We start from the raw sequence: 60,948 nt of genomic DNA, 5'->3' as shown, positions 1-60,948 counted from the left end.
ATATCAAGGTAAAAAGGGTGAAATTTATGAACAGAATTACTATTTTATTTAGCTATATTTTTAGGTCAGGTGGGCCTCTCTCTCTCTCTCTTTCTCAGTGACACACCCAAGCATCTGTCCACACTCATCTGGAATCCAAGCCCAAAGGGCGTCTATCTTTCTATCTTAAAGGTCACGTGTTTTCCCTCTCTTCATCAAACTTTTGTTAAAGTAATTTAGGTGTGTGCATTTGGGCTTATTTTGGGGTTTATATTGTTAAAAGACAAAATGAAATCATCATCACATTTTCTCTAGCCTAACGCTAAGACTTGCACAGGATCAAAGGTCACAGTGTGGACAGGGTGATATTGTGGTGTTCAGTTGCTGGCTCAGGACAAGGGAAATATTCTCATCAGTTGAAATTAATTTAGCTTGAAGCATATGTGTGGTTTAATGTTGACTTGTTTTAAATGATCAATGATAACCAAAATAAGTTTTCTACTTGGTTTCCCAGCTTTTTACCCTTGCTTCAAGAGTTTTACATTAGAGCTAATTGGTTATACTGAATCATCATTAGTGATGAAAAATAAAAATGATTAAAAATGATTTGTTATTTTTACAAGATTTGCATGATGGTAGTATTGAACTGTATGGAGGTGGACATGGCATGGTTTAATTTTGGGTAATAACTCTCGACAGATGTATTAATCAGGGTTGAATGTGAATGAAATCTCATTAATAGTCATACACATCTTATTTGATTTTAGCCAAGACATATGTGGATCTTTTAACCAAAGGAATCATTTAAGATTATTTTAAAAATACCCACTATAATACTATAGTGTTTGTCAGTGTATGTAAGAAAATTACTTTGGGAAGGCACCAACACTCAAACAAGCACACACAAATTCCTTACGCTGGTATTAGAAATAGAAGCGAACTCCAATGCAAGACTAAGGGAGGGTCCATTATTGCATTTTCCCTACCCAGTACATTTTGAACATCTCCTGATGCTTAAAAATGTCCCTAAAACTTGTGTTTAACTTGGTGAACATGTGCAATCATGCTCTCCTGCCATGCCTCAGTTTGATCTCAACACAACATTATTGATGAACTCTATGTATCTCTACTCAAAATTGTAGTATCTTCTTGCCCTGGGAAAATAGTGAACTAAATACACTACCAGGTGTATGAAGACTCTTCCGTGTTGACAGCCTGAGGTTTAAGCAGTCAAAACATGTTTAAGGCATTCTGCATTCTCATTATCACCCATCACTTTCACTCAGGTAAACTGACCCACCATATATTTTCCAGATTGACTCCTAAGCCATTAGGAACCATTAAATGGCTATACTCTATATCAATGAACAAAATGAGTTCATAGAACCATACAGTGCCTAAATTTCCTGACAAGACAATATTTAACTAGAGAAACAAACAAAAAGGTTATGTTTGTACATGTGACAGAACAGTGAACAAACTCATGCTGATACACACAACCCACACATGTCGTACATGCATACGCATAAGTGCTTGCATATTTTTTGATGTGGTTACAGGGCAGATGGTGAAATGTCAAAGAGTTGATAAATCACTGAGCGTTCCTAAGTCAAAAGGATGATGCCGCAGCACTGCTTCCCATATGAGATAAAATAACTCAATTTGTTTGCTTTCATTTTGGCATTCGTTCAATAAGCAAAGCATTTGTCAATTTAAAATCCTATAAATCATTGACTCAAACTTTCAATCACATATTTTGTCACGTTAAAACGATTAAAAATATATATTATGCAACTAAAATATGATATAAACCAATGGCTGAAATGATACCATTATTGCCTGAACATGACAAGCAACATGGTAACCACGTAAAATAACCAAAACTGCTTGGCGAATAGGTTGTCATTTTTATTGGGCAGGTGGTATTAAATTGTTTACTTGCTGTTTTTTTACACTTGCACAGAGTGCTTTCAACGCATTTGCCTTTCTCTCACTGTTTTAGCTTACTGCCCATATAGGTCATTGACCCGGCATTCCAGCCCTTTCTATACCCAGCACTTCCAGCGCTGGAATTATAAAAAACTGTTGTCAGATCCTTGTGGAAGTGAAGAGATGACATTTGCCGCTTACTTGAATTGCCTTATCAATCACCAACAAGGCGGATAGACAAAGACACAAGGCAGACACCACATTCAGGTAGTTTTGTGTTAAAACGTACATACACACACCCTTATTTTTATGGCAGTGTGATTACTTGTTAACCCTAGATTTCCAACGTACCGCCGTCCGTGGTACAAAAAACATTCAAAATAGGATGTTAAAAATGCTAAGATCTCAAGGGAGATAAATGTACTGTGTAATTTACTAAACCATTACCTTTTACTGAAGTAGTTGAACTATTTACGGACACATTTATGTAAACTGAATAGAGCTTTCAAGATGTTATCATTTTTTTTCTTGTTAACAGGAAATCAAACCTGTGCTGTTGCTACTTGCTAGTGTTGAACGTTTAGCTACAGGAAAGCATATATGTATGCACTTGAATGTAGCCCCAATGTAGCCCATTTATGACGAAAGTATTTTTATGGGACACACTATATACACATAGGGTAGCATGAAGTTTATTTATATACATGGCTGGGGGATATTAGTCACACTATAGGTTACAGAGAGATCCAAGCGCACAGATGCACAACATGTGTGGGAGAGAGAGGGTTTTTGAGGTACCAGGTACCAGTGTTTTGTTTCTTTAACACTTAACTGTACTTTAAGGACCTTAGGGTACAATAATCTACCCAAAAATGTACAAAATTGTATATTTTGTACGGGGTAAAGGTTCAAATAAAAATTATTGATGCAGTATAGTGTGGAAGAACGTGATTGGTCTGCATAAAGCCCAGACCTGAACCTAGCTGAACATATATGACTTGCAGACTAAAATCATCATCCAATCCCATCACTGACTTGTCCACAGGGGTACAGTCATTTCAGAAAAGGAGAGCCCCAAACTGATGCAACAAAGATGGAACATTCTTTATTGTGGTATTGGTGTAGAATTAATATTTATTTTTATTGGAATTACTGGAGTATAATGTTTATTAGAAAGGCCTTTCGCGGTCCTTTTGTCTATAGTGTATATTCATAACAAACTCAAATACAGACCTTACAAAAAAGAAGAGACATAGAAAAACTGAATGAAAAAGAGGGTTGCCAACACATTTAGGAAATTTGCATTTAGAGTATTTCACAATATTTATTGTGTTCATGTGAAAGATTAAGATTAACTAGGTTCAGTACAATAATGTCTAGCTAGCTGTCAGTAAAATGGTTCCACTTGACCATTAAATCAACCCCCCAGCAATCATGTTGCATGCACGTATAAATCTAAAGCTTACAACTACTACAGACATTAATAAATAGGCATTCACAATCCCATTTATCACATTCAAACATATCTATTCTAACAGTTAACTGTCATAACATGCATGTCACAATCTGCTTGTGTTTGTGCATTTCACAGATTGCAGAATAGTTTGGCTTGAGGAACGCTCCTTGAATCCAAATGTCTTAGTGTTCGTTAGTGTGGAGTAAAAACTAAATGGATAAATCAGTGCGACTTTATAAAAAAATATGCATATACTGTAGGCCTATATTACATAAATAACGTTTTCAGTTCAAGTGCTTAATTACAGTGGCTAATCAGTTAACAAATTATGCAAAAAAATACTGTTGTAACATAAGCACAGGTTTGCTAACGCCATCTCAAAAAAGTATTTATTGTATTACAGTATAGCATGCTGCATCACAAATGTTATATATATATATATTATGGTAAAGCTATCATAAATGATATGATCAATTATCTAATTATATTTAATTATTCCCTGCATTGCATATACTGTATACCAAACAACGGAATACAGTGTATGAAGTGGTTGAATTGTAAAAAAACAATACAAGGGGCTGGGGTGCTCAAATAGTTTATTATTTGCAGACTTTTTTGTTATAAAATGTATATTATAATAATTATAAATGGAATGGTAAGGGGGGAAGGTTGGTTTTGCAGAAGAGATGTATATGTTATGTGTCATCAACAAGGGGGAAGCCATCCCCTTGCGTCATTTTACATTTACATTTATTCAGTTAGCACACACTTTTATCCAAAGATTTACAGAGAGTTCATGGAGCAATACAACGATATGTCATACAGAAGCAATAATACAATAGGTACTAATACCAAGTTACTAATTTCTACAAAAGCCAGGACATTACCTTGCCGCTGTTGGCATCCACCCTCAAATCGAGTCCTGAATGTATGGATCTAACGGCATTTGGAACCAGTTGCTTCTCTCCCAGATGGAAATTGATTTAATGTATCCAAGTTAACTTTAAATCAACATTAAATTATTTATCTATGCAATATTGTCATGGTTTCAACTCTCCTTGTCAGGTATTTCTTGGTTTAGAGGTGGAATCATACAGAATCCTTTGTTTCATGTGGGGAGAGATGTTTTTGACCTTGTGGCCTTCCATACTCTCCCCAAGTCGCGTCATCGTTCCTACCCTCCTGTTTCCTAGTTTGTGTTAATTAGCTTTCCTTGATTGTTTATCCCCTGCACCTGTTCCCTCTTGGTTCCTCTCCCTTTAAAACATCCTCGTGTTCATTGGCCTGTGCTGGTTCATTGTGTATGCTGCTTGCCTTACCTCGTTGTAAGCTGTAACTTGTCTTCATGCTGTTTGTGATACCTTGTCTTCATGCTGTTTGTGATACCTTGTCTTCATGCTGTTTGTGATACCTTGTCTTCATGCTGTTTGTGATACCTTGTCTTCATGCTGTTTGTGATACCTTGTCTTCATGCTGTTTGTGATGCCTTGTCTTCATGCTGTTTGTGATACCTTGTCTTCATGCTGTTTGTGATACCTTGTCTTCATGCTGTTTGTGATACCTTGTCTTCATGCTGTTTGTGATACCTTGTCTTCATGCTGTTTGTGATACCTTGTCTTCATGCTGTTTGTGATACCTTGTCTTCATGCTGTTTGTGATACCATGTCTTCATGCTGTTTGTGATACCTTGTCTTCATGCTGTTTTGTTTGTGATACCTGATCATTGTCTAGTAAGTGTCAGTTCAGTGTCTTATCAAGTGTTTGTTTTTTGTATCCAGTCTAAGTTATTCAGTGTCCTTAGAATTCTTGTTTATCCTGTCTTGTTTTCCCCTCGTCGGTTTTTGTTTTGCCATTTTGTAGTGTTCTTTGTTTAAATAAATTTGTTAACCTCTCACAACCTAAATTATGGACTGTAAAAAAACGGCTAATTTATATATTACTACAAATCTCATTCCCTTATGTTTCTGGTGTCTTCAATCAGTAACATTATCATTATTAACATTAAACATTCTGATTGTTTTTTGAGCATACAAAACTTAGCACCATTATGTATCATACCACAGGTCCATAAACACTAGTTCCCATGAAAATTATCCAGCATACAGTAGCACCACTTAAATGAGTTCCATATCAGTATTATACAAAATTACCACACTGAATGAAACCCATATAGCAGAGTTGTGAATTTGGTTTTAAAACAGCCAAATGCTACTTTAAAGAAAAAATGATGTGCACATGAGTAAAAAGTGTCTGGAGAGTGCTTCATCAACCCACAACTGAAGAACTCTTGGGGATGTTAATAACAACATCTACCCTGCAGCATCTAAATAAGAATCCCCATCTGTAGAGCACAGTACATTAGTTTCACAATGTTTTGCATAATTCAACACTCATCACTCACAAAATTCTATGCATCATTTGATCCTTGCATCGTAGTTAACCAAAATTGTCTTATTGGCAATGCTTTTATAAGTGCATTTTAGTTTTGCTTAACATTGACATAATCTCAAAATCCATTCCGCAGTTTAATGTTCTTCAAAAGGTCCTCAGGAAGACTTTGGTCCTTCTTTCTCTTTAAAAGTTCCCGTGCCCCGCTTATGGTTTCGTAAAATGTATTGCTGCATACGCAAGACTGGATAAGATGTAATAACAGGGTGTGTGTCAAGTTTGTATCGACTGGGGGTGTTTTCTTGTTCCGGTCGAAAGCTTATTATATCCAGTGAGGTGTTTGGACAGAAGAGGGAAGGAAGATTGCTGCCGTGATCGGGCTGCACATGTGTGTATGATAGTTTTTGAGGGTGAAGTTCTGGAGGGTTGGGAAAAACACAGCAAGAGGAGGGTAAGACCAGTCTGTGGGGGCGTTTTCTCAGTTTAGGGCGATAGGTCAAGGAATGCTGCAATATGGCATTGCGGGAAGAGTGGATAGGCCAAGCCTTCTTCGGAACTTCTGATTTATTCTCTTTGCCAGAAGAGAATTGGCTGGCTGTCAAAGAAGACCTGTAGAGACTGGTGGATTTTGACAGTGGTTCAGGTTGAGACTGGATGAGAGGTTTGTAAACAGCAGCACGGGGACGTCTGATTGGAGTTCCCTCTACTAGAAGATTCACTCCCACATATTGAGGAACCTCTACGGCGGCCTGCAGAAATTAGATATTAAGTACATAGCAGATGTATTATTAACAGGTTACAGTATTGACAATATGAGCATAAGTAATTTTTATTAAAGCAGAAATACTCTCTTTGTTACAGTAAACAACTGCTTGCCAAATGTTTATATAACTGCAATATATACTATACAATGTGTGTACAGTACTTGTTTGTATATAAGTTGGAAGCCACCAGTGTGAGTGTTGCGGTCACAGCGCCGGTCCAGCACAACGCGCAACGTGTCTTCCAGTACGGCGGGACAGAGTCGAGCTGTGACCTTTGTGGAGGGAGCCATAGTAGGGCTGGCATTGATCTCCAACAACCAAGGTCGTAGATCATGTCCTAGCATGAAGTCTGCACCGTAGAGCTCAAAACTGGCCTTTCGAGGTTCCACACTGTCCTGTGCAGTCAACAGTGTTTGGATCACGGCCTTCTGCATGCCTGGTACCACCACCCCTTCCCACAGATAACCACGACCTGAAGCAGCCAACCAGGAGTGGAACTGAGAACAGGACCACATGCACTCTTCAGGCAGAGAAGGGTCACGATCTGGGCTTGGCTGAAAATGCTTCTGGATGGAGTTGTTACAGAGATGGACAGAGCTGAGGGTACAGAAAAATAGAAAAGATCTTAGCATTCCAAGGCAACTGACGCCGAAGAAATTCTTCTAAATGTTTGTTGTTGATTTCTTACCTGTCTAATGTATGAGTGGAGTAGGGTTGGGTAGAAAAACGGAGGTAGCATTCGCGGTAGAACCACACTGTGAGAGGGTTCCAGTCTGTGACCAGGAACCACTGCCTTATATCAAACTTAGTGCCATGCACAAGCAGAGGCCATTCCAAGTACTTCTGCACCACCCACTTACTGTCCTTAATAAGGGCAAGGTCTCCATCTACTAAACTCAATATCTCATCCAGTTTCTTCATGCACATTATACCTACAAGTACCATATGCAAAGAAAATATTTCTGAGTTAGTGAAACAGTTTTGTAGATGATCGATTGGGATTATTAATGAATAGCTTTATCCAGATATTACAGACTTGAGACATAAACAACAGTGCACTTTAGAATATACCTCGGCCCCGTGACTTGGCCCCAGGTTTAATGATCCAGATGTTGCAAAGTCCATCAGTCTCCAACTGAGGGCAAACTCGACGCATGTGTACCAGCATACATTTACAATGCTCCACGTATGCTTCACTCACCTCTATCTTCACTCCTTCACTAAAAGAAAGACATGTAATGCAATTATGAAATTTAGTTCTACTTCTGTTGGTCTCTCGACATTGTGTCGAACCAACAATATGGGGTTTGAACTTGAGAACCTATCATCTCTGATTGTAATTTTAAAAGGCCAATGAATTTGGCTAGTAAGGACAATCCGTCTCGGCTACGCAATCCAGTTTGCAGGCGCCTGCCAAAGTTTCGGGGCATTCTGTTCACCTTTGTGCAAGGTGAGAATCCTCCCGTGCTTCGGCCGTGGTCTCCACTCTTCTGCGAAGGGAGCTATCTAGCCTGTCCCTCTGCCCGAGGTGTCTTCGGTGAAGCAGCCCCTACTTCATCGTCCCTAAGAGAGATGGGTGGCTGTGCCCAACCCTGGACCAGCGCACACAGAACAAGACTCTTCACAGGCTCCCGTTCAGAATGTTGTTGCGGAAAAGTACCCTGACATCTGTCTTACATCAGGATTGGTTTGTGGCTATCGGCCCGAAGAAGGCGTACTTCATGTCTCCATTATCCCGTGGCACAGATCGTTTCCTCCATTTGCCTTTGAGGGTCGAGCATACCAGTACAAGGTCCAACCCTTCGTTTTGGCCCTGTCTCCCCGTGCCTTTACCAAGGTCGCAAAGGCAGCCCTCGCTCCCCTCAGGGAGCAGGGCATGTGTATTCTCAACTAGCTCAACGACTGCCTCATCTTGGCTCACTCGCAAGATCTGTTGTGTACGCACAGGGACCTTGTGCTCCGGCATCTCGGCCTACAGGTCAACTGGGACAAGAGCAAGCTCTCCCCTGCGCAGAGCACCTATTATCTCAGTAAGGAGCTAGACTGTTACCATGACAGTGCCCCTTACCAGCAAGCACACCCAGTCAATGCTGCGCTGTCTGACCCTCATCAGGCAGCAGTCGGTGGTCCCACTGAAAGTTTTTCAGATGCTCCTGGAGCATATGGCATTCTCGAAGAATACGATATGAGAGGGCTTCAGCACTGGCTTCAGAGTCGAGTTCCCTGGAGAGCGTGGCACACCAGTACGAAACGTATTCCCATCACGTCTCGCTGCCGTCGCACCCTAGCCCCTTGGACAGAAGTGTCCTTTCTTCGGGCTGGAGTCCCAATCGGGCAGGTCTCGAGGCGCGTTGTGGTGATGACAGATGCCTCCCTACTCAGCTGGGTTGCTGTGTGCAATGGGCATGCAGTTGGATGGGCCTCCACCTGCAGTGGCATATCAATTGCCTGGAGTTTCTGGATGGTTTGCTTGCTCTGAAGAGGCATTTCTCTCATTCAGGGCAAGCATTAGCAGCTGGTGTAATCCCTGCGGGCCACTCATATCCCAGGCAACCTCAACCGGACTACCGATGCGCTCTCTTGGCAGGTGACGCAGGCGCAGGTGGTCCTGTTTGCCTCCCCGGACTACTCCCATTGCCTGCTTTGGTACTCCCTGACCAAAGCCCCCTTCGGCATGGATGCCTTTGCGCATAGCTGGCCGTGGGACTGGCAGAAGCAGTCCCCCCAGTGAGCCTTCTTGCACAGGACCTGTCAGGGAAGAGTAGCACCAAGTTCTGTTAGTTGCGCCCTGTTGGCCCAACCAGACTCTGTTCTCAGGGCAATCGCTTCTGACAACAACTCCCCCCTGGCCGATTCCTCTGATGAAGGATCTTCTTTCTCAGGGGAAGGGCACGGTCTGGCACCTGAGACAAGACCTCTGGAACCTCCACGTCTGGCTCCCGGACTGGACGAGTAGATCCTGAGTGACCAGCCTTCTGCAGTCGTTAGCATGATCCCTCAGGCAAGAGCCCCAGCCTCTAGGCGACTGTACACAAGTGGAGCTTCTTCTCGTCTTGGTGTTCTTCTCATAGGAAGACCCACAGAATTGTGTGACCTGTGTCGTGCTATCGATCCTTCAGGAAAGGTTAGAGAGCAATCTCTCTCCCTCCACTCTCAGGGTCTATGTCGCTGCCATCGCTGAACATCACACACTTGTGGCAGATAAGTCTGTCGGATAGCCCAAAAGATGCATGAATGATCATGCCATGCCATTCTCCAAGTTCATAGGTCTTTTAAAAGTACAATCAGCGATGAAAGGTTCTCAAGTTCAAAAACCATTCTGTCAGTTCGATACAACGTCTCGTTCCCTCCATCAGGAAACTAAGGTTTCATACCTAACCAAGGTATGAAAGGTTTCATACCTTCTCCTATTCTATGGAGGGTGTTCTTATTCTGGTGTTTGGGATCTAATTTATCTTTTCCACTCAATCTTTATTAGGGCACTAGGACTGAGAGCCAATTTGCTGGAGGGTTCAGATTAACAAAGGAATTCAGTTCTGAGTTAAACCTCCTGATTTCTTAACCATTTAGCATTCCTAGATGGGATCCCTCCCTATTGGCTAATATGTTTGTAGATTCAGGGGTCAGTCAGCTGTCACTGTCTGTGTGATGGGGGTTAACTGTAGTCTACTGATTGATTTATTTGAATGCCTTAGGTTTGGTTTGGCCCAGGGCTTATAATGATTTTCTAGACAATTTATAGCAACACTTTGGGCAGACTCTTTCCTATTCCATGACAATACCCCGGTGTATAAGGCAAGTATCAAAAAGAAGTGATTGATTCAGTCAGTCAGTGAGGAAGAACCTGACTGGTCTGCATAAAACCCAGACCTGAACAGAGCTCAACACCTTTGGTTTGACTTACAGGGTTTAAGCCAAACACTCATCACCCAAACCCATCAATGACTTGTATGAGGGGTACATAGTTGTTCCATTTTTATTCACGTGCCCATTTATGAGGAATATCTATGGACCAATTAAGATATGACAATTCACATATCTGACTATGGAAAACTTTGCAATGAAAACATAGACCCAAAAAAATGCTTAAGTCCCAGTGAAATAAAATATTACAATGCCTATTTTTTAATGAAATATTGCAGCATAAGTTTTGATAACTTTAACAATCAAGATATTTAGTATAAACATAAAAATACTCACTGAATAATCAAATAGTAATTTTGAAGAAACACCTTCCACTGTTCCTCTGAGAGGTAAGGTACAGTTTGCAAAGTGACGTCTATGTCGCAGTGTTCTAAACTGTTCAAATATTCCTGACATACATGCAGTGCATTGTCGATCAACGAAACTCCCACCCTCTGATTAGTGTGCTTCTTACGTGGCTTGCTTACACCTACAAAGGAGGAAAACCAGTTATAATATGTGTGACTTTTGGTAGTGTGTATATGTAAAAATCTGTCATACCAGGAAAAGTAGCATTGTGCATCTCTCCTGTTCTCAACCACTCCAAATCGCCTCCATATCTCTCCACAACATAAAGCAGCAGACTTGTACATGCAGTTCGTCTAAAGTCCTCTGTAAATCAAAATTAAAGCATAAACATTTCTCATTCTTCCAGGATCAATCTAATGGTAGGGTTACCTATAACCTGAAGAGGTACAGCGGTCATAAATAAAAATGGTCCCTTAAAGCAAACACTTAACCTTAGATTGCTCCAATGCTATTGGTGTAGTATAAATCACTTTAGAAAAAAGAAGCATCTGTTAAATCACAAGAAACCAGATGACCAAGCAAGAAGATTAATAAAGGCAGGGACAGATCTTCTAGACTAAAAGTACTGACCAATAAAAGCTTGTTTCTCATCCTCCGCTCCCAGTCTATAGCAGCGTGGGAAAAAAGTATCAGGGTCAGCTGTGTCAAACCACTGCAGATTTCTTAAACTCATACACAAGCCAACCTGATGAAAAGAAACATTACACAATTAACAAACAGCAGAACTATATTTTACTTTGGTAAAGTGTTATTTGTTGAGTTATGATGAACCTTGGTGGTAAAAGATCCCGCCTTTGCATAATGATTGGTCATCTGATCTTTACGTAAAGACCGACAATCGATTGAATCCCTCTTTGTTGTCCAGTACAAATATGCGGGCTCATTGCGAACCAGCCGTGACTGTAGATTTAAAATAAGAAATTGATGTTAATAAACTGTGCTTAAAAAAAGATTCCAATAAGGCAGTTGCTATAGCAACCATCATCAAAATATAATTTCACACCTTACCATTAGGTCATACATGTCATCTCCATCATCATTCTTCTCTCCTTCATCTCCTTAGTAAGCACATAAACAGATAAGGTTGTTTGACAGCAGTCAGTGACTGAAATAGTGATCTACAGCACAGAAGTGTTGGAAAACGTGTCGGTGTCAGGTTGTCATCATATCAAGTTTAACATTACAGAGGGTCATTAACTAAACAGTTACATTGCTTGCTCCCACTATAAAACGTTCGGCACACTATACTTCACAGGTACAGTAACAGGCAAGTCTTATCTGTCTAGTCACATTAAGTGGTGATGTAAATGGTCTCAGTCCTGTCCTTCCAGATACTCTCACCATCACCATCACTGCTGTCAGCCTCATATGCCTCAGTCTCCAGTTCCCCATGCCGACGAAGCTGTGGAAAAGCGGGCCGGGGTAGTCGACGTTCTACCCATCCTCTCGCACGTAAGGCAGTGCGGATAACAGGGTATGGGCCTTGAATTGAGAACACTTTCTTTTCCTGCAGGAGTATCAGCAATCAATAGAATGTTCATTGTTATCATGTCAACGGCAGAATAATGACTCAAGTTTCCATGGAGTTCTTTTAAACAGTGCTGTTATCTTCATTACTATTCATTTGTTTTAGAAAACTGACCTTTATTGCCTTGTCCACTAAAGTCTTCGCTGTCCTCAGTCTATCACCATTAATCAGAGGCAGATTTATATAACTACAGCGAACTCTTCCCTCCAAGGAGGACACTGAAAAACACATATCACGTTAGTTATTGTTTCTATTGGTAAACAACAGAGGACATTAGCAACATTTAAATAGGTAGACATAGGGGTACCCGATATGTGTTGCTGCATGCTCCAATATTTTTAGACTCACATCATTTCTCACCTAAAGGTCAAAAGAATGAATAAAATTACCTTTCCTGCCATTTTCATACACTCTGTCACCCTTCAACCCCCCCCCCCCCCCCCACACACACATACACTAACAATGGGATAGGTAAAAGCTGTTTCCGGATAAAATGAAACGCGCACACAATGCATAGTAAAACACTATAATTTGCCATCGCCTGGAGACAGCTCACAAACAGTCTCTGTACATTCCTTCCTAACTGAGAACAGTCATAGTCTACAGGGGCTAAAACAATTACCAAGACTATATTAAACTCTTATTTTAATGGTTTACATATTCAAATGACATTATAAGAGTTATAGCCTAATTAAACAATAACATGTATAAACTACACAGATCCGCTTGTGACACAAATGAACAGAAGAAATTCTGTGATAAAAATCACCTGGATTACCACGGTCGTCTCTTGTTATGGCACCTGCACAACAAACCTTCTGTTGAAAATGATGAGGACGCCGTTACACAGCCCGCAGAGCTCCTGATGAACGCTCAATCAGCACCTGCGCACTTCACACACACTTGCTCCAGCTTGGTGTTTACATCACCCCTAACAACAGTCTCCTAGAAACGGATGACGCCTGTCGGTAAACCAGACAGACCTCGCAACGCTACAGCTGGAGACGGAAGACGTTTTTTTGAATTGCTAAACATAAGTAGTTTTTGTATTCCCGGACGTAGGCAATTTAATTAGCAACTTTTATTACGATCTCAGCTGCATTAGGAAAAAAACCTGTATGGTTAATAATTAGTACGGACATGAGTGCTAAATATAGTGCAATGGGGGTTGAGCTCATTATTCTGACAGTGATTTCCCATGCAGCACAATAATAGGCCTAACCGAGTGTTAACCGAGGATACTTTATACCCATTAAAATATAATCACAAGCAGTGGCTTTAAGTTGTTTGTTAAAGTAGAATAAAAATGTAATCTCTGCATGATGCATTAGCTTTGCTAAAACGCAGAGCACACCACTTGTAATTCAGTATGTTAAAGCATATTCCGTTAACATGTGCAGATCTTTTGATTGAAATCCAATCAAATATTTGTCAAATACATATAAAAAGACATTAAAAGGTCACACTGTACAAGACTATGTACATTGTCTTTACACAATTTTGCCGTATCCCACTAGATGGCAATGTATGCCCTTCAAAAGGTTGAAGAGAAAATGAATAAGACCAGTGTGAAAGATGTATTCAGAATTGGTAATGAACTTTTCGGAAGTCAATCACTTTAAATAAAAATAAAAACTTCTTGAATGTATGCTTTGCATTTTTATACATTGCTCTATAATCAACAATCAGCACATTTGCTCTAAAAAAGATCATCAATCAAAACTATGGTTTACTAGTCCATTACTCCATGTGTCTGAAATCTATGCAGACTTCACAGAATTTATAGCATATTCACGTTACATTAACTGTAGAATCTCTTTAAAATATTTCTGGAGTTTTCCTATAGACGCCGAACCGCATCAATCGAGTTACAGCTTCAGCAACAGTCCCATTTCGAGCTCCCTGATTGGCTGGTCGACATATGATGCTGCGCCTTCTGCAAGTCCTGGAGAGCGCGCGTACCTAACAACAGCGTTAAAGTACAGACAGGTTGATTTTGTGTATTATGTCCTAGCGTTAGTTCGACACGGCAATACGTGTACTTAATGTCTCCCGCGTTACCTTTAGGCATCAAGTAATTTAAAGTTATACACTAGGAACTAATAATCTAATCAGCGTCACTGTCGGTTCTCTGGAGGCTGCCTTGCTCCATCGCCGCACCTCTGCTTTAAGACTGAATCTCAGAGGCTAAGTTTACCATGCCTGCCGAAAACAGCGACCAGGAGAGCATGCTGAGCTATCAGGTAGCTAAAATGATGCGTATTTATCTGCTTCCTGAGCCTTTATTTTCCCTTCTAGTCACTCAAAAGACATTTGATCTGGGCAACAATCCGTGCTGTTGTATAACTTATATTGCGTGACAGATTTATACATTTATATGAAATTGCCTTTAAAATAATTAACTGAAATTGTATAGAAAAACGCATAAACGGGTGTCCCATTAAATGCAAGCGAACAGGATCAATAGTACTGATTGTTCCCTCTCGCCCCTTTGGCCACAAAATATCTTTTGACGCTGCACTTTCGGTCTGCATTCACGTCCTATTCTGTTTTTGCATGACAGGTAGATATTACTGATATATCTATTACCTGGATTTGTGCTCTGCACGTTGATGTTCATTATTACAGTGTGTTGTGTGCAGCAGTGTTAAAGGCACGTGCAGCAGCAGTATAGTGCCCGGATCACATTGCCGGAGACTGCAGTTCACATCATTCGTATATGATCCGCATCCTTGTTTGTGTTGTTTGTGTTGTTGCCGGTATAGTGGCATTTTTAGGGAATGCAGAAGGGCGTCCTTGCAAATGGGATCGAACAGTAGCTTTGTAATTGACTGTTTGATAGAACGAGACAAAAATAGCACGTTATATATCACTTACTAGCCATTACACTAATGCCGCAGGAGGATGCACACAATGCATGTATTAATTGGGAAACTTAAGCTTGAACCAGTTGACGCTGTCTGATAATATTTCAAAATATGGCTTCTTTGGGAGCGTGCATGTTGTCTACAGTATGTACCCCGTTACCCTGAAATGACCTTGACGCCATCCTCTCTCTCTCACTGTCCGTGTAGCAGACATACTGCTGCGCAGCTATTCTGTTCAGCGTTAAACTAAACGCTGGTGCATAAATGAGATGGTTAAAGGCTTATCAGTTGTCATGAAGTGACATTGTCATGTCTCTTTTGATACTGTTAAACTCATAAGAAGTTTAATAAATTGATTTTTGTCCAAATGTACTTCTAAATACAGGAGACATGCGCAGCATGAGATCAGTGAACAGAGCATGTGTATATTTGTCAGAGAAACCGATCTATATTTATTCCATTTATTGAGATGCAAAGGCGTTAATTCAGACACACAGTGCTAGCGATTATGAGTGAATCATTACATTACTGTCCTGACAAATCGTTGCTTCCTTGGAGTTCAATTATTCAATTCCACAGTGAAGAGATTTCCCAGAGAACTGCTTTTCTAGGTCTTTTAGATTCATTTTCCATGTGAACATCCTCACCCAACACAAGTCTCAAGGAGCAAGAATTACATAAAGTACTCTGCCCACAGCCAAAATAGTCTGACAATATAGTGTAGTCTCTGATAACAGAGGTTTGGTATAATATGGTGACAAATTGTAATTAATATATTATTATTATATATTATAGTACTAATCACAGAATATCAAGCAAATTTTTATTTAAAATGTTTGATTCACAAAAATATTGCTATACTGCTATTATCTGTAAAGGGTAGCTGTAAATTAATTAAAACGCACGAAAGAAAGGCAACTTCTGTAAAATTTTATCCCATTCTTACTTACATTTTACCATAATATAATTATCGCAATTTCATCAATCTTTGTGAACTGGGTATATCTTACCACAATGAAATATTTCGCTAGAACAATGTCAAACATTTGTAATGCACAATTCATAAACGATCAATGGATGTGAAATGCAGGGATGACAACAACACTGCCTGGTTAGAACCCACTGAATTATGGGTAATGCAAATGCATTTTCATAACCAACATACTGACCTATAACCTGCCTTGCTGTTGTTTTCTCAATTACACACCTCACACAGGCTATGGTGCCTTGAAAAAGCCTAGAAACAAGATTTGTTTTCCATAGGAGGGGGTTGGCCTTGAATAAAGAGTGAGTCATTTCATTGTCAAAACAGGTACTGCAATTCTCTTTCTCGCAGTGGTACTTTAAGTCTGAACACTGTTAATAAAGAAGGAGAGCTACAGTAAGCAGCAATGGCCTTTTGAATATCTTTTCCATTTGTGGTTTATTGAAAAATTAACAGCAACCATTACCATAACAAAAACTATTTCAGCCCTCACTTTCAAACCAAAACAAAAGCATTCGCATCAGAGCTGAAAGGGTTTTATTACAGGCTGCTCTGGCCTGTGTGTGTTTCTCGTGTCACTGTATCTGTTCCTGCAGATTGTGTGATCTGGAAGTGGCAGAGGGAGTGATCTGTGTCAAGTTTACTAATATAACTGTCAAAGTAATGTGCTTGAGTGAGAAAGACAGAATGTAAGAAAATGGCTCTTTTGACCATTAAGAGCAGTAAAAGTCACATACAAACACATTCTATCCGCTCTATAGAAACTATTTAATTAGCTATTATTATTGCGTTAAAGTGCACAGCAAACAGGTAATGTGTGTCTGATGTGTATATACCTCTTTGAACAGGGACTGCAGAAGTGTTGCCTGGTGATGAGGAGAGGTGATAAGAGGCTAATGTTTTGTCAGTGAAAAATGTCTCTATGTGAGTGACACACACACAAACAGAGTAGCTAGGTGACACAAGTACGGTCTAGTCTCAGCTCAAGTGTCAAAGAGAGCAGATAATGAAAAAATCACAAATCTTTTTATCTCTGCATTTTCTCCTGTTCCTGTTACATGTTTGTCATTGATCTGTATGACTAGAACAAAAGACCAGTTTGAATGATACTAATTATAACACAAATACATACTGAGATAGACAGACAATCATACACATTTAGTCAGACACAGGGTACATATATAAATGGCATTGTGAGCTACTCTAGTCGCACAGTGGTGTCTGGATGTCAAGCCATGTCATCACATTGTCTGTCCTGCATTAAATACTGTGTCTTTGTTGGATGACTGACAGTGTCATACTGTTGATCCAGTTAGTGTAAGTCCCTGGGACAATGATAACTTATTCACAATGTGTAAGAGAGTGTAATCATCTAGACATTAATAAGTTTGGGTTGTTTTCAACCCATTTTTGTGTCAAACCCAACTGTTGGGTTTAAATTAACATATACTGGGTTGTTTCAGACCAAAATTCTTGGGGTTTTCAAACAATAATTTAAGATTATCTAACCCGTTGTGTAGCTTTGAAACAACCATGGGTTTGAAAACAACAAGCCTCTTTTAAGTGTAATACCCGAATTTGTGAAATTCTTACTATTACAGAGGCAAACAAACTAGTCTTTACTTGAAGCAATTATCTGTAGGTCTATTGTACAATAATTGCAGTTCTGGTGTTCTTTGATAAGATGTTCAGAGAATAATTATATATTAGTTGCAAAGTTGGTGACATGGTGACTGCGTTTTGGAAAAGTACTGGGAACAAACTATGTAATGCAATACTGTGTGACCTCAATCCTGTCCCACATCATGACTGACAATCAATACTTAACCAATCGAACATACACATCACCCTCAAGCAAAAGCTGAAACATTTGTATTTTTCAGGATTCAAACTGTGATTAGATTATTTTTCATTTATGACTGAAAGTAATCTATTATTATTGTACTATGTCAACTCTGTGAGAATATCTGTACCTCCAGGTTTGTTTTATTTATGATGTGTAGCAGGGTTTATGAATTATGGGTTTGTTATCCTGCTCAAGAGAGAGGTGTAAAAACACACTTATGAATCATCTCTGTGATGGATAGATAGCAACATCCCAGTGGGATAAACGCTTTAAGACTTTTATATATATTTACATTCATGGATTTGGCACACGCTTTTATCCACAGCAACTTACATTGCTTTATCCTGTACATTTTACTTAGGTGTTTGCAATCCCCTGGGATCGAACCCACAACATTGCATTGTTGACGCAATGCCCTTACCACTGAGCTACAGGAAATTGTATATAAAAAAAAACATTTTTTTAAGTGTTCATTCCAATTAATATCAATCAAACTGCAGTTGATTTGAGTTGAGGCTAAGAAGATCATTTAATAAATAGTAACATTTGCCTGCTAGAAGTGCAATCATACGATCCCTCCCTCTCGCGAATCACCATCCAAAACCACGCCTCCAAAACATGACCTTATAACTTTCACAGAAGATATAAAAATATCGATGTTTCGCTTTACTTATTGATTGCCATCAGTATGTTTAGAGACTTCCAACCTGCATGACAAAAACATTTCTATACAGGATTGACTACATAGCCTTTAAGCCGCTCATAATTTTATTGGCCTAATAAAATGTTATTTATATAGCGCATTTCACAATGTGCAATGTTCCAAAGCAGCTTTACAGGAGAAAATAAGAAAAACAGAAAAACACAGAAAAGGTGAAACATTGTGCATGGTTTTTAAAGAAAAGCAAGATCCTTCTAGCTGCACTTTGTGACTTTGATTAAAAGTTACTGAGTAAATGTTTATGAAATAAAGAGAGGGCTTAATTTCATTTGTTGAAACTGTTCAGGTCTAATTTTGTCTTATTTTGTAATGAATATCAGACAACAAAGGAATTTTACAAGCAGGGAAAATAGTAATGGCATGATGAAACTGTGTGCAGCTATAAATTCAAATTGCTGTCATGTGATGTAAGTTTAGCATTAAATACTAACTATTATATCAAATTTAGCATTCATTTGACAAGTTTGTCTTTGCTCTTGGTTGGGGATGGAATTGCCTGAGCTGAAGCTGGGATGTTCGGATTGTCACTTTGGTCTTGGTTGGGTATTGCCTAAACTGGAGCTGGGATGGTCAGATGGTTACTTTGGTCTTGGGTGGTGATGGAATTGCCTGAGCTGGAGCTGGGATTGTCAGTCAGTCCGCAGGCTCTCGCAGGAGGATGACACTAGATGTTCATCTGGAGCTGGCTTAATCTCTTGTTGTGGATGGGCATATGACATTCATCTGGGCCTGGCATAATCTCTCCCTACCTCGGGATAGTGTAGTATTATATTATGTAAATTTGAGACCTTTGAATATGTTTTCATCTAATTAATTTAATGAGAGGAATTGTGTAACATTTTTAATATGGTGATGTTTTAATGTACCTAACCTCTCCTAATTAGATTATTCATCATACAAATCTTTTTCCTCATCTTTTGATAAAAGTTTACATAAATGTGACCATAGCCTTGAGCCTTTCATGTCAAAGTGAGAGATGGTGGAACAAACCTTATGTTTAACTAATTTTGACTGTTTTGTTGAAGGATGTTTTAATAAAATTACAACAGGACTTCATGAGAAGAACAGCATAAACTCTTAAATATAAAGGGACTTAAAAGGTTCTTCACAGCGATGCCATAGATATCAATCTTGTGTTCCACAAAGAACCATCCAGTCAAATGTTCTTTGAAAGAAGAACCCCTTTTCCCCACAAATAACCTTTTGTGAAACAAAATGGTTCTGCAGATTTTAAAGGACTTTTTTGGAAACAAAAAAAATATTTGTTTAAGGGTGTACATGAAATCATGATGTGAGCCCTTTGAACTTGATAAAATATCATCTGCTGCTAAGGACACTATATCAGTCTTTTCATGCCCAGCCATCTGTAATAACTGATAGACCTCATTCTTTTTCACACAAATCATCTGACAACTCTAGCAGGATGTGACCCTCATTTGAAATGCATTCGAATTAAAATTTGATTACGGTAGGTCCATTTTGTCCTACATTATAGGAATCAAATGCACCTACAATGATTATGAAATAATCTACAGTGTAAAGGAAATTACTTAATGAACGATTATAATGTTGTGCAATGGTTTACTACAAGATGGGATTTAGGGGATGGAAAGTTTGCTTTAAGAGATACATAATTGCAGTCAATGGAAAGTCCCCACAATGAAAGAAAAACAGACTTGTGCGTTATACATAGTTTACCCAAAAGTTGTCTGATTTCAAATAAAACTTCCCTCTTGGGACATTAGGGATGCCCATAATTGGGAAAGTTTTTCTTTCCTTTTCTAAAAGCAGGATAAAAATAAAAAGTTATTGTAGGGGTGAGACTAGTGTCATCACACATGTCTGTATATCTGTCTCTATATATTTGTCTATCTGCATAGCTAAATACTCATTTGTCTTTCAGAGGCCTGATGAGGAGGTAGTGGTGGACCATGGTGGCACAAGCTCAGTCCTTAATATCCATTATGAGAAAGAAGAGCTAGAGGGTTGGCAAAATAAACACAAATACATATATTTAAAAAGACGTACATTCATGTGATACAGTAGGTAGCTGAATTTAGCCTTAATAACATTTAAACTTCTCCTCTTTTTCAGGTCATAGGACTCTGTTTGTGGGTGTGCGAATGCCTATGGGCAGAGAGTCTCACCGTCACCATCGTCCACACAGCTCCAGACACCGCAGGAGATCAGAGAGGATAAGGTCTGGAAGTGTAGCTCAGGAAGAGGAGAACACAGAAAGTTCTATAGCTTCACACGGTGAGAACAATATTCTGAGGCCAGGAAAGCGAACACTGTCGGTTCTTTAACAGAAAAGAATTTTTCATTCACTGTATATCAGAATCATTGAGGTAAAAAGATAAGAAATTGAAAGTAAAATGAATGACAGTGGTTGGTAACTAATAGTAGTTTACTGACATAGTAACTGAGATTAAGAATTGTAAGAATTATATAATGGCCAAACAACATCTGAGCATACAACAGTGAGCAAATTAAACTGAAAGAAAACATGACCCATAAGTATGGGTCCCTATTGTGAGTTTCCATCTATTTTGGCCTCTTGGCTGCTTTTTCTTAATTGTTCAGAGTCTAGTCATGCAATAAATGTAGATAGAAAACCTATGATAGAAACAAAAGATATCTAAAAGGCCAGTAATACTTTTTATTAATTTAATAAAATTGTGTGGACCATTTGGACCCACATTCTCTCAGTATTGCTCCCTTTACCCCACTAAAATCTAAAATGATAAAGTGTAATGATAACAAAAACTCTAAATCTCCCACGTTAGACTTCAGTTTATTACAGTATGCGTCCTTGGTGCTCCATCATAGTGAAAATGAGGTTTACAAATACTTCTTGTCTATTTTTCCATCTTTCCATTTCTCTTGCTCAGACACCCCATCCCAGAGGGTTCAGTTTATTCTAGGCACTGAGGAGGATGAGGAGCACGTGGCACATGAGCTCTTCACAGAACTCGATGAAATCTGTGTTAAAGACGGCAAGGATACGGAGTGGAAGGAAACTGCTAGGTTTGCATATATATCTGAGAGTCACTGTAAAATTAAACTTGCACCATGGATATTTAATAAAAAATGTCGATATAATGTAACTCAATTAAATGAACATGAAACCATTTTGAGAAAATCTCTCTTGTTTTTTCCATTTGTCAGGTGGTTAAAGTTTGAGGAGGATGTTGAAGATGGAGGAGAGAGATGGAGTAAGCCTTATGTAGCTACACTCTCTCTTCATAGTCTGTTTGAGTTACGGAGCTGTATCATTAACGGAACCGTCCTGTTAGACATGAGGGCCAACTGCATTGAGGAAATTGCAGGTCAGTCTGGGGTCAGAGGGTATGGCTGTACTGTTTAAAAAGCATATTTTTGAAACCATAATAAACTTTTGTAAAGAAACATCTGTCTGTTATTAGTTTGGAAACATTACAGGATTATATCATAATTTATTATGCCACAGAGGGAGTTGTTATTTAAAGTTGCAGTTTGTCATTTATTTGGCACTAACAGAAGCCAAAGTTATCATTGTTTCCCAAGCACTTTTCTCATCTGCTTTCTGCTTGTGCCCCAACAAACTCAGACCACAGTTCAATTTGGTTATAAAGAGTTGTCTTTTCATATTAAACCGAGACACATTATTTCATTTCTGCGCAACTAGCATCACCATACAGCATTGCTTAAACTGACTGCTTCAAAAAGGTTTCCTTAAGATCCATTCGCAGTTAGTTGGACAAACATATTCCTGCCCTCCGTGCCTTCCGTCGGGGCGGTGTAACAAATGCAAAGAAAATGCAAAGTATGAAAATGCAAAGAAAATGCAACGAGCAGCACAGGATGAACAGGATCGACAAGTTTACATGTACTGGACTTAAATTCATTCAGTATACGCTAGTGTTTTCAGTAATAAACTACAGTGTATTAGTTTGCCTAGCTGAAACCTTACAGATATAGTCACACACTTCTACTCATGTTGCTGACACACATTCATAACATATACTCATGGATCCGTTAGGGAGTATGCTGTCAGCTGCACATTCCACATTAAAGAAAGAGAGACAAGGTAAAAAAGATGTGAACACAACATTTAGATTAAAAGCACTTAAAGCTATTATGTGAAATTCTTTTATGTCAAAGATGGAGGATGTAAGAGAAGCAGTAGAAGTATTTGGGAAACAAATGTATGCGATTCTACCTTATGTGCATCTCCCCCAATAGCTACAGTTGTTATAGCCATCCAATAAAGTTTTTATACCTACAGAATAGGTGCACACACATCCCAAGAAATTGCTTAAATATTCTTGTACTGTCAGAGCCAATAGCCTTGTGGGCAGTCCCCCTACATACTGTATGTGCCGCAGTAGCACTTCAGGCTACCCGAGTCTCCCTTCTCTCTACCACTTTGCTTCCTGTACTCTCTTTCATACTGTACTGTATTAAAGACAAAAAGACCCAAATAAAATAAATAAATAAAAATTTTAAATATGTATATATGCTGTTTGTATAATGTACTGATAACTTCTGTCATCAGCTAGAATGCTTGCATGAGATTAATGCCAGAGTGACGGACAAGGTGACCAAAAGGAGATTGATTATTCTGTAGGGGAAATCAAGGAATGAAGGGATGAGTGATGCTGATTAACAGCGCTGCCTCAACTCCAATTGTAATTGTGAGAGATTTAATAGTATATGAGGGTCTGAGGAAGTGGAATTGAAATGTTTGGCAATCCAAACACATTCTGCCTTTCCTTTTACATGTACTTTGAAACATGAAGTTGGTGAGCTAAAGTTGACAGGTTTAAAATGCATTTAGGTCTGCATGTCTTATTAAAGCTGTCCAGTTTCCTGACTAATTCATTTCATAGGATGCAGGAAACAACCGTGCTGAAGCTTTTACAATATTGTGCTGTGATCAATTTAAAGATGACATTTAATACATATTTTCAGTACATATATTCTATATTTTATGTAGTAAGTATACTTTTGTTACTGTAATTAGTATTGTAAAGTTAACAAATTTGAAGATTTTAAAAAAACTAATGAAGATTCAACGCTTCACATGTTATGTCGGTTTTGCACATTTTTGTTAAGCCATGCCAGCTCACAAAAAACAAAAGAGGGTCATACCAAATACTCTTCAAATTATGAAATGTATATTGCAAATATTTCACTTCTGTAATTAAACATAATGGATTAATTACAAAAATTACAAAATAAAATAATTTTCTCAAACTTTTGGGTCTCTCCGGATATGTAAAACATGGAGTAAACATGCATGCTATATTATCAAATACAACTTAAGTTAGGTAAGAATTCAGGCAGAATTTTAGGAAATATAAGTCATCTTCTTTTCATTTTCCTGAAATGATTAACTTCCCAGAATGCACTCTGCCTAGAATTAGCACAATAGCTTTGCATGCTTATGTGAATCCAATTTGTTGTTTGTAGACCTGATCCTTGACCATCAGGAGGCAGCTCATGAACTAGATGACAGTGTGAGAATGAAGGTTCGAGAAGCACTTCTCAAGAGACATCACCACCAGAGTGACAAGAAGAGGAATAACCTGCTGCCCATGGTCAAATCCCTCACTGACTCAGGCAGAAGACAGAGTGAACCTCATTCTATGGACAAGAGCGGTGAGACATATAATAGACATTATAGACACAAAATAACTGAATCATTTACATTTATATCCTTTATTAAAGTGAAATTGTTTTTGCTGATGTAATCTGTGGACAGCATGACACTGATGCTGTGGACCGTTGTATTTATCTTATTGAATTCACCTAGGTCCTGCCACGTCTCCTCAGCCTCCGCCTACAAACGCTGATGTAAAGAATGGAGCTGCACAGGATACTGGGCAGATGGATCTCAGTAAGGTACTACAACCACAACAAGAAGACAACATTAAAGTTGTTGTGCCTAAAATAGAAAAAACTGTGAGGGAACTAGTTCTTCTTAATGCCAAGAAATAACAGTTGGCAGTTGATGCCAAATATATCCAAATGGCCTGATATTGAATAAGTAATAAGGCTGGTTGACATCACCAATGTTGTCAAATTTTCTTTCTTTCTTGTTTAACACCATTCCAGCATCAATGGCTTTATTATATAGAGTTAATCCATGCTCAAATTGGGGGAATTTACCGTCTCCAATTCACCTAGTTTTGGATGCGTTTGGGATTTATAGGAAACCCACAAAGACAAACTACACAGGTCTCCCGGTCTTTTTGCTGTAAGGAAAAGTGTGACCCACTGAACCAGTGCTACCGTACTATAAAAGGGCCCTTATAATATATTTATAGCATAACATTGTGCTCTTCAAGAGGAATTTTGCTTTAATAGACTTTATTATTATATACATTACACCTAACGTTATATATCTGGTGCAGGGTGCACCCTCAGACATGCACTCTTAAAGGGACTTTAAAAACTTCAGCAGAGAATTGTCAGAAATGCAAACAAAATCAGTAAGTAAAAGCTTAGACTTTTCTATATCCTCTGGGCTATTGGAGAAAAAATATGGAAACATTTTGTCCTGGGAATTTAATGGGAAAACAAGAAAAAACAGAAATAAGAGAGGGAACATAGAGACTCCACAGCATCAGCCTTTAAACCAAACAGATTCAAACTGTTTGTTCATGTTTGAGTCGCCACTTTTCACTGGATGCACTAGATACAACTTATTGATTTACCAAGAACATCTGGGACAAAAACATGCAGACATACACACATTTAAACAAACACTGTCACCTGGTGAGCCTTAGAGGAACTGCAGATTGTTTTGTGAAATATTATTCTAGTGATCAAGGGACAGGAAATGAACAGTAATGAGCCAGATGTCAGCCATTTAGAGTGACAGTAGGGATGGAAGAGTGCAGCCACAATCAGATTACCTTCCTGCAGTGTTAGACCAGCAGGTGTTTGTGACTAAAACCCCCAGAAGTAGATATTATTATATATTTAAGAGATAAGGTGTGAGAAGCAGTTCTGTGCTTCACTGCATCACACCTATCGATGTCCTGTAGCTGTGATTATAATATTATATCACATAATAGTCTTACATGCAGTCTATTGCCTTGTTGCTTTTATAAAACAATTACTTATATTAAAGTCACCATAGTATCGAAATGGAAGCTCTCTGGCTTTTAGAATAATTTACCCACAAATTCTATCATTATTAATTATCCGTGTTGTTCAAAGCCTGTAAATGATTCTTCTGTGGAACACAAAATAAACATTTTGAGAGATATATCAGTGGTTTCGTGAATAAGAGACCTTTTTCATTTAGCAATGTTCTTCAGAATATCTTCTTTTGTGTTCTGCAGAAGAAAGAAAGTCAGACAGGTTTGACATGACATGAGGGTAAGTCAATTATAGACAAATTTTTATTTTTAGGTGAACAAGGATGTCTATAAACTAGTGTGCTCCAAAACATTAACAAAACGCACACTTGGAAGATATAAGCATTCAAAACTTCAAGTGTCTTCAATTTTGAATATACAGTATATATACATTTTACAATAATGAACAATCTGAACTTAAGTGTCTTATCAAATTTCAGGATAATTAGAGGAAACTAAACACTATCTGTAATTTTAAAAGTCTGATGGCTGGGGAGCAAGTTAGTATGCACCACCTAAACTTAAGTGGAAATTACATCAACTCATTGAATAAAGCTGTGTGTTTTAAGTCACTGCAGTGGGTCTTTAGGATAGGTTAAAAATATAATTAAACTAACATAATTGTATTATTTAACGTATTTAAAATCAACATTTAAATAAAAGTTAAAAATTAAAAGCTTTGTGCGAGGAGTAAATGAGTCTTGGTCATGTAATGTTCTAATATTTAAAAAATGTTATTATATCATCTCTCTTTTTAGGTGGACACACATTTCATGAAAAAGATACCAACAGGGGCAGAGGCTTCCAATGTGCTTGTTGGAGAACTGGACTTTTTAGAGAGATCCATAGTTGCCTTTGTTCGCTTGTCTCCTGCTGTTCTCCTCACAGGACTTACTGAAGTTCCTATACCGACTAGGTAGATGCTGAGTGTTTGTCTTGAGTCCAGGAATCAATATTAAACTTAAAAATCATTAAAATTATGAAATCTCGGCAGATTCTTGTTCATCTTGCTGGGTCCGGATGGAAAAGCCCAGCAGTACCATGAGATTGGTCGCTCAATGGCCACCATAATGACTGATGAGGTTATTGCAGAACACAATATTCTTACAATAGTTCTGATATTATTATACATATTATATTTTAAAACATAATAAAATGTTTTGGCATTCTTCAATATAATTATGCTGGTCCATCTTTAGATTTTCCATGATGTCGCATACAAGGCAAAGGACAGGAGTGATTTATTGGCCGGTATAGATGAGTTTCTGGATCAAGTGACAGTTTTACCTCCAGGAGAATGGGACCCTTCTATACGCATTGAACCGCCTAAGAGTGTTCCTTCACAGGTATGTAAAAAACAATGACATAAAAAAAAATGGTACATTTTGCAATTCACTGCACTGACATTTTGTGACATATTTTACAGTAAATGTTGCTCAAATGTTTAAAAAATATTGTATATAATATACTTTTCAGTAACATTAGACTTCTATTTGTTAACTATAACCGAATGATTATTATACATTGATTCTTGTATTAGATACTGTATATACAGCATAGTATGCCAAATGGTCTGTTTTTCGGAACAGGAGAAAAGAAAAATGCCAGGAGTTCCAAACGGAACAAGTGTTCAAGTCGATGATGAACCTCATGGGGAACATCATGGACCAGAACTAAAGAGAACTGGGAGGTGTGTACGTAATGCGTGGCTTAAATGTGTGATCAATTCTTAAGGATAGGAGACATTTTTTTCTGTGTAAATGGATAAAATATATTGATGACTCATTCTGCATTATGCAGATTTTTTTCTAATCAAATGCTCCTCCAAATCAGAATGGCTCTCCCTCTAATACCCCAGTAACTAGCGTGTAGGTTTATGTTAATTCATGGTTTATGCCTTTTATAATGCCTATTTAAAAAATGGGATATGGGCCCTTAGTTGTGTATGCCGACCCTTTTCATTTGGAAATACATCAACAAAGGAAAAATGTGCTTGTCAAGTGAAATAAGGGGGACTTTAGGAACTGGCAGATAAATTGAACAGATATCTATTCCTTTAAATTTCTGTTTTCCTCTCTCATCTCTCTCTATCTTCTCACTTTCATAGGTTGTTTGGAGGACTAATTCTTGATGTGAAGAGAAAGGTTCCGTTTTATCTAAGTGATTTTAGAGATGGTCTAAATTTGCAGTGTGTGGCATCATTCCTGTTCCTCTACTGTGCCTGCATGTCACCCGTTATTACTTTTGGAGGACTTCTGGGAGAGGCTACAGAAGGACGTATTGTAAGCACACTTTTGCATTTGTGTGAGCCAAAGTGTTGTAAAAAGCCAATGTACATAATTTAAAGATCATGTATCACAGGTAGTTTCTGCTGAGATAATCTCATATTATCTCATGATAATCTTGATATATGAAATGCTAGCATAAGAAAGTAAAATAGCAGTATTATAATGAAATAAGATATATTTGTGTCTGTTTGTTTGTTTGTTTCTTTCAGAGTGCGATTGAGTCTCTGCTAGGAGCCTCCATGACTGGAGTAGCATACTCTCTGTTTGCTGGACAACCTCTAACTATATTGGGCAGTACTGGACCTGTTCTTGTGTTCGAAAAGATCCTCTTCAAATTTTGCAAGTCAGTAAACCAGATCAAGTGTGAACATTCATCTAGTTCTTTACTAATACTCATTTCACATGTTTACCTGCCCATTCAGTCTTAATAGATAAAGGTTAACAAACTGTCTTGAACCCGAGGCTCAGCTCGAGTTTCGAGCCAAACCCTGCTCCGTAATAGAATGTTCAGGCTCCTCCTGAGACTGCTTTAGAACTTCATTCATGGTTCATGGTTCATTATAATGGAAAATAAATGACACATAATATTATTTCTTTCTTTTAGTTTTAAACACCTGATGACCTGACATATGTGTTTTAGCTTCCTAAACCTAAGCAATATAAAGTCACTTCTGCTTTTAGAGGATGTAGAATATATTTGCATTATTTATATAGCTATTTAATATTCATATCAGATAGATCTTTTTCACATCTGCATTGTTTTTGCTGCTTAAATAAATACATAGAAGGAGATTTACATCCAGATGCTAATCAGACTGAACATCGCTTATATGACCTATAGCCCCCAATGTTTTGTCTTTTTGTCCTTGCAGAGACTATGATCTCTCTTACCTGTCCCTACGCACTTGCATTGGTCTCTGGACGGCGTTCCTTTGTCTGATTCTCGTTGCGACAGATGCAAGCTCTTTGGTCTGTTACATCACACGTTTCACAGAGGAGGCTTTCGCTGCACTCATTTGTCTCATCTTTATTTACGAATCTCTGGAAAAACTTTTCCATCTTGGAGAACTGTACCCCATTAACAGACACGGAGATCTGGACAAACTCACACTGGCCTTGTGAGTATACATTTATATACCCCTGCAATTATGCAGCCTCATTGTACCAGTAGCTCGACTTGTAGAGAATCATTCTTGTAAGAAAGGCTTTCTAACAGCACACTGTGTTGTGTGCTATCAGCTGTAGGTGTGCAGAACCTGATACTCCCAGTAATAAAACATTGGAACAGTGGAGTCAGAGGAACATAACATCTGCTTTGGTTCCATGGAGCAACCTCACTGTATCGGTACCTCAACCTCATATCCTCATATCTCAGCACTATGACTGCAATGAGTGTACAAATGTTTTGTTGCGTTGTGTTTTATACTGACACGTAGTTCCATAGATGGGACATTACACAAGATTGTTAACAGCACCATTGTAGAAAAACCACTACATTTGAACTTCTTTATAACTGTAAAGAATTGCTTTGTAACCTAAGGCTCTGAAAAGAACAATTTTGAACACTTTTTATAGATTTTAATACCATTGTGACATCACAGAATAGTTATCATTGGAACTGTCTAAATCAACAGCAAATCCCTGTGAGGTGAACGTGATCTAATATTGCAAATAAAATAAAACCCACAAACTGAACAATCTGAGATCCTGTTATTCACTTCCTATTCCATAACTGCAGTGTGGTCTTATTTCACAGTGTAGTCTCACAAACACACATGCGCCTCAGCGCCTTGGCTGCCAGTATATGAGCCAAACTTTTTCAATGTGTGTGTGTAGGAGTGCTTAGATCTTCACGGTCATTTTATTGGAACAGCGTGTGGACACCATGGTCCCTACACCCCTGATGTTCTCTTCTGGTCGGCCATCTTGTTTTTTGGTACCTTCTTCCTATCCAGCTTTCTTAAACAGTTCAAGACTAGCAAATACTTTCCAACACGGGTGAGGTTAAATACTCATTTACAAACGCGTAGAGTATGCATATGTGCATATAGAGCTTGTTAATTGACGTCATGCCACATTAGCTACATGTTGCGCCATCTTGGGAGGATGGCTGCTAGTGCGTTCAATGCAGTGTTTTGTTTTTCTTGTTTCATTAGGAAATATATCTATGGTAGGTCGGTCTTGCTGTGTTAAAAAACTGCAATAGCATTACGCAGATTTGTTCAGGAAAAGCCCATGGTAATTTCACTTTCGATTTCTCCATATATCAAAAAAACATGTAATAGTACATAACAAACAATAAAAGCAGTGGAGTATTTTCCTCCTAAGATGGTGGCACCACAGCAACATATAGGGCATGACGTCCACTTCACATTCTCTATACTCTGTGTAATTACAGGTGCAGGAGCTTCACATGAAATAAATGCATGTGTTTGTTGTTGTGATGAAGGTACGGTCGATGATCAGCGATTTTGCCGTGTTCCTCACTATTGTACTTATGGTCCTGATTGATTACATCATTGGAGTTCCATCGCAAAAATTACGAGTGCCAAGTAAATTTAAGGTAATCAATAAAACATTTGAACACAAACACGTTTTTTGTTTTTAGGGGTTCATCACAACACACCCAGTTTAATTCAATGTTTAATAAAGCTACAATAGAGTTTGCCATAAATATTCAATTTAACTACACATTCACATTCTCCTTTTAATGAAAATTTGTATTAAGTTCTGGTATATTTGATAAATGCTGTTATCTTATGAGGTTTCTTTTGAGATTCGATTGATTTTATATTTTGCAGCCAACACGTGATGACCGTGGCTGGCTGATAAATCCTATTGGGCGAAACCCATGGTGGACGGCTCTGGTAGCTTCATTACCAGCTCTTCTCTGCACCATCCTCATTTTCATGGACCAACAGATCACTGCAGTCATAATAAACCGCAAAGAACACAAACTACAGGTATGAATGTACCCTTTACAGAAGATGCTTGTGTGTGCCGTTTTTAAAAAAATGTGTACTCTATTGACACAGAAAGGCTGTGGGTACCATTTGGACCTTCTGATGGTTGGAGTGATGTTGGCTGTTTGTTCCATTATGGGGTTGCCCTGGTTTGTTGCGGCGACTGTATTGTCAATATCCCATGTCAACAGCCTGAAGCTGGAGTCGGAAAGCTCCGCCCCTGGAGAGCAGCCTAGATTTCTGGGTATTAGAGAGCAGAGACTGACTGGTTTGGTCATTTTTCTTCTGATGGGTTGTTCTGTCTTTATGACTGGAGTATTACAGGTAAACTCACATCTTAAGTCATTTATTACATATAGTAGCCAAATGATCTTTGGGTACTTGAGGCACACTTAAAAACACCCAAAATAAAAAATCTGTCATATTAGTTCTCACTTTTACATATAAACATGTATATAACTTTGTGGAACAAGAAAAGTTGTGTGTCCATATGATGGAAGTCAATGAGGACCAATGATGTTTGGTGATCAGCGTTTATCAAAACATAATCTTTTTTATTTATAAGAAAAAAGTCAGAAAGATTTTAAATTACTTGATAAAGAGAGCAATAAAATGTTTGGGTAAACTATCCAAACTATCAACTATCAAAACATATTCATTTGTATTTAGTAAAATAAAGTCAGAAAGATTCGGAATGATTTGATAAAGAGAGAATTAAAATGTTTGGGTTAACTATCCAGACTTTTTTGAGGGTGAACCTATTCTGGATCTTTATTTTGTCTATTTTGGCAACACTTCAGGGTTAGCTGCAATGCCAACAGGGGGAGCTGTAGCACCACACTTCTGGCAGTTGTGCATCAGTAGTTGGATTAGATTAAGGGGTATAACATTTTTTACGGACCAACCAGATGCTAAACCTATCTATACTTTACATACTTCTGAATATAAACACTCTATAATTATTTTATAGTATATTATATATATATATTTTGTCATTAACAAACAGTTCTATAATGCCTTTAAAATGCTTTTTGGTAAAAATGAAATAAAAAAAATATTTTAACCTGGCGTTCAGTAATCAAATATCAAACCAAATGTTTAAGAATAAAGAAAAACGAATGAAACAAAAAATTGCAAAAAACAAACTGGCTTGTTTTATAGCGTAAAACATTAACAGAGAGTAAACAGATCTAGCATGCGAAAGCTCAATGAGGGTACTCAACAGAAAAAAGTCTGACTCTGCAACACAGTTCCTAAGTAGTAAATTATTTCTTGTAAAAAGTCATGTTTCCAGCCATGTGGCTCTTTATCAAACAATACACACATTCACAAGTAAGCCCATATACAGCAGAAGTGCATCACATGACCACAAGATAAGAAAAAACAGTACCCTAGTGATTTCAATTGCATCTAAACCAACCAGTATTTCTCAACTGAGTATATTGGGACCCCTAGTGGTCTGTGGCGTAAAATGTTTTGAGTTATTATCTGGCATTCAGGGTTTGAAATTAACATCCACAAGACGCAGATAAATATAACCAATAAAGATAACCACCTGGCATAGGACATCAAAGTACTGCAACTCAAATCAAATAACAAATGTACTGGTTCCTTGTGTTCATAAATTATGTTCACTCACCTTGCAGGGAAGGTTCATGTACACCAAATCATATTTAATAAAGCCAATTGGGCATCTTCTGCGGATTTCTGACTCAAACATAATCGTCATGCAGTGTCATTTAGAGCGGTTGGCAGCACCGCGAGAGAGAGTCGACTGCTCTATTTGCTTTTGAATTGCTCTTGCAGTACTTTGATGTCCTATGCCAGGTGGTTCTGCACACCACCTATTTTCATTGAAGCACCACACCCTGAGCAACACGCGGGGTTGATCAGAACTCAGAAGAATTTTCAATTTTGGGTGAACTATCACTTAAATTTTCCAGTTATATTAAGGCAACTGTTATTGGGTAGTTGACAAATAAAGCTTAATGTGTTCTATGGTGTGATAAAAACAATGAAGACAAATCTCTCTTATGATATTATTTATAATATTAATATTTTGAAATAAAAGAATATATTATTATTAACAGTTTTGCTTCTAAATATTTGCTGTGAAACCATAGGACACGTCATGACATTAATGCCTGTCATTTCACAGTTCATTCCAATGTCTGTGCTCTATGGTGTTTTCCTGTACATGGGAGCATCATCTCTGAAAGGAATACAGGTAGACACTTCACCTGACACTTCCTTTGAAAATATACATGCACACCCACACATCATTCACTCATCAGTCTGACTCTAATATCTCTTTCTCAGTTCTTTGACCGTCTGATGTTGTTTGGCATGCCGGCGAAACACCAGCCAGACTTTATTTATCTACGGCATGTTCCTCTGAGAAAGGTTCACCTGTTCACTCTGACCCAACTTACCTGCCTTGTGCTGCTCTGGGTCATTAAAACCTCCCCTGCTGCGATCGTCTTCCCTATGATGGTACGACCCTAAGCATGAGCGAGTACACTGTGTGAATGTGTCAAACTGGTGACCAAGGGGTCAGGAACACTGGCCTTATACTTAAACATTTTGGTGTCATTCTTTCTTTTAATGCACAGTATAATCTCTTTGACTGATTTCTTGTGCACACAAGGTGATAGACTCTTAAAATATGTTTGTTCTGCAGGTTTTAGCACTAGTGTTTATCCGTAAGCTGCTGGATATCTGTTTCTCCAAGCGAGAGCTGAGTTACCTTGATGATCTGATGCCTGAGAGTAAGAAGAAGAAATTGGATGATGATTCCAAAAAAGCAGTGGAGGTACCAACATTGTGCAATAAAGTAGTTCTGAAACTGGTTTCAATGAATAAAAGAGAAATCCAGGTACTATTTGTTTTTTTTATTTGAGTAGCAGGAGTCACAAGAGATGTTGGTTGGTGACAGTGATAAAGAAGATAAAAATACAGTGCAAATCCCAATGGAGAACAAACCTCTACACTCACCAAGAACCCCAGACCCCAGGTAAACCCCATGAGGTGTGATGTTATTTTTGAGTTTGTATTGAGAGTGAAATTTTGTTGATGGATATTGGAAGGATGGATACTGATAATTATTTAGGTTATTTTAACCCTCTTCTTGTCTGGACAAAATAATATGAACACATGTACAGGGGTTTATTATAATTGTTAAGCTAATGTGAAAATCAAACATAGCTGTTATCTTTTGTGACTACACATTTATATTTAGTCATTTAGCAGACGCACTTATCCAAAGCGACTTACAGTGAGTTCAGGTAGCAATAAGATATATTTCATACAGGAGCAATAATACAATAGGTGCTAATACAAAGTTACTGGTTTCAACAAAAGCTAGACCACTAACTGTTGAGTGTTTTTTTTTCTTTTTTTTCTTTTTGCTGTCAAGTATTCACAGAAGAGAGCGGTTTTAAATAGTTTTTTTGAATGTTGTGAAAGATGTGGTTACCGGACTGAGTTAGGAAGAATGTTCCACCAGTAAGAAGTTGTGAAGCAGAATGAGTGGGAAAGTGATTCACTGCCCATATGAGAAGCCAATACAAGAGGCCGCTGGTTTGCTGAACGCAGGGTTCTTGATGGGGTGTAGGAATGTATGAGGGTGTGAAAGTATGCCGGTGTAGATGCAGTGATAGTCCTGAAGGCAAGCATTAGTGACTTGAATCTGATACGGGCTTCAACAGGTAGCCAGTGGAGAGAGATGAAAAGGTGTGTCACATGAGCCCTTTTGGACTGTTGGAAGATTAGGCGTGCTGCTGCGTTCTGAACCAGCTGGAGTGGTTTAATAGCCTTTGCTGGAAGACCAGCAAGGAGAGCGGTAGTCCAACTTTGAGATTACCAGGGCCTAGATAAGGAGTTGTGCCGCTTGCTCAGTCTCGTATAGATGGAAAAAAGCAGCGGTCCAAGCATCGATCTATGAGGGACCCCAGTGCTCATGTGGTGAACAGTGGACAGCGAGCCCCTCCATGACACCCCGAAGGATCTGTCGGAATGGAGTGCATGAGATTTCTAGAGATAACAGGGTAGCTAGCAGTATCTGGTGTTTGCTTCAGAAAGGTCTTGCAGAATCAGGACCGAGGATTTAGATTCCGCCTTGGCTAGGAGCAGTGCTTCTGTGACCGATAGCAGTGCAGTCTCAATGGAGTGGTTTGTTTTGAAGCCGTTCTTAAGTTTCTTAAGTAGGTGCGTGACCTGGGCCTGTTAATATTACTATAGACGTTTCATTGGACACGCCACCTAGACTGCAGCTTACTTCCAGTCTGTGTTTGTTTATCGGTCTGGCTAGTGTCTAATAATATACTTATTATTATTTTATGTCAATATTAATTTAAATTATTATGTTATTGTATAATAATCGTATTAAATAAACAAGTTGTTGAATGGATCCTGTAGTTTAGTCCAGTTTAAAAAAAACGTATTGGACATCTAGTGGTTGAGCTTAGTATGGTAGTCTGAATTCCAAAGACTGGAGAGGCAAGATTAGCCAAGTAACAGTTCTAGGAACATGCTGTGATAGATGAACAGTACAACATCCCACTGGAGACTATTTAAAAGCTGTATACTGTTTTTTTATTGCGAGAAGTTTTAAAACTATATTCCATGCAAAATTGGTGGTCCATCCAAAACCTTATTTAAAAAGGATATAACCTATTTTTCCAGTGTTTACATTATTTTGTTTACCCCCTGTATGTTTAGTGTGAGTCTTGTCCGTTTCCAGTTCACTGTGATGTGAAATGGTGAACATTTGGCCACGTGATACATTTTTTTTCCCTGCAATTGAAATTCCTCTGTAAATGTTTTCTTTAATATAATGGTCTTATAATGCCCTACATAAAGTTGGGGCCCAACCACACCACATGGGACACAGAGTGTCGAATACGCCTGGTTGTACACACGACAATATGTTTTTGATTGTGTATTTACAGATATTCTAACACCTCTCTGCTTTCCCCCTTGTTGCTCCTCTTGTGTCCTGTGTCTGCTTGTTGTCCAGGACTGATCCCTCTGATATAAACATATCTGATGAAATGTCTAAAACTACAGTATGGAAATCCCTCAATTCAAATCACAAGGATACAGCACGCTCAAGTACACATAGAAAGGCAAGCACACTCTCTCTGTCGTAAATTTCATGTGTTGCTTGTTGACCCATCTCCCTGTATTTCCTTTCTTACCCCTCTGTATAACCTCTATCCATATCATACATTATGATGACAAGGGTACTACAGTGCTATAAAGTTTATTTGTTTGGAGGTGTAATGGTTGATGTTTTGTTGTTCTGTCCTCACAGGAGATACTGTGATGTATGTCCACAAACTGAAGAAGTTACGTACTTGGCATCGGTTGTTTGAAATTCTGTCAGTCAGTTATGCTAAAAATATACATATATTATTAACTCTTCCCCGCTATTTTACACACACACACACACACACACACACACACACACACACACACCCACATACGCTAACACACACACACACACACACACACACACACAAAGGTAGTTCTGTACAGTAAAAGATCCCAGTCTGATTTATGAGTCAGCGAGTGTGGTGTGATGTACAGGTGTGTTAATGTGTGTGAACGTTTGTGCATAGAGGAGAACACACTCTCCAATCAAATCCAGGTTATTTTTAATGTTTCATTCAGTTTTTTCAAATGTTGATGTCTCTGTGCTTTGCTGTAAAGTGTTTCGAGTCTATTTTTTGGTCATCGTCTCGTTCTCATTCGTAGTAAAACTGATTAAATGTTTTCACATTTAGCTGTAAACTTGCTGTAAAATGTTACTGTATAAGTATGCTTTGTTCACCATCAAAACAACAAACAAAGTATGTGTGTTCAGGCCAATCGGCAGATCAGAATAGTTACCTCGGTTTGGTATAAATAGCAGTCAGTTATATTAGACCAACACGCCCATGAACCAAATCAGTTCTAATCTAGTAAATATACTATTTTTATTGAGTGTGTTGTATTGAAACTTGTTAATAATGAGCAATAAATGGCTTTTATGTAGTAAGGTCACCAGGTACATTGATGAATAAGTATAAACTTGAGGTTTCTTTGTCATGGGTGTTTTTTATCAGTAAAAAAACGAATATAGACCAGGAAACGCAAGTCTTGGGGACACCAAGGACAAAGAGCTCTGATGTTAAACTGGATTGTTCAGGCTTTTATTTTAAGGTCCTTTCCGGCCAGTGGCCCCAGTATTAAGCCATCTCCTTAAGACTACCTCCCCTCACCTCCACTCATGGTTTCTGCACTGAAAGAGGTGAAAATGTGGTTTGACCTTTTAACCTCAGTACAGTTAAACTTTATTTACAGTTCCACTTTGTGTAGATATTTACTGATATGATTTTATATTTTGAAATAATTATATTATTATAATACTATATTATTGTATATTTAGAATTATTATATATATTATAATATGTAATGCAACTATTTTAAGAACTTTCTTTTTTATGTATATAAATTTGAATAAAATAGCTGAACAGATGTTCACAAGATGCACAACACACTATGTTCATATATGAATGGGTTATGTTTTTTATAAGACTCATTTTCTGTAAATGTGGTCATTTTAGTCACATTTAATAAAAACTGCCTTCAGGTAAGAAGAGAAGGTCAATATGTAATTTGCTTTTGAATGTTGAGAAATGCTGAATGTTCCCACCACTAAGCTACTCAATAATCTTTATTGTTCCATTCATAGTCTTCTTGAATACAGAAATGTTATCCCTATGTTGGTTGTAAATGTTATGGTAATGCTAGGATGTACTCAAAGAGAATGTCATACCAATACATTTTTGCTTTTCTGAATGATATTAACTTGTTGCCTATGTCTATGAGTTTGCTGAGGAACCTGTGCACACTTGTTAGACCCAAGTTTATATTACATTGATTTTATATTCCTTTTTTCCCTTTAAAATCAAATTACAGATTTTGTTTTCAAATCTGCTTTACAAATTATTGCTGGTTTTTATTCTCAGAAGGAGCAACGAAAAAAAGACTTCTGGAGCGAGATTGTCTCTAAAGTTTATAATAAATTACTGTATATGTCAATAGCTTTTACACACTTTTGTCTTGCCCAGTTTAGTGTTTTTTTCAGTGTTTTTGAGGATAATAAAATAATAGACTCAGAAAGCTTTAAAGAATCTAAAAGCTATTGCAATCAAAAATATAAGATGAGCTATTGTTTAAAGCATGTTGAAGAAAAACTATATTAACAGTGTAGGGATATTGTACAAATAATCAATAACATTCATTTCTAATGTTAGTGTTAGATTCATTAAAATGTATCAAAAAGTATTTCTTTATATATTTTGTTTTGTTTCATTTGGATTGGCTATCTGAAATTCAAACCCTGCCCATACAGACGGGGCAGAACAGAATAATAAACAGAACACGCTTCAGCGTGTTTCATTGGCTTTACTTTTTCACAAAGAGGGATTGCTTGGAAGCTCAAAGGTCGTGAAATGGCAAACGCAGACCAGTCTGATGTAAGCAATTCTTAACATTCTTCACATAACAGCGACACCGCAATTAAAACAGACTAGTAGGCCTACATAAAATGTTAAAATGCTCATTAAGTGAACGCTTTTTTTTGTTTATTAGAAGTGTTATTTTGGTTGCTCTGAATGTCTGTTTTCATTTTATGATATTGTGTGATTATTTGGTACTGTATGGTTAAGTAGCCTATAGTTAAAATACTAGTAATAGAAATATGAAAATTACCTTATAAGGTTAGTTTTTTACAAAATTTGACAAGTAAAATGTATGTGAGGCTGCCAGTTTAACGGTCTCCAAACTTATAAGTGGGATGGGCAGATGAAATATCATATGAGTCAATAATTATTTTTCTAAAGGTAAACTAGGTGTTAATTTTTTTAATGCCAACCCTACTCATATGAATCGATCATTCCTTCTGTTGTTTTCAGAAAAACAAACTACTGTGCACAGAACTGATAAAATAGTGGATACAGATTTTGTTGTAAGATTGATATTATTGTTGTTTTTATAAACATCACACAGACTACATCAAAATAAATGTGGTTACAAGCTGTTCTAAATGAACCATACCAACCATCTTATCTTTACAGACTGTCTTTTGTGTGGGAAGGAATTCACGTGATCGGAGTCAGGTCAGTCATGATGGACACATTGGCATTAAAGATCTGAGAATTAAGATTGAGAAAAATGAATCTAAAATATGCAACGATTTTGCCAAAATACATATTAATTATGAACTTACGATCTTGAAATACCTGTCTAAAAGAATCCCAAACTATCCAAGCCCTGTTGAGTTTCACGTCTCTGAGGTGACTCATGCCACTGATGAAGACGGTCTTCGGGGAATCTTGGCCTCAGGGGGTTTTCATGGTTTTGGAAGAAGACAAGATAATTTTTCATGGTGGAGTCTAAAGATCGACGATGAAAGTATAAGAGCTGCTGAACAGCGTTATCTAGAGGACACGCTTCCAAACAGAACCCATGAGCAAAGAGAAAGGCAGAGGCCGTTTCTGAATAAATTCACAACATCACCTGCATTCGACATTGAGAAATCACGCTATGGTAACTTTCGCTTCACATTTCTCCTGACTGAACTGATGGAACGGTACAGGAATGAAATGTGTGGAGGGCAAAATCCAGTTCTCAGGGAATTTAAGACCATATTTTACAGACAAGAGATCATGTATGTTGTTCTTATACACAGCCCAGAAGTCAATGAGAAGTTTAAGAATTTCCCAGAGATTGAATCCAGTTTATTTGTTGATTATAATGGGGATACAATTATCTGGAAAGCACAAGCCATTTGTAAAAACCTTCAATTCCATTTGTTATTAAATGAAGAGAACAAAATAGCAGCAACTGAACCTGTTATAAACCAGTTCTATGTGTGGGATCACATTACCCTAGCATTTTATTTTAAAGGTGTCCTACATTTCCCTAAAGAAAAACTTAAAGAAAGTCTCACTTGTTGTGAAACTGCTGACAACAACCTTTCACGAAATGATGGCTTGTCCCTTGAAGAAGCTAACAAAATACTACGCAGTCTTACAGTTGAATAGCTGATGATTTTTTTGGTCCTCTACACTGTCATCCTTTCAAAGTTCTCACTCCTGTGGGTAAACCCTTTAAAGAGATTATGGCATATTGAATGGGGCTCATAGAATGGAATGCAGTTCTGTATGTCTTTTCACATTTATTTACATTAACATTTATTCCTTTGGCAGACATTCGTACAGACATTCATACTGTAATTCAACTTACTATGAAAAGATTAAAGAGTGAAAATAAAAAGTTATAAAATAAAATAACCAACTTAGTTTTTATCAATATATTTTGAAATATATCTGAATTTAGTTGTAAAGATATATAAAAAGTTTAAAAAGGTGAGGTTAACTTACTGTTATTTAGCAGCATTATAAATTATTACATCATTACAGTAATTATGTTTGTTTAAGATTACTTTATTGTCAGTGTATTTTTTGTATATATTTATAGTATAATTTTGACATTTCACTCAATAGTTTGATATTTTCAGAATACTACACACACACACTTATATGCAAACAATTTTAATTGACTTCATTGCCAGCTTACATAAAAGAAAACATAGGGTGGCCTACAGACCTTGATGTTACATTGGGATTAAAGTTTACTTTTCAGTTTTTAATGCTTATTCATTTTTACGGGAATGACATTTAAACCAGGATCATTTTACATCAGTAACTTAAATTATTGGAAAGTCGCGTGGAGCTAATTATTTACTTCAAGTACTTTAATAATTATATAGAATAATGATTCGTTTGTTTTGATATTCCAGTTGCTTTGTAACAATTGAATTACATTAAGACCAATATTATGATTTTCTGCCAGTTAATGTTTCTTCCTCTTTATTCTGAAAACAGGTTTTTGCAAGCGTCCAAATACTGAGAGTAGAGTTTGGCACATTCCTTTGCTGTGTCAAGCTGTTTTTCACACCATCCAACAAGGAAGCTCCTCAGCACAGTCACTCTGGAGCTATGGAAGCGCTCAATCTGCCACAAAATAGCTCTATAATTAGACAACTTGTCCTAAATTCTCTCAAAATAAATACTCAATCAGCATAAAAATTTAACTTACCTCCTGTTTAGCCACAGATGAGATGAGGGAGAATTCTTTCTCTGTAGCTTTCTGAACCTCCTCCATCTACACAGAAAACATGATCATTTCCATTTGTACTTTGTTGCGTCACCCTCTGTACTTTGTTCAACCACACATGTAACATTTTTGTGCCAAGAAATGCAAGAAGAGAAAGGTCATGGTTAGCAGGGTGGAAGTATACCACAACAGTTTATTGTAGAGATTTTATGACTGACTCTTTCTCCACTTTCCCTTCACTTTCACAACTATCCATCTGTCTGTTCATTTTGCCAACTCTAATAAGTTGCATTAGACTCTTTGGGTGTGGCATTATCTGTGCTCTGTAGATACAGCTGAAAACACACACTGTATACGTTCTGCAGTTATTGATTAACCCCGAAATTTCCATTCTCTTTATATAAACACAGAAATGGAAACAAGTCGAACTTTGACTTGTCATGTTGGAAAAGTGTCCTGCCCAAACTGCTGCTATAAAATAAATTCACTAGGATATTATAAAATGCACTGTAAAACGTCTTGGTTACGTATGTAACCTCAGTTCCCTGATGGAGGGAACGAGACGTTGTGTCGAGAACGACAGATGGGGTTCGCCCTTGAGAACCAATCAACTCTGACTACTATAGAAAAGGCCAATGAAATTTGGCGAATGAAATTTGCATGCCGGGCTCCGTGTGACCGCGTTACACCGTGTGAGCGCAACTCTTAATCAGAGAAGCGCTGCAGAAGCCACCTCCTACCCGTGGGGAGGAATATGGTGGATATAGGTATGGTCTCGTTCTTGGAGTAGTCTTAAGAAGGAAAACACAATCCTGATCAAGCACCTCAGTGGGTCTTTCTCATTGAGAGAGACACCAGGACGAGAAAAGGCGCCGTCTAGAGGCGTGTAACCGCCTAGTAGATGGGGCCCTAGCCTGGGTGATGGTCTCTGCCATAGAGTGGGAGTAGCCATCTCAGGATCTTCTGGTCCCGTCTAGAGACCAGACATGGGAGTTCCAGAGGTATGATCTGGGATGCCAGAACGTGTCCCTCCCCTGATAGAGCAGGTCCTCTGTCAGGGGAATGGTTCAGGGGGAGTCGCTGTCCAGAGCATCAGCTCTGAGGCCAAGTGCGGTTAGCCCGGAGTGGTGTAACCAATAACACTTGGTGCTCCTGCTCCCTGACCTTGCACAGCGTCTGTGCAAAGGAGGCTCCTGGGGGGGAAGGTGTGCTTCCGCCCATCCCGCGGTCAGCTGTGCGCCAGGATATCCGTGCCGAGGGCAGGGAATACCAGGCGGGCAAATGGTGGTGTTACGGGAGGCGAACAGGTTTACCTGGGCCTACCCGAACAGCCTCCAAATGAGCTGGACTGCGCGGGGGTGGAGTCGTCACTCTCCACGAGGCATAAACTGGCAAGAAAGCACGTCGGCTGTCTAGTTCAGTTTGCCCGGGGTGTGTGTGGCCCGCAGGGAACGGGTCACCTGTTGACTCCACCGGAGGAGGCGTTGAGCAAGTTGTGTTAGCTGCTGTGAGCGAACGCCACCCTGACGATCTGTGTACGCTACAGCTGTAGTGCTGTCCTCGGACCAGCACGTGCTTGACTCGCACGAGAGGCCGTAGCCTGCTCAGTGCAAATAGCACAGCCCACAACTCTTGGCAATTGATATGCCAGCACAGGCGGGGGTTCGTCCAACGCCCCGCCCGCATGCCCGTTACACACTGCACAGCACCCCTGCAGGGAGACTTCAGTCGTCACCACGACCTGTCTCATAACCTGCCCAGAGGGACCTGAGTCCGTCGAAAAAGTCATGGAAGACTAGGGGTTATGGTGCGTCGGAAGCAGGGCGTCATCACCATGCGCCTGCTGCCGGTGTGCCACGCTCTCCTCGGAACTCGACTCTGAAACCAGTGTTGGAGCGGTCTCATGTGCATCAACTCAAGGGGTATTAACCCGCGAGGACGCCATGTGTCCCAGGAGCCTCTGAATTATTTCAGGGGGACCGCTGCCTGCCTAAAATGTTCATTTCAGACAGTTCAACACTGGTTGGGCGCATACTGCAGACAGGTGCGCCGACGTGGTGACAGAGTTGAGTTCCATACCTAGAAAGAGGATGCTCTGCACTGGGGAGAGCTTGCCCCTCTCTTGGTTGACCTGGAGTCCCAATCGATCTAGGTGCCGGGGCACCAGGTCCCTTTGTGTACATAACATATCTCACGAGTGTGCCAAGATAGGCTAGTAGTTTAGTACCCGCTCGCCTTCCTCCCTGGGAGAAAGGGCGGTTTCCACGATCTCGTGAAGACCGTGGAGACAAGGACAGACCGAAAGGGAGGATTCTGTACTGATATGCCCGCCTCTCGCATGCGAACCGTTAGAACGGCCGGTGTCGAGGAGGATCGAGACATGAAAGTAAGCGTCCTTCAGGTCGATTGCCACGAACAAATCCTGACACCCGATAGATGTCAGGACGCCCTGTGTGTGAGCACCCTGAACGGCAGCTTGTGAAGATGCTCTGTTCAGGGTACGCAGACCTTTGGGGGCAACCCGCCCTGTTTCTTCGGAACGGTGAAGTGCGGATCGTGACCCACTGAACATCTTGGTTTTGAGGGACGAACTCGATGCCTGTTTTGCCAGAAGGGTGGTGACCTCTACCCGAAGTACGGAGGCGTCCCTGCCTCTGACAGAGGGAGAGATGATGCCCCAAAACTTGGGAGAGTCTCTGGCGAACTGGATCGAGTAACCAAGACGGACCGCCCTCATTAGCCAGCGAGACAGTGTGGGCAGTTCTCAAGCTCCCAGGGACTGTGACAGGGTGACCAAGGGGACGGTCTGCTTCATCATTCCCATGGGGGGGTTCGTCGGCTGGCGGAGCTACCCATGTCGCGGGGGTCCCCGGAGGGAAGGTTGGCTCCGCCTTTTTACCTGCCTGGCGGGACAATGGCACGCACTGTCGGTTTGAGAGTGGTGACAGCCGTCGTATGTGTACGACCTCAAGCCTCGCCAGGGTGTGAGGTCGGTTCGCCGAGCACAGTCCAGTGGAGTGTGCGATAGGCTGCAAGTACACCCAGGGAGAACAGAAAACTCTGCAAGTAAGTGGGCGCCAAGCCCTGAAAAGGGCCCGGCTTTGGTGACGAGGCAGGAATCGTCCCGTACCGACCGATCAGAGCCGTGGCTGTGAAGGTTCGGGCCCGATGTTTTTCTCCCTTTGGTCTTCCCGTCAGTGCCCCTTCTCGGAAGAAGGTTGTTGACGGGGTTGAGGTTTCCCCCTCGACCTCTGCTTCCGGGGTGCCGCCTGTGGGGGCACAGGAACCGGAGCCGATGTCGAAGGGGTCCTGGGTTGCAGGGAGGCAGACGTCACTTGAGATCTCGGAGGCCGCGCGGCGTGAAAAAATTTGGCTAATTGCCACGGTCTGCTACACCATCAAAAACTGCTGAGCGCAGTCCTCGATGGTGTTACCAACAACCCACCCTGCGAGATGAGTGCATCAAGAAAGCGGACTTCCTTGGTGTCACTCTTCTGCACAAGGCATAGCCGGGGGTGTCTCTCCTGGACCACTATCGTGGACATCGTCCGACCCAGGGCCCGCGCCGCCACCTTAGTCGCCCATAGAGCGCTGTCAGTGGCGGCACGGAGATCCTTCATTATACCCGGGTCAGCCTTACCCTCGTGGGGCTCTCTCCACGCCCTGGCCTGGCGGACCTACGGGATGGCCATGGCGTAGAGAGAGGAGGCAGCCTGGCCCGCTGCATCGCAAGTCTTCAACACCAGTGATGCCGAAGTCTTACGTGCTTTGGACGGTAGGTGTGGCCGATTCTACCCCAGGTGGTAGCCGTCCGCGGCACAGGATATCGACGTACTCCTTGGCTGCCCCACCATCGAGGGAAGTAAGGGAGCCGGAGCTGGTTTCACTGGAACGGTCCGTGAGTGGAGCGCTCCAAGTTTTACACAGCTCCTCATGCACCTCCGGGTAAACATGGCACCTGACCTCAGGAACCACGCATCCCCGGGTTAGCATGGATGACATCACTTCTGCTTCATCCTGAACTCGACGGCTGGGGGTGGAGCTTGGATTCGTCAGAGTCGGATGACAGTCTCCCTCCGATGCTGCGAGCGACATCTCATCTACGTCACACATCGTTTCCGAGTGTGTGCGTGAGGATCCGGACGGTATGCCACTGCCGGTTGGGGAACGTTTAGTAGAGCGAATCAGGGTGCGATCGGCCCGTGAGCACTTGGCTGGCGGGTTTACGTTCGCAGAGTTCCCCATATCACTAACGCTGCTACGTAGGTGGTCATCAGGGCCGTAGCCACAGATGTCACAGCCCAGGTAGCAGACGAAATGGTGGCTGGTTCCCGTAGGAAGGCGAACACCGTGACCGCAACTTCTGAATGACAATCTGCCCGCAGTGCGGGCAGATGTGTCAACGAATGCTGCTTCAGCGTGCTGGATGCCCAGACGCCTAACGAAGCGATCGTGTCCATCCCCCTCCTCGATGAGGGTGCCGCACCCAAGAGAAATGCGGGACATGCCGCGCTGGAGATTGCTCAGTCAGTCCTGAAAAGGACTTTTTAGAAAAAAAATCTCTAACACCTCCGGAACCGCTGAGACGCCCAGGGGAAGGTCGCCGCAGGTAGGGACGATCCGCTGCAACACTTCGTAGATCCGGCAATGTAGAAGAAGAAGAATTCATTGAATTCGTTCTGTTCGTAGTCATGAGCGAAGGCTAGGGGTGGGCGATCTAGAAAAAAAATCAAATCACGATTTTTTCAAGATAGATCACGATTCACGATTTTATCGCGGTTCTTCTTCAAGTTGGTTTTAAGACTATTTTGCAAATTTAAGGGGCGTCAATACAGCCAAACTAAGTCCCCATATAAAAATATACTCTTTACCATTTATATTTTGAAGAATATTTTAATCAAGTTAATATTTAATGCAAGTGCAAGACCATAAATCAGCTGTTAGCAAAAAACTTTACATTTTGAATTTTGTTTTTCATCTTGTTGCGGCACTCGGAGTAAAGCTGTGGAATGGGCGTGGAGGATAAATATTTTTGGCTGGGTATTTCGTGACGTGGATCTACGACTTTTTTTAAAGCCCTCATTTTCCACAGTCTTTATGGGAATCATGTCTTTGGGCAGGTAAAATGCGACCGCGTCAGTGACATCTTTCCAGCGCTTGTTCATTCTGTCATACGGATACGGAGTTCCTTTCTCAAATGGTTCTTTCGCTAAAGTCGTTGTTTAAGCCTTTTAGTTTCCGTATGCTTGGTTGTACCTGATTTACTCGCGTGGCATCCCTTTATAATTTGACTGTCGGCATACTCTTTCAGTCCCTTTATTTTGAGGTGGTTAAAAAGGTTCGTTGTGTTGCCTTACGACGCTCGAATCTTATCATTGCCACATTTGCAAATAACTGTTGTTTGGGTTGTGTCAGTTGGGGAAAACCCAAACCATTTCATTATTACTGATGTAGAATTTTTTTTAGGGACCAAGTCCTCCGTGTTTCCCTCCATCTTCACTGACCGCGTCACTTAATCTTACTGAATTCACAAGCAACGTATACGAGCTTGTTAACATGGCGCAATCTATCGCAAGTATGTTGACGAATTCTATAGAACAGCACTCTATAGGACGATTTAACGATTTTCCCGAAAAAGTGGATCGTGCAGTCATTTTAATCGTTCGCGATCTAATATCGTCATATCGCACACCCCTAGCGAAGGCTCTGAAGAACAAAAGGTAAGTGAATGCTGCACGCCGGCTTCCTTTTATACCGGATATCCGGGGGCGGAGCCCGGCATGCAAATTTCATTCGCCAAATTTCATTGGCCTTTTCTATAGTAGTCAGAGTTGATTGGTTCTCAAGGGCGAACCCCATCTGTCGTTCTCGACACAACGTCGAGAGACAGACAGAAAGGGAACCAGTGTTTTTGCAGTAGTTTTGCAGCAGGTTTGCAAGTAACTTACATAATTACTACTTTCCTATTAGTAGTGTATCCAACTTGAGGTAAACTTTACTTAAATCTAAATTGAATCACTTACAAAATTAGCAAAACGAGACTGGTCTCATTAGCACAGCAACAGTACAAAAAATGAAAAACTTAAATTACGATATATTTACATAACAAAAGTGACCTAAGATATTTAGTCTTGTTTTATTAAAGAAAAAGAAAAAGTTTATGTTTAAAACAAAATTTTAAATAAATCTACAGTAAGATACTGGCAAACCTGCAGCAAAATTACAGCAAAGTTTAACAGTGTGCTGTAGCTCACTGTAACTCACAGTAAGATATTTGTTAACATACCTATGAAGTAGAATACTTATTGTTGACTCTTTACACAAAATGTTAAATACTCTCTCATCTGCAAGTTAATCTAGATAAAAGCATACATAAATGCTACATAAATAAATGTAAACTATCCAAAACAGCCTGTAGAGATGTTATCAATGTGGAGGGAAAGAAAGAAAGAACATACCGCATCTCTTTTATTGGCCTTGGCTTTTTCTGTGTTCTTCTTAACTGTTTCCAGCTCGATCAATTTACAAGTTCTTCTGAAAAGCATTTCCTGCAACAACATAAAGACAGATAATATACTATCATTTTAATGATTCATTATATTTAATCTGTAATATTTTATTAGATCCTTAGATGAAAAATATGTCACAGATTACAAGCAAACTCCTTCATTACTGTTCTATAGCACAAGGATTTTTAAAATGGGATCCGGGTAACCTCCAGAAGATTCAAGGGGTCCCCATAAAATATTAAGACAAATTACAGGACAAAGCAAAACCTTTAAAAATTTTACTGAACATTATTATTGTTTCATTTAGAAGTGTTCAAATTTATAAGTGTTTATGAATTCTTTTTTGCTTGCATACTTTTCAGGATTTTTATCTTCACAGTGATTTTTGTCTTTGTAAAGTAGTCTTTTTGCAAAAATGTAATGAAAATTGCTACAGTACAAATACGTTTGAATTAAAAATGTCTCTGTTCAGATTTATACATGAGCAATACTTTCATTTTAGTCAATTATTAAACACGTTGTCTTTACGATATCACAGTTATCATTAAAGTTATTATTTATTCCACACATCTTAAATGTTTCTTTATTCAAAAAATATATAGAGATGAATATGAATTTTAGGAATGGGGTCCTCATCAAAAATTCATCATATTCGTTGATCTCTCCCATGGTAAAGTTAAAAAAAACCTACTCTAGCAAACATAAAGTAGGATTCCAGGGCATCATAAGATTGGCAGAAAAATGCCATGAGTCGGCAGAGCTGCAATGTAGGCCATTATTTCATACTTCCAATCTTTTGGAAAGTGTGGCTGCAGGGCAAAATAAAACTAGAAATGGGTTTGCCAAAAACATACTTTCTCTGCTTCCTCATAGCGAGCCTCCAAATCCAGCCCCAAACCAAGAGTCGAGATGTTGTTATTGGCAACTTTTTCAAAATTTCTCTTCAGAAACAAAAAACAAATAAAAACAATTAAAAAAAATGTTATACAAATTATAGGGTTCATGGAATCTTGTAAAGTGGCCTTACCATTACTGCTTCAACTATATCTGACAGCTTCAAGCAAATCCTAAAGAAATCACAAAAAATAACTGGATAAACCACAGTTTGTCACTCTAGGCAGGAACACAGGGTAAGTTTAAAAACTAAATTCTAACTTGGAGAATGCAACAGCAGCTTCATCATCCTGATTTACACAGAGATGAAGACAAGTGGAAAAATGCCCACAAGCCAAAGAGAGCTCTGTAAACACACAAACACGTTTATAAGACTATATATTGTATGTGTACTGATCATGTAAATGTAACTATGCAATGACTTACTTTGCTCAGTCAACACAACGTCAAGTATTTTCTAAGGACAAACAAAATGCTCAAGATTAAATGACAATTTAGTAGCCACATAGAGATTAAAAAAGGTTAAATATTGCTTGAGCAGAGTACCTCTGTTGCAACCTTTGACAAAGCTGCACGATTTGTGTTTTTATGTCTCTCTTTCTGAAAGAAGTCATCCACGTCCTGAGGGTATTAAATGAATACTTCAGAGTCAGACATATTTATACATAATATATTAATATATAAACCTATGTTCTCATGATCTCATAATCTTGCTTCTAGAACAGTTTCTGAATGTAACTAATTTCAAGCCCCCTCAAATAAACATATACCCCAAACACATACCCTGTGACTTTCCTTTCTTATCCCTTCCACAGCCTGACTGAGGCGATTTAATATACCTTTTCTGCCTCGCTGTTTTCCCGGAGACTGGACAAAATAAACATACAACGACAAGTGTAAGACAAGTGTCAACAACATTTTTACAATTCATTCCCTTAAAAAAACAAAGGAAAGTTTTATTACGGTAAAAATGTTGAATTTGTCCATAGTTTGTCAAATACCATGGTTAACCATTGTTAATGTGGTGAGAAGAAACTATATGTTACTGTGGTTACTATGGTTAAACAACAAAAACAATCTTAAGTTAAATTATAGTTTAATGGGTTCAAAGCTCATTTTAGCAATATTGCACCATTTCAGTTCTTTCAACAGATTTAAAAACTAATCAAATGGTCAGAGATTAAGGGTTAAGGGATGCAGCTTTCATCACAATATTGTTTTCATTGGGGTAATATTATAAAAACCATGCTGCTTGTGTCTTTAAGGCACCTCTGATTTTGTAAGGAAGCTGTCCAGCGCCTTGCATTTGCTGAGTATTGGGTGGGTCGCCACCTGCTGGAGATAAAACTCCAACGCTTTACAATAACTCTGCCAATCATGCCCGAGAGCCAAGAAACCTGCAACATAAATACACAATATAACATTACATACACATAACTATTATTGAGCTGTGAAAAAAAAAAAAAAATGATTTCATGTCACTTAGATAGAAATTAAACATACCAAGTTGTTTGAGTGATTTAGATGCTGTGTTTAACAGGGATGGTAGTGCTTTAGGTGGTAAAGGGGGAAACTGTGGAAAGACACAATCCGATGAAGGTTCTGAAGTTAAACATGCCTCATGTATTGAAATTCTTACAATGCGACTCACTATGACTCCTTGAAGTCCAGGAACATTTTCTTGAGAGAAAAAATTCTGCTGAAGCCAGTCAAAGTCCTCATATGTACGAAAGACACACACACCACCACTACTATAAAACTGAGCAAAAGAAAAGAAATAACAAATCAGATGTTTTAAGGGGACATATTTTTAATATTTTAGATGTTGATGAGCCTAAAAGTAAATCTATGAACAACTTACTTTCTGGGAAGTGATGGCAAAAGTCAGAATATCTCCATCCTTTGTCACATCAGTGATCCTAATGCTGCTTGCAGTAACACTTAATTCTGCTTCTGCGTTTGAACTGTCCTAACCCACCCACAGACATTTAAACATACATTAAAAAAAAATCTCAATCCAAATCATTGTATTTTTTGTGACAATAATAATAATTTGATTTACAAGTAACTCAAAAAGGACGAAATCTTAAATTTACTCACCGGTATTGAATTTTCTAATAGCCTACATTGCTTTACAATTTTTGTTTAGAAAGGATCATTTGATGATCACCAACTCAACCAAAAGTGGTTACTTACCATCTCCCTTGCATTCAATTGGCTTCCAACTTCTAATATGTGATTCCAAAGAAAAAATAGTGACACATGTAATAACTGTGAGTTACACTCGGATTTTAAAATTCAACCACCGTCCTCACTCTCTTGTTGGCACAAGAACTCAAATGCTTGCACATTCTTGTGCAGACAGGATATCCTTCGAGCCAAAGGTCACCGTGTTGTGGTCCTGTGATTCGTTTGTATGTGTGTTTATTTTATCCAATATATACTCACATTTGTGTCCTCTTTTCAAGAGCATATAAAATGTGTGAGTTTATTGGATCCGTGTATGCATATTCCACTAGAAAACAATGTAGCTTGTAAAACACTCATCATAGGCTACTGAATAACCAAACACAAAGTTTCACTGCAGTCATGTGCAACTTATAAACTTTGCCCAGTCTAAGAAAAATGCTCATACTGCATTTTGAAAATAATATTCATCATGATATTACATTTACGCATTTGGCAGACACTTTTATTCAAAGTGACTTACATTGCATTATAGTATGCATTTGTTTCTAGGTACGTGCAATACAATCCCTGGGACTGAACCCATGACCTTGGTGTTTCTAATGCCATGCTCTAACCCCTGAGCTACAGGAAAACTTACATCAAAAAACAGAATGCAAAAACCTTGGTCTAAGATTTCTGAACCTCGTCTACAAAACAGATCACTGTGAAAATATTGAGGGACTTAAAACACTTGCATGCTTACGAAAAAGTGTTAAGAAATCTTAACATGAACACACTAACCAAGCCTCAGCAGCTCTCTGGACTGAATCCAATGATTTTTAATGTTTTTGCTATTAGTGGGTTAAGGTCCTTCTTAACAGGGCAGTGTGTTGAACTTGTCTATAGGACGCATGAAACAGTATCCTAAAATTAGTGGGGCTAGATTATTTACAGTTACACAAACAAATGCTTTTATTGTGAACAAAAGGCAACCTCTGTTTTTAATTATTTGTTTGCACATTGTGAAGTCTCATGGTCAAATCTTATAGAATAAATTGTTGCCAGAAATTCTGCATAAAGTCCTGTATTAACACAGAGCAAATAAAAAGATAAGCATAATGATCAGATAACACATGAAAATCAGAAGGTTATATATTTTAATTCTACAGTTCATAAAAAATTTGCGCCACAAAGATGTGCATAATGACTGCTTCCAAGATTCACAGTTCAAGTAGCATGTTTGTAGAACGATAAAAGGTCATCTAAACTCTGTGTGTGATCCGTCTGTGGTTGTGGATGTTGCATATGTTGGTATTGAGTACATGTGGGTATGTTAGAAGCATGCGCTGGGGTGGATGTGTTATCTGTATCACTTTCTGTGGCCCTCTGGGACTCGGACCATTTAAAAGGAAGTTTTGCTTTGCCCTGCCCCTTCTCTGCAGCTCGGCTGTCATTCCCCTTGAAATAAGCAGAAGGTGGAGCAAACTCTGAATCACGCTCGTCCCGACGGCGACTTGTCCACTGACCCCAGGAGAACTCTGGAAAACAAAAGGTTTGATTGTAAGACTTTAAACATAACACAAAATGAAAGTAAAATTGAACATATATTAAAGCAAATGACAAGAAAAAGAGGAATATCCAAAAGGTTCTAGTTTACGCAAGGGATACAACGATTACCGAGATTAACAATTAACCGCGCTTAAAAACATCACGGTTAATTAATCGTGAAGGCTACGTTACACCGCATGTTTCTGCTGCACGAAACAGAACTGTTGCAACGTGCACAAAATTAAAACAAAGTTACACCAGCTGCATAATAAATATATGTTTTAATGGCATCAAACAACAAAAAACAAAGTCAAAACAGACTCAATGCTCCTGGCTGATCAACTTTAATAACTTTAATATAGTTTGATACACATTTCAGTATACTGTGAAGACTATGAAGTGTTATTCTACATTTGACTCCTTTATTCAGTTTCTGTTCCTAATAACCACAGTTAGAGCAACCTAAAACACCTAAAAAGCACTGTTTATTTTATTTGTATGTTTGCTTTATTACATGCTATGCTCATAATTTGTACTGGTTCAGCAAACCAGCTGCCTCTTGTATCGCCTTCCAATAAGGGCAGTTAATCGCTTTCCCGCTCATTCTCATTCACAACTACTTCCTAACTCGGTCCAGTCAACCAGATCTCTTACAACATTCAAAAAAACTACTTAAAACCCATCTCTTCTGTGAATACTTGACATTGTGACATGTGAATATTTTTCATTTTACAAACTCTCATCTCTCTTTCTCTCAACAGGTAGTGGTCTAGCTTTTGTTGAAACCTGTAACTTTATATTCGCACCTTTGGCGCTTATTGCTCCCAAAACTCTTTGTGAATTCGCGATGGATAAGAGCGTCTGTTAAATGACTAACTGTAAATGTACGAACTGATTGACTATTATTAGAGTTAGGCTTATAGTTTTATGTTATTATAATCTTATGTATTAAGATTGCATATGTAAAAATACAAACTAATAACTAGACATTATAATTTATTTATGACTTTTTGCGGCAGGCAAGTACATTTTTTTGTCAGGGTCAGTAAAAATGTAGAAATCAATGCATGCATAATAATCGTCATAATGATTATTCCTCAGACTATAATCGTATAAACAAAATCTATAACCGTTGAATCCCTAGTTTAAGGTTCTGTAAACCCCAGATTACCTTTGCCTCTGTCCCACTCTCTGACGTGTGGAATGCCAGGTTGAGTGTCCTTCCTCTCCTGGATCTCCACCTCGACTTTCGCAACCTTCTCAGGTAGCGGAGGTCCGATTACAGCTTCATCATCATTTTCATCATCATCAATCTGAGCACCACTGGCACCAGCTACAAGAGAGCAGAGATCAGCCAATTAGCCAAAAAACAACCACATACACATGGACATTTAAGAATGCATCACCAAAATAAGGTCCCACATGCTCTGTATGCTTCATAACAAACAAAGAACATGCACCATTGCCTTCAACTTCTGGCTCCAGCTTGCCTTTCTTCATCCTCCTCATCCTTACTTTAGCTAGTCGAGCCTCAAGCTGAGCTTTTCTCTTCTCCTTAAGTTGTTCTCGTTTGCTGCGTTGATCTGTGGTCTTTGAGAAAAAGAGAATTCGGAGAAAAATTAATTTATATTATTTCTGTTTTGTAGATAATTATTTTTAAGTATACTGACCTGGTCTCTCAACATGTCAAGAGTCTCTCTCTGTTTTCTGCGTTGTTCTACATCCTGGGAAAAAGCAAAATAACCAACCCCAAGCTCTCTGGCCTCTGAAACAGACAGACACATTTTAAAGTGAGATGCTATGCAGATTTGATTCAGCCTTTGCTTAAACTCTCTCATAAGCAAGTATTAGCCATGTGTCCTGTGCATATAAAAATGTTTTAGTGTATGTGTAGTGTGAGATCAAGCCTACTCGGCACCTTGCTCTCTGATATCCTCAAAGTGAATAGGCCCGACAGGTTTCTTCATCTGTTCCTCCTCCTCTCTCTCCCACTCTTCTCTTTGCATTTCCCTCCTCATGTCCTCAGATAACAGAGTCCGGTCAGCTCCAGTCACCCTGCACACAATGACACAAATTTGAAATTTGCTAAATAGGCAGGTGGTCTAGTAACTACTGTACCAATAAATAACGACATGGTCAGAAGATTTCAATTGCCTCTTGCTCTGAAGATCTTGGTCCATTTTCTGAAAATCTGGTAGATCTTTTCTCAGACATCTTCGTGAACGTCCTAAGGCATCAACATAGTCCACCCTTACAGAAGAAGAACAAGTTAAGCAACTGAAATTGAAATGCAAATCTTTTTGCGTCTTCATGTGTAAAATAAATGTTTATACATACCATTCCTCATCTGCATTCAGCGGAGGTGGAATTTGGATGTTCACCTCGGAGACCTGCTCATCACGGTCTTCTGTTACATACGTTTCTTTCCTCTGATTGATAATCTTTTGGGTAAAGTCCACTAGGTAAAGACTTTCAGTCTCCTCATCTAAAAAGACAAAATGCCTTGTTTGATAGCTTTATGTTTATTGTGAGGCTAAAAAATGTCTAATGAAGTGTTCCAATTAATAAAAGATATCGAATTAAAGATTTAAGGAATGCCTGCCAGCCACCCTATACCTGGGAAATCTCCCTTTGTCATCTGTTCATAAAGACGTGCCTTTTCTTGCAATTTCTGTCTGAGTATAAGAAAAATGCATCTGGTGAGCAATAACAGAACTGCACTTTACATAATAGATATGTATATATGAATGTTAACAGTGTTATTTATTCTGATATAATGATGATATACCTATTGTTACATAGTTTAAAAGAATAAATACAAAATAAATATTGTGTTTCTTTCATATGGTTTTACATAAACCTTAACCTTAATAGTGGAGAACTTGTCTATGATTCGTATAATAAGTCCAGTTTTCATTTTTCACTTACCTGGATTTATCTAAGGTGACTTCTTCCTCCGTGGTCTGCTGAATGTCCTTCTGCGCGCGCGCATTCACTCCTTCATTTTGTTTACACCAGACATTTGGCTTCTGAGAACACACACGACCGATCAAACACAACACAGTTTTTATGAAATAATACACTTATTACATGTAACTGCGCCTTACTTTAATTTTGGTCTTGGGCTTCTGTGGAGCTCCGGCATCTTGGCCAAGTCGGTCGTGCTTAAATGCCTCCTGTTTCCGATATAATTCTGCTTTCAAATCAACCAGCTGAAATACAGAATAAAACTAACAGTTAAACGTTATCCAAAATGCTGAAAACGACCAAGCAATCATGATAGTTTATCAAACAACCACAGAAGACAAGTTCACCAGCAAATGTCTTGCTAAGCTAACGTTAACTGCTTTCAGCGTAAAAATGAAGCTAAATCTGTAAATCTCGCCCAGAACAACACCTTCACATACCACTACTCACCGATGAAGCTGTAACATTATACTGTTTCTTCTTTTTATCCATATCTAACTGTAAATTCTTTAGATTCAGTACATGCTAGATGTACAGGGTAAACCGATGTAACAAACAATGTTGTTAAACGGGGAATCTGCCCTCTACTGTATTGGAGTTAACATAACAAGAATATATATCTTTACCTAAAACCAGTCATCACAATTTAAACTTGTTACACTTTTACGAATATGAAAACATTACAAATCATAATCACATATAAATTACACATAAATATTATTATTTATTCACAATATAAAACCAAATTTTGTATATAAATACAAATGGTCCATTCTGTGCTAAATCAACCAAATTTTGAATATTTGTTTTTTTACAGAAGCAAAACCAACATTTGAAGTGATGAAAGCCAAAATATTAAAGGCCATGAGTACTGAGAACACCTCAGGGCTCTACTCTAATAAAAAAAAATATATATGTATAGCCAACTAGAATTGTTAAAACGACCACATATATTTTAGTGTAACATCCTAAATGTATGTTATTTTGGGTAAAAAGCACACCTGTTATTGAGGCTAAAGGCCCACTCTGTGAACACTTTAGCCCTGTCACATTTAAGCACAGCATACAGCAGTCGCAAAAGGGCTAAGTCACTTGATATTTACGTTTCGAAACTCGACGACCTTTCGCCACCACTGTTGATCTAAAAGTAAACTCATAAACCAGTGTTTATTACTTATTTTTTGTAAATCAAGAAATAAAAAAATAACCACGTTTTTAGTTATCTATGAACTGTGATCAACTTGGGATATATCACTTAATGTGAAACTTGCCTTATTTTACCAAACAAACAGAGCCATTTGTTTTTTTTTATATATGTATATATAAATAGTTAATGGAGGCAAGCTAGTGAAGTGCTGTGCAGTAAGTAAACCTCACTCCCCGGCCTCAAGGACGCTCTAGCGACAGACACTAGAGACTCCTCGCTAGAGTGCCCGACTCCCATGCCGGACCGACCCGGCTTACAATGGTGCAGAGCGTTCCGGTTATACATATTTATATATATATATATATATATATAAAAATTATGTCAAAGTATACAACATAAAAGATAAGGGCAGTAAAAGTCATAGGTCAATTGTATCCTGTTGTGTCCTGTTGCGTCAAGCTCTCCACCGGGGAAGAGGCACCCGGCCTATCTGTGGCCTATCGAGCTTCCCGCAGCGCTGCAGTATCACTGCCTTCAGGAGGGTTTCTGACTTAGAGGTGTTCAGTCATAATCCTACAGACGGTAGCCTCGCGCCAGTGGCTCCTCAGCCAAGCGCACGAACCAAATGTCTGAACCTGCGGTTCCTCTCGTACTGAGCAGGATTACTGTTGCAACAACACGGCACCAGTAGGGTAAAACTAACCTGTCTCATGACGGTCTAAACCCAGCTCCTGTTAGTGGGTGAACAATCCAACGCTTTGCGAATTCTCAGTTCAGTTCAGTTCGAGCTTTATTGTCATTCCGCTACATGTGGGGACATACAGTGGAACGAAATGTCATGCCTCACAGGACCATGGTGCTACATATATACAGGCATACATAACTATCCTACTGATAGTTTGACAATAAATATACTATGTGTAAAAAATACAAACTATACTATAATAGAATGCTTTTCTATACATAATAAAAAAAAATACAAACTATACAAATAGTTCAGATGAATACTGTACATGTGCAAGAGAACATTGTGGGTCAAGCAGCTTGGCTGGGGAACAGTGCAGGAGGATTTGTAATGCATGAGAATGTAAACATACAAATGTTCCTGAGTCTTTTGTGAGATTGTGTACACACAGCAGTGTGTGAAAAGTGTCTAGTGCGAATAGAGAGAGGGGGGGGGAGTGACGTAGGGGATGGTTGTATGGGGGGGATCAGAGAGGGGCGGGGTGATTTGAGTTCAGAGCTCTCACAGCTTGGGGGAAAAAGCTGTTGTGAAGTCTGGCAGAGCGGGCTCTGATACTCCGGTAACATCTTCCTGATGGTAGGAGCTGGAAGAGACTGTGGGAGGGGAGGGGTGGGTAGGGTCCTTCACGATGCTGTTGGTTTTGCTGGAGCATCGTGAGATGAAGATGTCCAGGATGGAGGGGAGAGGGGCACCGATGATCTTTGCAGCTGTGTTCACTGTCCGCTGGAGGGTATTGCGATCTTCTGCAGTACAGTTTCCGTAACAGACAGTGACACAGCTGGTCAGCACACTCTCAATGGTTCCCCTGAAGAAAGTGGTGAGGATCGCTGGAGGGGGACTTGCTCTTTTCCGCTGGCGGAGAAAGTATAGGCGCTGTTGTGCCTTCTTGGAGAGTGACATGGTGTAGGTTGTCCAGGTGAGATCCTCTGTGATGTGCACCCCAGGAATTTGGTGCTGCTGACTCTCTCCGCGGTGCTATATAGGTCGGAGCGAGGAGCATTTGAGTCAAGACAGTGCAATCAACCAGTGCACTTTATTCAGGAAGTAGGTTTAAACCTTGTCTGTGAAACCAAGCCAAAAGGGAAATACTGTAAGACACTTAGTTCGAGACTCGCCAAGGCAGCTGCTCAACTTCGCTTACAAAAATGAAACGTTTGTAGATGCTGGGAATGGAGCAAAGGACCTCTCACGTCCCACAAAGGCCTGTGCTCTATTTGGATGCTCCGCGAAATCTAAATGAAAACACTGTCATAAGCAGACTGCCACCGGTTGAGTGCTTGATGTGATTTCTTCTAGGCCAAAGCCCAATACGAAGCTGATCAACTTTGCTAATGACAAAACGGCAACTGGAGATGCTGGGGCTTGAACCCAGGACCTCATGCGCTCTACCACTGAGCTAGATCCCCAATATCAGCGAGTGTGTTTTATAGAGTAACGGAAAACCTGGCGATTGGGCAGATGTGGCTTAATAGGTCAGAGCAAGCGATTTTTAGTGTACACGTTCAAATCGTTGAAAATTAGTCTGCAACTGGGCTTATGCTTTGTCTGTGGAATGTGTGAAATGGGAATATTGAACGATGCTCAGTTCAAAGATCAACAATGTACCTGCTTTATTTTTTTAATGAGCAACGTCTTGAAGATCGTGGGATGGAACCGAGAGGCTCATACATGCAAAGATGAAGACAATGGCTTTTTATACTCCCGTTTGAAGATACGTTTAGGGAAGCATTGTTCGTTATGTCCGGTAAAGCTGTTTTCGGTTAGAGAGCCTAGACAATCCATGTTAACCGCAAGACTCTTAAGTTCAGCAATGCAACGTCAGACAAGTAAAAACTTGGAAATGCTGGGGATTGCACCCAGGACCTCGTACATGCAAAGCATGCGCTCTACCACTGAGCTACATCCTCACACTGCCATGCTGTGCGTTTGTATACAATTATGGAGGAATCTGTGTCATTTAGTCTGCCACTTGGAATTATGCTTTGTCTGTGAAATGCGTCATATGGATATATTGAACAATGTTTAATTTCGAACATCGACCAAGCAGCTGCTTGAATTTTTAAACAAGCAACATGTTCGAACCGAGTAATGAAGCCAGAACCTCATACATGCAAGCATGGGCTATGTAACTGGGCGACATCCCCATTAAATTGGCTTCGACCAAGTGTATTTAACATGTTTCTTATCCCCACTGTAGACTTATTACACAATGAGGGCCCATAACATCTTGTGTCGGAGCATTGCTTCTTACTTCTCTAATTCTTTCACCGTGCAATCCACACGGGAGCATCTTTGGGTACAAAGAAATAGGTGTTCTCAAGCGATCAGGTCAGCCCAGCTCCCTTTGAAGTGTGCTTAAAACTGCAAGTTTTAATTGATAATGTGGCTTGTTGGTCTAGGGGTATGATTCTCGCTTAGGGTGTGAGAGGTCCCGGGTTCAAATCCCGGACAAGCCCTGCTTAATTGAATAATAGTTCGTGGTTGGCAGTGTTTAATCCTACAGGAGGTTCCTGTCAGGATTGGTTGTATCTGGTTGACACCGGTCGAGTGTTTTGCAAGACCCAAGGTCAGGGGATACATTGCTCTATACGTCAATGCAAGATGTGTTCAGTTACAGAGCCTAACTAATTAATTTGAGTCTGAAACTTGGCTTTAGCTTTGCGTTGCGAAACCAGCCCTTACGGAAGTATTATATGATCCACTATGTGTACAAAAGTCTCGGAACAACCCCTACTAACGAACGTAATTAGGTCATTACAGTGAGTACAAATCCTAACGCTGCAGCATACAAAGACATTCTAGGGAACTGTGTGGTTATAATTTGATGGCAACCGCTTGTGCAGCGCTGTTTTCTATTCCAACATGAAAGTGCCTCTGTGTAAAAGTCTAGGTTCAGAAAGAAATGAAAAACAAAAGTGTCAGGGAAATGATGCAAGATTGGTCGAGGCAAGCTGTGACGTTCTGTTGTTTATCTGGGGAAAGGGAGACCTCTAGTGGTGACTCGTAACGTAATGTTTATTTTGTACTAACAGTCTTGCCGTAGTTTGAAGAGACATGGTGAAATAAACGGTCCCATAATTTTCTCTCTGGACTTAAGTTGGCCAGTAAAACGTTTGCATGTAAGTACAAACTCATACAGTTATTTGTCATTAAGTACTAAGAATACTTGTAATGAAATTCTCTGTTAACAAGGTTACGTTTGTTCTAAATGTGTATTTTGATCGTTTATGCTAAGACGCTAGCATCTTAACGGAATTTCCCATTGAAGTTAGCCTTAAGCTAACACGTTTGTTTCTGTATGCTTGTAACAGACAATATTCCAATTACGTCTACACCTAAGTAAAATACTGAGATGTATTTTTGTATTTTGTCATTTTACAGTGCTTCCTGAGTAAAGTTTTGGACAAGACACACAAGCTTCATTCTTTGTCTTGGGGAAACTGTTAGCTATCTGCCGATCTAATGTAACGGGCTAGACCACGTCACCCACACACAGAAGCAGGGGCAGAATAGTAAAAAGGCATCTCTTCTAACGGTCAGCGTTCGTCAATCTGTAAGTAGAAAAGAAGAAGAGGATTTTGATGAAATGGAAACAAGATCACAAATACCCAACTGCTCAAGAACAAGCAGACAATCTGTAGCTAATTCCTTAGCATTGAAAGCACGGGCTAAAGCAGAAGCCGCAC

The 60,948-nt window shown here is 39.3% G+C and overlaps 4 protein-coding genes and 1 non-coding gene across 15 annotated transcripts; 2 read left to right on the top strand and 3 right to left on the bottom strand.

Moving 5' to 3' along the window:
• Positions 1-4,126: 4,126 nt before the first annotated feature.
• ttll3 (tubulin tyrosine ligase-like family, member 3) lies at positions 4,127-13,232 on the bottom strand. Of its 5 annotated transcripts, none has more exons than XM_056749693.1 (13): positions 13,086-13,232; positions 12,624-12,676; positions 12,431-12,534; positions 12,130-12,295; positions 11,797-11,846; positions 11,525-11,688; positions 11,359-11,393; positions 10,981-11,091; positions 10,717-10,909; positions 7,588-7,736; positions 7,205-7,448; positions 6,678-7,113; positions 4,127-6,501 (listed from the first exon to the last, which is right to left on the bottom strand). In XM_056749693.1, the coding sequence occupies exons 2-13, from the start codon at positions 12,640-12,642 to the stop codon at positions 5,911-5,913; spliced, it is 2,262 nt and encodes a 753-aa protein (XP_056605671.1). In that variant the 5' UTR covers positions 12,643-12,676; positions 13,086-13,232; the 3' UTR covers positions 4,127-5,910. The 5 variants fall into 5 exon arrangements, with proteins under 5 accessions (XP_056605671.1, XP_056605668.1, XP_056605670.1 ...); XM_056749690.1 differs by having other exon boundaries at positions 11,359-11,473; positions 11,560-11,688; XM_056749692.1 differs by having other exon boundaries at positions 11,359-11,473; positions 11,560-11,688; positions 13,095-13,232.
• Positions 13,233-14,276: 1,044 nt separating this feature from the next.
• Positions 14,277-41,181, top strand: slc4a8 (solute carrier family 4 member 8). 4 transcript variants are annotated; one of them, XM_056751456.1, is made up of 28 exons: positions 14,277-14,559; positions 20,639-20,720; positions 20,830-20,991; positions 21,627-21,762; positions 21,904-22,064; positions 24,190-24,378; positions 24,533-24,621; positions 26,624-26,781; positions 26,860-26,947; positions 27,065-27,211; positions 27,455-27,555; positions 27,973-28,147; positions 28,363-28,496; positions 29,026-29,271; positions 29,393-29,498; positions 29,990-30,151; positions 30,603-30,716; positions 30,955-31,116; positions 31,189-31,440; positions 33,275-33,343; positions 33,436-33,609; positions 33,797-33,928; positions 34,020-34,129; positions 36,134-36,242; positions 36,431-38,639; positions 39,240-39,281; positions 39,416-39,832; positions 41,052-41,168. In XM_056751456.1, the coding sequence occupies exons 1-25, from the start codon at positions 14,515-14,517 to the stop codon at positions 36,440-36,442; spliced, it is 3,315 nt and encodes a 1,104-aa protein (XP_056607434.1). In that variant the 5' UTR covers positions 14,277-14,514; the 3' UTR covers positions 36,443-38,639; positions 39,240-39,281; positions 39,416-39,832; positions 41,052-41,168. The 4 variants fall into 4 exon arrangements, with proteins under 4 accessions (XP_056607434.1, XP_056607431.1, XP_056607432.1 ...); XM_056751453.1 differs by having other exon boundaries at positions 36,134-38,639; positions 39,416-39,711; positions 41,052-41,138; XM_056751454.1 differs by lacking the exon at positions 39,416-39,832 and having other exon boundaries at positions 36,134-38,639; positions 41,052-41,181.
• Positions 40,781-51,221, bottom strand: si:dkey-28n18.9 (sorting nexin-5). 3 transcript variants are annotated; one of them, XM_056751457.1, is made up of 14 exons: positions 50,883-51,221; positions 50,548-50,655; positions 50,338-50,445; positions 50,190-50,259; positions 49,956-50,083; positions 49,470-49,553; positions 49,233-49,307; positions 49,113-49,143; positions 48,948-49,032; positions 48,820-48,859; positions 48,647-48,733; positions 47,742-47,831; positions 41,266-41,331; positions 40,781-41,180 (listed from the first exon to the last, which is right to left on the bottom strand). In XM_056751457.1, the coding sequence occupies exons 1-14, from the start codon at positions 50,883-50,885 to the stop codon at positions 41,037-41,039; spliced, it is 1,119 nt and encodes a 372-aa protein (XP_056607435.1). In that variant the 5' UTR covers positions 50,886-51,221; the 3' UTR covers positions 40,781-41,036. The 3 variants fall into 3 exon arrangements, 2 of the variants coding, with proteins under 2 accessions (XP_056607435.1, XP_056607436.1); XM_056751458.1 differs by having other exon boundaries at positions 41,042-41,180; positions 41,266-41,380; XR_008907052.1 differs by having other exon boundaries at positions 41,147-41,180; positions 41,266-46,000.
• A 774-nt stretch (positions 51,222-51,995) lies between these two features.
• ccdc174 (coiled-coil domain containing 174) lies at positions 51,996-55,942 on the bottom strand. Of its 2 annotated transcripts, none has more exons than XM_056750643.1 (11): positions 55,821-55,942; positions 55,511-55,615; positions 55,332-55,432; positions 55,020-55,078; positions 54,741-54,888; positions 54,558-54,653; positions 54,322-54,458; positions 54,074-54,168; positions 53,864-53,993; positions 53,575-53,736; positions 51,996-52,393 (listed from the first exon to the last, which is right to left on the bottom strand). In XM_056750643.1, exons 1-11 carry the CDS (start codon positions 55,860-55,862, stop codon positions 52,083-52,085), a joined length of 1,386 nt encoding a protein of 461 aa, XP_056606621.1. In that variant the 5' UTR covers positions 55,863-55,942; the 3' UTR covers positions 51,996-52,082. The 2 variants fall into 2 exon arrangements, with proteins under 2 accessions (XP_056606621.1, XP_056606622.1); XM_056750644.1 differs by having other exon boundaries at positions 53,870-53,993.
• A 3,704-nt stretch (positions 55,943-59,646) lies between these two features.
• trnap-agg (transfer RNA proline (anticodon AGG)) lies at positions 59,647-59,718 on the top strand. The gene has a single exon. It is a non-coding gene; the product is annotated as a tRNA-Pro (tRNA).
• The last annotated feature ends 1,230 nt before the right edge of the window (positions 59,719-60,948 follow it).

This window comes from Triplophysa dalaica, chromosome 6 (assembly GCF_015846415.1).
Source record: "Triplophysa dalaica isolate WHDGS20190420 chromosome 6, ASM1584641v1, whole genome shotgun sequence".
Classification (NCBI taxonomy): domain Eukaryota; kingdom Metazoa; phylum Chordata; class Actinopteri; order Cypriniformes; family Nemacheilidae; genus Triplophysa; species Triplophysa dalaica.
Note: the sequence above shows the minus strand (reverse complement) of the source record. Positions and strands in the feature narration are given on the sequence as shown.

Coding starts and splice junctions, on each gene's coding strand:
- ttll3 (XM_056749690.1), bottom strand. Junction 11,689..11,796: donor ATGACATGTATGACCTAATG/GTAAGGTGTGAA, acceptor TTAAATCTACAG/TCACGGCTGGTTCGCAATGA. Junction 7,449..7,587: donor GGCCAAGTCACGGGGCCGAG/GTATATTCTAAA, acceptor TGGTACTTGTAG/GTATAATGTGCATGAAGAAA.
- slc4a8 (XM_056751454.1), top strand. CDS start 14,515: ATGCCTGCCGAAAACAGCGACCAGGAGAGCATGCTGAGCTATCAG. Junction 20,721..20,829: donor TGAGAAAGAAGAGCTAGAGG/GTTGGCAAAATA, acceptor CCTCTTTTTCAG/GTCATAGGACTCTGTTTGTG. Junction 24,379..24,532: donor TCATTCTATGGACAAGAGCG/GTGAGACATATA, acceptor GAATTCACCTAG/GTCCTGCCACGTCTCCTCAG.
- si:dkey-28n18.9 (XM_056751457.1), bottom strand. Junction 50,084..50,189: donor TAAATCACTCAAACAACTTG/GTATGTTTAATT, acceptor TTTATGTTGCAG/GTTTCTTGGCTCTCGGGCAT. Junction 41,181..41,265: donor CATCTGTGGCTAAACAGGAG/GTAAGTTAAATT, acceptor ATTTTGTGGCAG/ATTGAGCGCTTCCATAGCTC.
- ccdc174 (XM_056750643.1), bottom strand. CDS start 55,862: ATGGATAAAAAGAAGAAACAGTATAATGTTACAGCTTCATCG. Junction 54,459..54,557: donor CAAGATCTTCAGAGCAAGAG/GCAATTGAAATC, acceptor CATTGTGTGCAG/GGTGACTGGAGCTGACCGGA. Junction 53,994..54,073: donor TTGACATGTTGAGAGACCAG/GTCAGTATACTT, acceptor TTTTTCTCAAAG/ACCACAGATCAACGCAGCAA.